The 63,183-nt window shown below is 45.8% G+C and overlaps 1 protein-coding gene across 1 annotated transcript; it reads right to left on the bottom strand.

Annotated features, from left to right (window-relative positions):
• Nucleotides 1-22,205: 22,205 nt before the first annotated feature.
• LOC116974537 lies at nucleotides 22,206-58,639 on the bottom strand. Its single transcript, XM_033023112.1, has 6 exons — nucleotides 58,436-58,639; nucleotides 36,081-36,392; nucleotides 32,016-32,051; nucleotides 27,451-27,594; nucleotides 27,305-27,357; nucleotides 22,206-22,502 (listed from the first exon to the last, which is right to left on the bottom strand). The coding sequence occupies exons 1-6, from the start codon at nucleotides 58,524-58,526 to the stop codon at nucleotides 22,224-22,226; spliced, it is 915 nt and encodes a 304-aa protein (XP_032879003.1). The 5' UTR covers nucleotides 58,527-58,639; the 3' UTR covers nucleotides 22,206-22,223.
• Between the last annotated feature and the right edge of the window lie 4,544 nt (nucleotides 58,640-63,183).

Below are 63,183 nucleotides of genomic sequence, written 5' to 3'. Positions count from 1 at the left end.
GATAACCTCACATTTATCCACATTATACTGCATCTGCCAAACATTTGCCCACTCACCCAGCCTATCCAAGTCACCTTGCAGTCTCCTAGCATCCTCCTCACAGCTAACACTGCCCCCCAGCTTAGTGTCATCCGCAAACTTGGAGATGTTGCCTTCAATTCCCTCATCCAGATCATTAATATAAATTGTAAATAGCTGGGGTCCCAGCACTGAGCCTTGCGGTACCCCACTAGTCACTGCCTGCCATTGTGAAAAGGACCCGTTTACTCCTACTCTTTGCTTCCTGTTTGCCAGCCAGTTCTCTATCCACATCAATACTGAACCCCCAATACCGTGTGCTTTAAGTTTGTATACTAATCTCTTATGTGGGACCTTGTCGAAAGCCTTCTGAAAGTCCAGATACAACACATCCACTGGTTCTCCCCTATCCACTCTACTAGTTACATCCTCGAAAATTTCTATAAGATTCGTCAGACATGATTTACCTTTCGTAAATCCATGCTGACTTTGTCCAATGATTTCACCACTTTCCAAATATGCTGATATCCCATCTTTAATAACTGACTCTAGCAGTTTCCCCACTACCGATGTTAGACTAACTGGTCTGTAATTCCCCATTTTCTCTCTCCCTCCCTTCTTAAAAAGTGGGGTTACGTTTGCTACCCTCCAATCCTCAGGAACTACTCCAGAATCTAAAGAGTTTTGAAAAATTATCACTAATGCATCCACTATTTCTGGAGCTACTTCCTTAAGTACTCTGGGATGCAGCCTATCTGGCCCTGGTGATTTATCGGCCTTTAATCCATTCAATTTACCCAACACCACTTCCCGACTAACCTGGATTTCACTCAGTTCCTCTATCTCCTTTGACCCGCGGTCCCCTGCTATTTCCGGCGGATTATTTATGTCTTCCTTAGTGAAGACGGAAGCAAAGTAGTTATTCAATTGGTCCGCCATATCCTTGTTCCCCATGATCAATTCACCTGTTTCTGACTGCAAGGGACCTACATTTGTTTTAACTAATTTCTTTCTCTTCACATATCTATAAAAACTTTTGCAGTCAGTTTTTATGTTCCCTGCCAGTTTTCTTTCATAATCTATTTTCCCTTTCCTAATTAGGCCCTTTGTCCTCCTCTGCTGGTCTCTGAATTTCTCCCAGTCCTCTGGTATGCTGCTTTTTCTGGCTAATTTGTACGCATCATCTTTTGCTTTGATACCATCCCTGATTTCCCTTGTTATCCACGGATGCACTACCTTCCCTGATTTATTATTTTGCCAAACTGGGATGAACAATTTTTGTAGTTCATCCATGCAGTCTTTAAATGCCTTCCATTGCATATCCACCGTCAACCCTTTTAGAACTAATTGCCAGTCAATCTTGGCCAATTCACGTCTCATACCCTCAAAGTTACCTTTCTTTAAGTTCAGAACTGTTGTTTCTGAATTAACAATGTCACTCTCCATCCTAATGAAGAACTCAACCATATTATGGTCACTCTTGCCCAAGGGGGCACGCACAACAAGACTGCTAACTAACCCTTCCTCATTACTCAATACCCAGTCTAGAATAGCCTGCTCTCTCGTTGGTTCCTCTACATGTTGGTTTAGATAACTATCCCGCATACATTCCAAGAAATCTTCTTCCTCAGCACCCCTGCCAATTTGATTCACCCAATCTATATGTAGATTGAAGTCACCTATTATAACTGTTTTGCCTTTGTTGCACGCATTTCTAATTTCCTGTTTGATGCCATCCCCAACTTCACTACAACTGCTAGGTGGCCTGTACACAACACCCACCAGCGTTTTCTGCCCCTTAGTGTTTCGCAGCTCTACCCATACCGATTCCACATCCTCCAAGCTAATGTGCTTCCTTTCCACTGCGTTAATCTCCTCTCTAACCAGCAACGCTACTCCACCACCTTTTCCTTTCTCTCTATCCCTCCTGAATATTGAATATCCCTGGATGTTCAGCTCCCAGCCTTGGTCACCCTGGAGCCATGTCTCCGTGATCCCGACTATATCATAGTCATTAATAGCTATCTGCACATTCAACTCATCCACCTTATTACGAATGCTCCTTGCATTGAGACACAAAGCCTTCAGGCTTGTTTTTACAACGCTCTTACCCCTTATACAATTATGTTGAAAAGTGGCCCTTTTTGATTTTTGCCCTGGATTTGTCTGCCTGCCACTTTTACTTTTCACCTTGCTACCTATTGCTTCCGCCCGCATTTTACACCCCTCTGTTTCTCTGCTCACCCATTTAAGAACCCCATCACCTCTTATTCTCTGTTTATTATTGTTTTCTTCTTTCCCCCCTACATGTTGGGTCTGAATGCTTTCCTTCTCTGCCTCCTGCCTCACACACCGTCTAATAGCTTTCTCTATTTGAGTCCGTCCCCCCAACCATTCTAGTTTAAAGTCTCCCCAGTAGCCTTTGCAGATCTCCCCGCCAGGATATCGGTCCCCCTCAGGTTCAAGTGCAACCCATCCTTTTTGTACAGGTCGCACCTTCCACAAACGAGGTCCCAATGATCCAGAAATTTGAATCCCTGCCCTCTGCACCAGTCCTTAAGCCACGCATTTATCCTCCACCTTGCTCCATTCCTACTCTCACTGTCGCGTGGCACAGGCAGTAATCCCGAGATTGTTACCTTTGCTGTCCTACTCTTTAACTCCCCTCCTAACTCCCTAAATTCTCCTTTCAGGACCTCTTCTCTTTTTTTACCTATGTCATTGGTACCTATATGTACCACGACCTCGGGCTCCTCTCCCTCCCCTTTCAGGATATCTTGGACACGTTGAGACACATCACAGACCCTGGCACCAGGGAGGCAAACTACCATCCGGGTCTCCTGACTGCGTCCACAGAATCGCCTGTCTGACCCCCCTAACTATAGAGTCCCCTATTAGTATTGCTCTCCTCTTCTTTTCCTTACCCTTCTGAGCAACAGGACCGGTCTCTGTACCGGAGGCCCGGCCGCTGTCGCTACCCCCAGGTAGTCTGTCCCCCCCAACAGTGCTCAAACAGGAGTACTTATTGTCAAGGTGTACAGCCACCGGGGTACTCTCTAGTCCCTGCCTGTGCCCCTTGCCTCTCCCAACCGTGATCCACTTGCCTGCCTCCTGTGGTCTTGGAGTGACCACCTCCCTGTAACTCCTATCAATTACTTCCTCGCTCTCCCTGACCAGAAGGAGGTCATCGAGCTGCTGCTCCAGGTTCCTAATACGGTCCCTTAGGAGCCCCATCTCGATACACCTGGCGCAGATGTGGACGTCTGGAGGGCTATCAGACTCCATGACTTCCCACATCTGACATCCAGAACAGTAAACTGCCCTGGCCCTCATACTCCCCTTACCTAGGATACAATACAAAACAAACAGCTACAATACAAAACAAACTGCTACAATACAGTACAATCAGCTACAATACAGTACAATCAGCAGGGATCTGACTCCCAATCAGCTGCTCCCTCTTGTCTGCTTCCACCAATCAGAAGGCTTCCTCAAACCCACTTGTTTTTGAAGTGGAACTTGGAACGTTGCAGATTTCAGCTCCTCCTCCCTCTGCGACCTCTCCAACGGCTCTCGGGCCTCTGTAGAAGCAAGCCCCGCGCTCCTCTTTAAATCCTACCGCTCGGGTGTAGCTCCTCCCTCTGCGACCTCTCCAACGGCTCTCGGGCCCTCCGGCACTCCGGCACTTTGTTTTTTTTGGTAAACCAGCATTTTACATACTTGTGAATCTTTTCTGCATTTGCTCTAGATAGATTAGAGGTAAATTTGTCATCTCTGCGGAGGTAAATTTGTCTACTTTCTTCAGCCACATTAGACCATAACGTATTAATATTAAATATATATATATTTAATATGTATATTTTTAAAGAATTTTCAGTCATAGGGGAAAAAGGTATTGCACTCTGACCATCTGAAGGAATCAGCCCATTAAGTTCCACTTGCAGGAATCCTTTCAGCAATTTCTACACCACATGCTAACAAACAGTTACACACACCACAAACAGTCATGTGACAAGGCACTGAGGGGAACTCTCCAACTCTTGTTCCAACTCGATTGTAATCATGTTTTGTCTTTCTGCTGACTGGATAGCACACAACAAAAGTTTCTCACTGTACCTCGGTACACGTGACAACAAACTAAACTGAACTGAACTCTTTGAATAGCGACTCCTGAGAAGGAGACAATTAACTTTGCAGAAGGAGGATGTGGATCTAGTGCAGGCTGGGGAGATGAGTTTAACTTGGCATTTTGACGGACCTTGTGAGCTGAAAGGACTGTTCCTGTGCTGTCCTATTCTATGTAGTAAACTTCCTTGCCTGAGGTCACCTGTTGCTGGCCCTGATTTGCCCTTTTTTCTCTCGCTTCCAGCTACACCCCCCCCCCCCCCCTCCACTACAATCAGTCTGAAAAAGGGTCCCAACCCGAAATGTTACCAATCCATTTTCTCCAGGGATGCTGCCTGACCCACTGAGTTACTCCAACATTTTGTGTCTATCTGTACTGTTCTATGTTCTGAAGCCGCAATTCAGGCTTCAGATGACCTCCGAGAATGCAGCCACTTCTCAGCCTCAAGGCTCCAGATGGTACTAAATGTACTGATGGTACTGAACTCAGATGATATGCTGAGCCTGTTCACTGACCAATGCATGTAACACAAAATAAATGGTCTTGTTACAAAAATAATTGAATATATTTTCAACTTATAAAAACAATTGTATTCAGTTTTTTTGCAGCCTAAAGGGCCTGTCCCACTTGGCAATTATTTTTTGGCGACTGCCGGTGTCATATCAGTGTCGCCAAAAGATTTTGAACATTTCAAAATCCAACGGCGACAAAACAAAAGTTGCGATACTTGAAAAAACACCGCGAGTCATACGTCATCGGGCCGAGTCACCGCCGCATCACGCTGCAACATTTCCGGTGAGCTGATACGTCAGTCAATGATGCCGGCAGTCGCCGAAAGAATCGCCAAGTGGGACAGGCCCTTAAAGCTCTGGCAGCTTCTGCAAAGTGAGGTAGATTTTACGTCGGAGTCACGTGTGTGACTACGTGAAGAAGGCCGTCCAGGCGCACGCGCGCCATCTCGTCAGACGCATTGCGCTGCGACCGCGGTAGGAGGACGGACCTCCAAGCGGTGAGTGAAAGAAAACCCGAATGTAAGTATTTTCTACTTTTACTTTCAGGCTGCTTTTCTTCGGAGACTGCGTGCAGAGACACAGGCAAGTCTTATGTATGGAGAAAGGTGGGAGGAAGAATAGTAAGCGCACCGCAGTAAGCACTCTATAAGACATAGTGTCTGAAAGTAGCGGGCGCCCGACTAATAAGTCGATTGTAAAGAAATAACTATTTTACACGTGGGGGGGGGGGTGGGGAAGTCCCGTTGAAACTCCCATAGGGAGCAAGGCCATAAAGAAATAACAGGCCTGGAAGACTCGGAGGAGTCTGAAATATAGGATTTACTAGACTAAGTGCAGACCCGTTGGGTCTGCTCCCCCAACGCACCGGTTCCCTACCCGTAGCCCCCATGGGAGGCGTGGTCCTCCAACTCAAGCCGTTCCCGAATGTAAGATTCCAGCACTCCCCTTGCCTCCCTCAGCAGTGCTCTTTAAAAAAAATTCCAATTGCACTTGCCCTGTGTGTTGCAATAGCAATTTGCCCTCCCCCTGCTAGTCTATCCATTGTGACGTCATCAGTTGAAGCTGCCATTGTGACGTCATCAGTTGAAGCTGGTCGGTTTGAAATTCAAGGTATTTTTTTTTTTTTTTTAAACTTTAGTCAGTAATAAGTCGAGAAATAAAGCATAAAATGTTCAGTGAATGTGATCTCTGCTTAGAGGGGAAAAATGTAAATCAGAGTATGTAAAGATCTCGTGAAAGTTGGCATTTTTAAAGCTTTAATCGTGAATAACGTGTCAAATATAGGATGAAATCTTCACTGAGGCTGTTCACTGCTAGCCTACCCATCGTGACGTCATCAATTGAAGCTGGTGACTTTTTAATTTTTTAGACTTTTAATCGTAATGTCGAGAATAAATCGAGAAATAAAGCATAAAATGTTCAGATAAGGTGATCCCGGCCTCGATGGGAAATATGTAAATCGGAATATTCGTAAAAATGTTATCGTTACCGTGTAGTGTTTTCGCAAAGATGTAAAGACAACCGCATATACACACACATATACACACGTACAAGATCAGACTTTTAATAAGTATATATGATATATATCTTATATACTAGACCAAGTGCAGACCCGTTGGGTCTGTTCCCCCAACGTGCGGTTGTGGGGGGGGGGGGGGGGGAGGCGGCATGCAGCATCACACACACTAACTATCTACCCCCCCCCGCAATCACGCTAATTACCCCCCTTGATATATTAATATAATTAATTTGCTCCTTTTACCCCATAACCACCCTATCTACTGACGCATAGCCCCCAACTTGCAGTCACATCTAGAGAGAGGGGGGGGGGGGGGAGGCGGGGTTAGAGAGTGAGGGCAGAGACAGAGAGAGAGAGACAGAGACACAGAGAGAGGGGCAAGAGAGATAGGGGGGGGGAGAGGAGGAGAAGAGGGAGGGTGGGTGAGGAGGGAAAGGTGGGGGAGGAGGGGAGGAGAGAGAGAGGGTGAGAGCGGGGGGAGGGGGGGGGGAAAAGAGGAGGGGGGGGGATAGAGGAGGGCGGGGGGAAGAGGAGGGGGGGGGGGAAGAGGGGAAGAGGAGGGGGGGGAAGAGGAGGGGGGGGAAGAGGGAGGGGGGGGTGGAAGAGTGAGGGGGGGGGGGCGAAGAGGAGGGGGGGGGAAGAGGAGGGCGGGGGGGAAAGAGGAGGGGGGGGGAAGAGGAGGGGGGGGGAAGAGGAAGCGGGGGGGGAAAGGGGGAAGAGGTGGGGGGGGAAGCGGGATTGGCGGGGGGGGAAGAGGACGGGGGGGAAAGAGGAGGGGGGAAGAGGAGGGGGGGGGGAGAGGAGGGGGGTGGCGAGAGGAGTGGGGGGGAGAGGAGGGGGGGAGAGGAGGAGGGGGGAGAGGAGGAGGAGGGGGGGGGGAGGAGAGGAGGAGGGGGGGGAGGAAGGAGATGAGAGGGGGGGGAGGAGAGGGGGGGGGAAAGGAGAGTGGGGGGAAAGGAGAGTGGGGGGGAAGGAGAGGGGGTGGGGGGGGGGGGAGAGGAGAGGGTGCCTTTTTACTTCAACCCAAACAACCATTTGCAGACAGTGCTTTTTCCCCCTCAAACTAACCATATTTTCATTTTCAAACCACATTATGGGTACTCACAGCTGTGGAGACATTTGTTCAGTGTTATTCAGAGCTCTGATTGAGGCACACCACTTGCAGAGACTGATTGAGGCACACCAATTCCTGGTTTTATAGTCCCTTCCCCTGCCTCCAGCGGGGGCAGCAGAGAGAATGAGGAATTAATGTTAAAAACATTAATATCTCTGTCATTTTTCATCAACGGGAAAAATCCTCAGCACACATACGGCGGAGGGGGCTCTGAGGGAGGTTGCCAAAAATGACGGCCGTAGGTGGCGGCGTTCTCTCGGAAATCGCAGCACAGATGGCCAAAACCGGTCAAGAACAGACTTTTAGTAATATATAGAAGATAGATAAACTGGAATTCCTCATGGGTAAAACAAACTCCAGATGGAGTATAAAAGACGCGGGCTTAAAGAGCAACCGCATGGAACACCCAGAAGAGGTTCTGGGAAAGTTGGCCCAGATTTGAGCCAGCGACCGAAATGCCTGATGATAAAGATGAATATATGGGCTGACCTGACAGGGAGGCAGCACCAGAAATGTCTGAAAGACAATACAGGCGTTGGTCTACAGGAGACCCAGAATATGGAGCAGCACCCAAAAGTGGGCTGCCAATATACAGCTCAATGCAAGAGCTTGATGTACCTCAAAGAGGAAAAAGGGCTGGCCTGACACAGAGGCAGCACCAGAAATGTCTGAAAGGTACTACAGACGTTGGTCTACAGGAGACCCAGAATATGGAGCAGCACCCAAAAGTGGGCTGCAAATATACAGCTCAATGGAAGAGCTTGATGTACCCCAAAGAGGGACAAAAAAGCGTAGGCCTATCATAGAGCCATCGCATGTAATACCTGATATGAAAATCCAGGTGAAACCCATTATGAGGAGGAATATCCAGAATACTCTGATAACGAATCAGTTGAGGACCAGAGCCAATGCAAAAAAGAAAAGTGCCAGGGCTGGCCCAAAAGTTCTCTAGTCCCAGAAACAAGGGACAACCTCTATCAGAGGAGATAGCAGAGAGTATAAATTACCTGCTTTCCCATCAGTTGGAAGACCAACGATGGATGAAATTGTGAACAAATATAAAATCCCGCAGAACTGTGCTCGGTTAGGAGTTCCAGCTGTTAACAAAGAAGTGTGGAATTATATGGGCACTGCAGTAAGAGCTCAAGAAATGAGATTACAGCGGGTATTAAAATGAATGGGGTCAAGCATTACGGCATTTGCCAGAGATCTGGAAGAAGGAAATGTGACAACGTCACAACAGGATGTGATGGGAATGATGTGTAATGCACATTTTTGGAGTAAGCCTGTGATAAGACCTAACATACATCCTAAGTTTGCAGGGCTTTGTAAACCATCTAATATATAATTGCCACAATTCAAAGCATTGCCTAATGTGTTAACTTCAGCTCCTAGATTGTTTACAGAACTGCTGAAACCAATCTTAGCATTGTTAAGAGCTCAAGGCCATTTGATAATGGCTTATTTGGATGACATGTTATTGTGGGAGACACTGAAGACATGGCAACAAGCCTCAGTTTTAAAAGTTAAACTTACATTTCAATAACTGGGCTTTGTGATTTACCGAGAAAAATCCAGACTGACACACAACAAAATAATTGATTACTTGGGGTTCACAATCAATTCAGAACACAAGACAGTGAGCTTACCCAAGGACAAAAAGTTGTAAGTGATTAAGGGTTGTAAGAGCTAATTGCAGGCAAACAACCATCAATCAGTCAAGTAGCAAATCTAATTCATTTCCAGCTGTTCAGTTTGGACCACTGCATTATCAGCAGCTGCAGTGAGCAAATATATCAGTATTGGGAAGACATGCTGGACATTTCGATAGGCCTATGCAACTAACTAACACAGCAATTGGGGATATAAAATGGTGGATTAAAAATGTAGATTACTCTTACAGGAAAATTCCGATTGAATCACCAGCTATCATTTTACAAACAGATGCAAGTGCACTGGGATGGGGAGCTGCGGATGCCATCTCAAGCTGTGGAGATAGATGGAATGCAGAGGAAGAACCTTTGCTCGAGACACATGGCATAAATTATCTTGAATTACTAAGTGTATTGCATGGGTTGAAAGCCCTTTGCCGAAAGGTACAAAATTTGCATGTACAGGTTCAGATTGACAACACTATGGCAGTGGCACATGTCAATCACATGGGTGGAATCAAGTCAGAAGCATGTGACAGATTGGCAAAAATGATTTGGCACTGCTTCATTGAGAAAGATATTTGGCTTTCTGCAATTTACCTACCAGGTAAATTCAACATAATTGCAGATACTAGGTCAAGAAATTTCAATGACAACACAGAACGGATGTTAAATCGTGACATTTTCCACAAAATTGTGAAATTAAAAAAAAAAAATTTGGATGAGTTTACGTTAAATTGTGGTGGAATGTTTTGTATGCATTTCCTCCCTTTTGTCTCATCAATAGGTGTATACAGAAGATCAAACAAGATTATGCTTCAGGATTGTTGGTGGTTCCAGATTGGCCCACACAAACATGGTATCCATTAGGGTTAAAAATGGTGACTGAACCCATTATGGATGTCTTTAGACAAGAAAACCTACTTGTGCACCCTGTAACTGGTGAATTTCATCCTTTACATGATTGTATTGATTTATTGATTTGCAGATTCTAAAAAGTACCTAGAAGCAGTACATTTCTTACATTAAGAAATGGGAACAGTTTCTTCAACACAAAATATTTCTTACCACACTGCAGACGCTTCAGATGTTGTAGAAATTTGTCAAAATTACATTTTGATGATAATTTAAGCTATAGTGTGATCAACACAGCAAGGGATGCTTTGTTGGCATACTTATCGAGACCATCGGAACATCAAGTTCTAGGATCACATCCTTTGACTTGTAGATACATGAAGGGCATCTTTAATGCTACTTAGGGATTGGGGTCCCATCTCAAATTTGTCGTTAGACAAAATTACGATAAAAGTAGTCATGTTAATGGCTTTAGTATCAGCTCAAAGAGTACAAACATTACACAAGTTAAGGATAGACAGAATGGGAATGAAAACAGAGGAAATTACATTCTATGTCTATGACCTGCTAAAACAGAGCAGACCAGGAGTCTCGGGGTGTAAATTGATTTTCAGCATATCCTGCAGATCAAAGACTTTGTGTAGTTACATATTTGAAATACTACATTGAGATTACCAAACATCTTAGAGGTGTAGAATCTGGATTATTCATCAGCCATAAAAGCCACACAAAAAAGTGACAACACAAACAATTTCAAGATGGCTGAAGAAGGTGCTATTGGATGCAGGAATTGATACTGACAAATTTAAACCTCATTCCACCAAGGCGGCAGCAACATTGGCGGCCATGGATTTGGACGTTCCAATAGACCATATCCTTGCGGCTGCAGGTTGGGAAAATGAAAGGATGTTGCACAAGTATTATCACAAAGAAATTGCAGACCCTGGTGTATTTGGTGGTACTATTTTGAATTCAGTATTAAATGTCTCTAGAGATTAAAATGGGACACATAATGTTTTATCATAAAATAAACCATTAATTAATTAAACAAGTATGATGGATTGCATGTTATTGACTGTTTTTCACTCATAGAGTCAAGCAAAATGCAGTGATACGCCGGAACCCAATCAACGGCCTGAAATCACAGAAGCTTTAAAATCTAAGATTAAACGAGAACTTACCAGTTTGAAGTTTGATCTTTATTTTATGAGGAGTTACGTCGAGGGACTACGTGCCCTCCGCTCCCACCCTAATAAGATCAAAGGTAAGTTAAGTTTGTATCACGTAGCTTACTATTATGCTTTGGAGTATATCATCTGTGATTTCACACCGCTGCTTTGAAGTTTGACGCGCGTGCGCCTGGACGGCCTTCTTCACGTAGTCCCTCGACGTAACTCCTCATAAAATAAAGATCAAACTTCAAACTGGTAAGTTCTCGTTTAATCTTACTATTAATCATGAGGAGGATCGGTGCTATGAAATCAAGTGAGCAAGCTCCCCTAAAATATAAGGTAACAGAATGACAAACTTGTAGGAAGGCACTGCAGATGCTGGTTCATACCGAATATAGACACAAAATGCTGGAATAACACAGCTGGTCAGGCAGCATCTCTGAAGAAAAGGAGGAGGAATTTCTTTAATCAGAGGCTGGTGAATCTGTGGAATTCATTGCCACAGATGGCTGTGGAGGCCAAGTCAATGGATATTTTTAAGGCGGAGATTGACAGATTCTTGATTAGCAAGGGAGTCGGAGGTTTAGGGGTGAAGGCAGGAGAATGGGGTTGAGACACGAAGATGGATCAGCGATGATTGAATGGCGGAGTAGACTTGATGGGCTGAATGGCCTAATTCTGCCCCTAGAACTCATGAATTGGCAACGTTTCGGGTCAGAATCCTTCTCAGACTGAAAAACAGAAAAGGCCAGAACAAAACGGCCGACCACAGATGACCTCATGAAGGGTGGTGTCCACAGTGGCCCTTGTTGGCTGGGGAAGATGTGCTAACGACAGCGATACAAGGATGCAAACAGTGGAATTAGTGGAATGACTGGGTGGGGGAGAGAGAGGGGGTTGAAAGAAATACAGGAGGTACTTGACAGACATACTTTGCACAATCAGATTGATACTGTACCCCAGGAAAGGGAGTTTGTGGAGTGCCTCCATGAGCAGCTTGTATTGGAGCTTACCAGGGAGAAGGCAATTCTGGATTTAGTGTTATGTAATGAATTGGATTTGATAAAGGAACTTGAGGTTAAGGAGCCATGAGGAGTTTGTGACCATAATATGGTCAAGTTTAATCTACAATTTGAGAGGGAGTAAGGTAAATCAGAGTTGTCAGTTTTACAGTTGAATAAAGGAGACTATGGGGTCATGAGGGAGGAGCTGGCCAAAGTTGACTGGAAAGATACCTTAGCAGGGATGACAGTGGAACACCAATGGCAGGTATTTCTGGGAATAATAAAGAAGGTGCAGGATTAGTTCATTCCAAAGAGGAAGAAAGATTCCAAGGGGCGACCGTGGCTGACAAGGGACGTCAGGGACAGTATAAACATAAAAGAGAAGAAGTACAACGTAGCAAAGATGAGCGGGAAGCAAGAGGATTGGGTAATGTTTAAAGAGCAACAGAAGATAGCTAAAAAAGCAATACGGGGAGAAAAGATGAGATACGAAGGTAAGCTAGCCAAGAATATAAAGGAGGATAGTAAACGCTTATTTAGATATGTGAAGAGGAAAAAAATAGTTAAGACCGAAGTTGGACCCTTGAAGACTGAAAAAGGTGAATTTATTATGGGGAACAAGGAAATGGCAGATGAGTTGAACAGGTACTTTGGGTTTGTCTTCACTAAGGAGGACACAAAAAATCTTCCTGATGTAGTTAGTAGTGGCCAGAGGATCTGGGGTGCCGGAGGAACTGAAGGAAATCCATATTAGGCAGGAATTGGTGCTGGGTAGACTGATGGGACTGAAGGCTGATAAATCCCCAGGGCCTGATGGTCTGCATCCCATGATACTTAAGGAAGTGGCTTTAGAAATCGTGGATGCATTGGTGATAATTTTCCAACGTTCTATAGATTCAGGACCAGTTCCTGTGGATTTGAGGGTAGCTAATGTTATCCCACTTTTTAAGAAAGATGGGAGAGAGAAAACAGGGAATTATAGACCAGTTAGCCTGACCTCGGTGGTGGGGAAGGTGCTGGAGTCAATCATAAAAGATGAAATAGCGGCACATTTGAATAGCAGTAACAGGATTGGTCCGAGTCAGCATGGATTTACGAAGAGGAAATCATGCTTGACTAATCTTCTGGTATTTTTTGAGGATGTAACTAGGAAAATGGACAAGGGAGAGCCAGTGGATGTAGTGTACCTGGACTTTCAGAAAGCATTTAATAAGGTCCCACATAGGAGATTAGTGGGCAAACTTAGGGCACATGGTATTTGGGGTAGAGTGCTGACATGGATAGAAAATTGGTTGGCAGACAGGAAATGTAAAGAAGTGTTATCGACACACTGTAACTTTACTTCATTTTATTCATACTGTATTTTTACAGAAAGCACTAGCTGTACGTGGTCTGTCACGGAAACTAGAGAGAGAGATATGTGGGTGGGGAGGTTGTAATTATACTTGTGATATGGGGAGTGGTTAGTAGTGATGAGGTAACTATATTAAAGGCACATGCATATCTCATCTACATCCATCCCCTTGGAAACGAAAGGCAAACAAAGTAGTGACAGGGCGACCACGTCTCATGCGCTAGAAACGGTTAAGCAAAGTCGCCATAGCGGACAGGCGGCTTGACAACACGTCCCGACCGGGTTCGCATCTCGCCATCTCCCCTCCCTGCAGGAAGAAGTGGAACAGGTGCAGACGGCCGAACTGGAATGGGGGAGCTGGGAGGGGACGGAGAAGACAAGGGCAGAAAGGCAGGAGGGGATGCGGGGTCAGCAGCGGGCAGCGCGCGGGCAGGCGAGGGATGGCGAGCCGGAGGAGGATTGGACTGATAGAGCTGAGAGAGTAAAGACCGTGGCATGCGAGGAGCGGCGGGCAGAGCATCGCCTGGAGGCCGAAATTGCAGTGGGGGAGCAAAAGGATCCGCGGGCGGCGGTCGTGGCTCGTTGACGAGCCGCAGGTGTTGGCGGGACCGGCGGTAGACGGTTCCTGCATGGTCGACGAGATAGGACCTAGGCGACCCAGCAGAGGCGACGACGGTAGCGAGCCTGGAGTGACCGGAGGGGGTCTGCATGCGGACGACCTGACCGGGGAAAAGGCGCGGCAGGGGGCGGCAGGACTTGTCATGGGAGCGCTTCTGAACATCGCGCTTAAGGGCAATGCGCTCCTGAACAGCAGCGGGCTTGAGGACAGAGGGGATGAGTGAGCGCTGGGCCACTGGGATCGGGGGTCTGGTAGTGCGAGACATGAGCCGCTGAGCAGGGGAGCCCATGGCAGGGTCACGGGATATGTTGCGAAGGTTAGGGAGGGCTAGGAAGAAGTCGGAGTTAGACAAACGACATTGTTCCAGCAAGTTCTTTGCACTGCGGACGGCGCGCTCGGCCAGACCGTTGCTTTGCGGGTACTCAGGGCTGCTGGTGAAGTGGCGGAAGTTCCAGCTGGTTGCGAAAGCCCTAAACTCGGAGCTCGTGAACTGGCTGCCGTTGTCCGACTGCAGGCTGGCCGGGGTGCCAAAGGTAGAGAAATGGCGGCGCAGCTTTTCGACAACGGCCGAAGAGGTGAGGGAATGCAGCTGGTCAACCTCGAACCAGTTGGAGTAGGAGTCGACGAGGACCAGGAAGTGTTTGCCTCGCCACTCGGAAATGTCAGTGGCAACCGCCATCCAGGGCAGTTCGGGTGTAGCCTGCTGCAGAAGCGGCTGTCGTTGCTGGTGGGGGGCGAGACTGTTGCAGGTGGAACACGAGGAGACCCTCTCCCGGATGTATTGAGCCATACCAGGCCAGTAGAACTGGCTCTGGGCGTGAGACAAGGTGGCTTCGGCCCCAGGATGACCGCGGTGAGCGGCCTGAAAATAGTGGTCGTGCAGCGCAGCAGGCACAACAACCTTGTGTCCTTTCACAACCACGCCGTCGTGGAGTACGAGCTCATCACGGACCAGGAAGTAGGGCACGGCGCCAGCCGGCAAAGCGGAACGATGGTCTGGCCAGCCCTGCTGGATGATGGCAGCAAGCTGTTGCAGGGCAGGATCATCGGCAGTGTGCTCGACCAGGGACTTCATCTGCTGTGAAGGGACAATATTCACATTGAACACCATCAGGTCAGACATTTCATAGGGGTGGCGATCGGTGGATGTTAGCGGGGCGCAGGACAGCGTGTCGGCCACGAACATGTCTTTACCCTTACGATAAACAACTTTGAAAGTGAAGCGCTGGAGCTGCAGCATCATGCGCTGCAGGCGGGATGAGGCAACATGGATCGACTTGTTGAGGATGGTGACAAATGGTTGGTGATCTGTTTCAATGGTGAAAGTGTTGCAGAGTATATAGTCCTTGAATTTGGAGCAGGCAAACACCACCGCCAGTAACTCCTTCTCGATCTGTGCATAGTGCTGTTCGGCAGGGGTCATGGTACGGGACGTGAAGGAGACAGGCAGCTGCAGGCCGTCATGGATCTGTAGGCAAGCGGCACCGAGCCCGAACTGAGAGGCGTCGCAGGTGATGATAATGGGACGCTGCAGGTCAAAGAATTTAAGTGTGGGGGTACTGATTAGCTTGGATTTAAGAATGTCGAAGGCTTTCTGGTGTTGAGGGAACCAAGCCCAGGCCGTGTCCTTCTTTATCAAATCCCTCAGGGGTGCACTGAGCTCGCTGAGGTCGGGGATGAACTTCCCCAGGTAGTTTACCATGCCCAGGAAACGTTGCAGGCTGGGCACATCAGTAGGTGATGACATCCCGGAGATGGCAGCCGTTTTCTGCGGGTCGGGTTTCAGCCCCGAGGCTGTGAATACATGTTCAATATATGTGACCTCCGGGACGCGGAACCGGCACTTCTTGGGGTTTAGTTTCAAGTTGATCTTCCGGGCCCGGTCTAGGACTTGGCGGAGGTTGAAGTCGTGCTCAGCGATATCCTTACCGTAGACCAGGATGTCGTCAACGATGATGGCACACGGTAGACCGGCAAACAGCTGCTCCATTGTCCGTTGGAACACCTCGCTGGCAGAGTTGATTCCGAATGGCATTCGGAGGAACTTAAATCTGCCGAAGGGGGTGCTGAAAGTTGTCAGGTCGGAGGACTGCTCGTCAAGCGGTATCTGCCAGAAGGAGCTCTTGGCATCGAGGACAGAAAAGATTGTGGCCGGACCAACCTGTGCAGCGACGTCCTCTACTGTTCTCATGGGGTAGTGCGGGCGTTTGATGGCAAGGTTTTGGTCTTTGGGGTTGATGCAAATGCGTATTTCGCTTTTGTCCTTTTTCGCGATTCTACTTTGTCCTTCATGGCGAAGGAGACACGGTGTGGCGCACGGACCACAGGCTCGACCTTGCGGTCGACTACAATCTTGTAGTTGCAGGGCAGCTTGCCCAGCTCTTCATCAAAGCGGTCAGGATATTCAGTCAACGGGTCCATTAGGGCCTGCACCTTGTGGATGTCACGGTGGAAGGAGACCAGGCCCAAGTCCTGGCATGCTTGGATGCCCAACAGGGTAATGCAGTTGGAATCGAGAAGATAGAAAGTGAGGGGCCGAGAGGTTTCCAGTATCTTGCAGCACAGAGTTGCCTTTCCCACAGGAACAAGCACCCCACCCCGGTAGGCATGTAAAGTGGAGCGATCAGAAGTAACTTGCTCATTAGTCCTTATCTTTCTGAAGAGGCTTGTTGACATAACATTTGCAACACCTCCGGTATCAATCTTAGTGGTGAAGGTCGCGTTGTTCACAGTTACACGAACTGAAGGGTCTGTTATCACAGCAGGTGCATCCAACAGAGAAAATATGCTGGTCTCCCCCTGAGAGGACCCAGATTCAGACACAGGGAGTTCGTTGAGATGGTACTGGGAACCGAGCTCGCTATCAGCTTGCTCCAAGTTGTTTAACATACGCCTTGGAGCAGCAACAGGCTTCCCACGGGAACGGCAGGCAGCAGTAAAATGGTTCCGTTTCTTGCAGTAATTGCACGTTTTGACCAAAGCAGGGCATACATTGTACTGATGAGTGACAAAGTTACAATTGGGCCACCTTTGCTGGGCGCGTCCCCCGGGAGCAGTGCCAGACCACGGGGGTCGTGGCGGGGTCGTGTTCCACCGATGGCTGGTAACGCTGGCAAAGTTAATGTCCTGATCAGCCGGTGACACCGCCGAGGTGACAGCTTCGGCTAAACGGCAGGCATGCATAGCTTCGAGAAAAGACAGGTCGGGCTTGCGCAAAAGTTCAGCCCTTAGCTTTTCATCGTGGAGACCGTAAACCAGAAGGTCCCTGGTCAGCTCCTCGGGGGTCAGCGTGTCAAGGCGGCACCGCCTGGCCAGGTGTCGCAGCGCAGCGACATAATTCTCGGCAGATTCACCAGGGTGCTGACGCCGCCCGAACAGTTTAAAACGTTCTAAAATGCAGTTAGAGGGAATGTCGCAAATCGCAGTAAACTTAGCCAATAAACATACCGGGTCCCGAGCAGATTCACCTGCAGCGTAGACGAAGAAGTCTGACCGAGCCAGGGCATCGGGACCAGCCAGGTTGAGAAGCAGAGAAGCTTTGACTTCAGGGGTGGCGGCAGGATGAGCGATTGTGACATAGTGGTTGAAGTCACGTCTAAAGACATCCCATCGATGGGCAATGTCTGAATCGAAAACGAGCACATCGGGTTTGCGGCAAGAAGTGGCCATAACGAGGAAATAAGAGGGGGGGGGGGGGACAGAAAACTGGGGCAAAATTAAATAAACAACTGATAAACAGGAAGTGCAAGGGTAAGAGGTATGACACCATGTAAAGAAGTGTTATCGACACACTGTAACTTTATTTCATTTTATTCATACTGTATTTTTACAGAGAGCACTAGCTGTACGTGGTCTGTCACGGAAACTAGACAGAGATATGTGGGTGGGGAGGTTGTAATTATACTTGTGATATGGGGAGTGGTTAGTAGTGATGAGGTAACTATATTAAAGGCACATGCATATCTCATCTACAGGAAACAAAGAGTAGGGATTAACGGGTCCCTATCAGAATGGCAGGCAGTAACTAGTGGGGTACTGCAAGGCTCGGTGCTGGGACCGCAGCTATTTGAAATATACATCAATGATTTAGATGAAGGGATTCAAAGTAACATTAGCAAATTTGCATTTGACACAAAGCTGGGTGGCAGTGTGAACTGTGAGGAGGATTCTATGAGAATGCAGGGTGATTTGGACAGGTTGGGTGAGTGGGCAGATGCATGGCAAATGCAGTTTAATGTGGATAAATGTGAGATTATCCACTTTGATGGCAAAAACAGGAAGGCCGATTACTTTCTAAATGGTGTCAAGTAGGGAAAAGGGGAAGTACAATGGGATCTGGGGGTCCTTGTTCATCAGTCAATGAAAGTAAGCATGCAGGTACAGCATGCAGTGAAGAAAGTGAATGGCATGTTGGCCTTTATAACAAGAGGAGTTGAGTATAGGAGCAAAGAGGTCCTTCTGCTGTTGTGTAGCTCCCTAGTGAGACCCCACCTGGAGTTATTATGTGCAGTTTTGGTCCCCTAATTTGAGGAAGGACATTCTTGCTATTGAGGGAGTGCAGCGTAGGTTTACAAGATTAATTCCCAGGATGGCGGGACTCTCATATGCTGAGAGAATGGAGCGACTGGGCTTGTACATTCCGGAGTTTAGAAGGTTGAGAGGGGTTCTCATTGAAACATATAAGATTGTTAAGGGGTTGGACACACTAGAGGCAGGAAACATGTTTCCGATGTTGGGAGAATCCAGAACCAGGGGCCACAGTTTAAGAATAAGGAGTAAGCCATTTAGAACGGAGACGAGGAAACACTTTTTCTCACTGTGTCGGTGGAATTCTCTGCCTCAGAGGGCGGTGGAGGCTGGTTCTCTGGATACTTTCAAGAGCGAGCTAGACAGGGAACTGTGGATGCTGGTGTAAGCTAAAGATAGACACAAAAAGCTGGAGTAACTCAGCGGGACAGACAGCATCTCTGGAGAGGAGGAATGGGAGACGTTTAGGGTTGAGACCCTTCTTCACATCAATTGTTGGAGCACCTGCATCTCAAGTAAGTGTAAGAAAGACAGAACCCCATAGCAAGCCTCCTTATTTCAACCTCGCTCCCTATGAAATACAACACCCCCAGCATCTGATTGTAGAATGTAATAATTTAATTTTTGCTGGCAGCATCACAACTGTTCACAATGTAGCCTAAAATCATGATTTAGTGTTTAATTAGGACTGCAGGACTGTCCAAATCCATACAGATTATCATGTGGCTGAAAGTAAAATCACGAGCATTTTATGCTGAACCTTCGTAGAAGGCTTCATAAATGGCGTAGCAGAGTGGCAGCTTGGATTTCTAAGCTCAGGTCCCTGGAAGGTTCTCAAAGTTCCTGACTCTGAGGCACTTCAACTCATCTGGCAAGTGAAAGATCTCATTGCCTCAGCTAAGCTCTGTTTATTTGGCTCGAAGCCAGGCAGTGTGGAACCACTGTGGAGTCAGAAATGGGATGTATCTAATCCAGAGTCCCAATGTCCGCTGATCCCTCGACCAGTACAGTATTATTTTTCTGAGATCAGTGTCTGTGTGAAGAAAGGTACACAAAAATGCTGGAGAAACACAGCGGGTGCAGCAACATCTATGGAGCGAAGGAGATAGGCAACGTTTCGGTTCAGTCTGAAGAAGGGTTTCGGCCCGAAACGTTGCCTACCTCCTTCGCTCCATAGATGCTGCTGCACCCGCTGAGTTTCTCCAGTATTTTTGTGTACCTTCGATTTTCCAGCATCTGCAGTTCCTTCTTAAACACTCTGTGTGAAGAAAGATAGTCTGATGACAGCCCTGCACACTTGATAACAGAGATGTGGGGTACCGTGTGAGCATGCCGCTCGGCAGAGGCTTGTGTTTTGTGACTGTTTTCTGCTGCAGTGTGAAATCTTTCCCCTGTGGAGTTTTATAACATGTTCCTTGGTCACAACACACATCGACAAAACAACATGGTTTTGGGAAGTACTTGCTGTGTCTTTCCCAGCTGTGGTAGTTCTTAGAGAAAGGGACAGGTAGATGGAGTGCTTACAGAACTAACTCCCCAATACGTTTCTCTCTCCCCACATCTCACAATCCCTGTCATGAAGTGGACAGAGCTGTCATTCCTGGACCAGCTTCATTCACACTGACAAACTCCAGAAGCATGAAGGGTAGACCTTTGCAGATCTGGGGAGCAAAAGGGAGATGTATTGCTACAGCATCTTTCCTGATCAAGGGTCGCACAGCTAAAACCTTGACTGGTTCGCTCTTCACAGATGCTGCATGATCGACTGAGTGTTCCCAGCATTTTCTGTTCAGTTTCCAGGATTTCTCAAAGAGCCGGGCAGGTGAAATTCATTTTGTGTTTTAAATCCTTTTACATTTAACAAAAATATGAATGCATGTTAAATCATCCTATGTAAATCCATTACCTGATTCAATACAAATAATATAAAGCACATTGGATTTCTCAGCCAAAGGGAAACATTATACTCTATGATTTACTCATCCCTGAAATTAGGGTCAATTGATGTAGCCAAATCAATACAAACCCCTTGAAAATGCTGGAAACACTTAGCAGGTTCAGACAGCATCTCTGCAAAGTGAAACTGAGTTAATATTTCAGGTTGTACAATCTTTGCTCATTCTGAGGATTTGAGGATTTGCTCATTCAAAAGGATTTGAGTATAGGAGCAGGGAGGTTCTACTGCAGTTGTACAGGGTCTTGGTGAGACCACACCTGGAGTATTGCGTACAGTTTTGGTCTCTTAATCTGAGGAAGGACATTCTTGCCATAGAGGGAGTACAGAGAAGGTTCACCAGACTGATTCCTGGGATGGCAGGACTTTCATATGAAGAAAGACTGGATTGACTCGGCTTGTACTCGCTAGAATTTAGAATATTGAGGGGGGATCTTATAGAAACTTACAAAATTCTTAAGGGGTTGGACAGGCTAGATGCAGGAAGATTGTTCCCGATGTTGGGGAAGTCCAGATCAAGGGGTCACAGTTTAAGGATAAAGGGGAAATCTTTTAGGACTGAGATGAGAAAAACATTTTTTACACAGAGAGTGGTGAATCTGTGGAATTCTCTGCCACAGAAGGTAGTTGAGGCCAGTTCATTGGCTATATTTAAGAGGGAGTTAGATGGGGCCCTTGTGGCTAAAGGGATCAGGGGGTATGGAGAGAAGGCAGGTACAGGATACTGAGTTGGATGATCAGCCATGATCATATTGAATGGCGGTGCAGGCTCGAAGGCTCCTGCACCTATTTTTCTATGTTTCTATGTTTCTCTGACGAGTGACTTCAGTCTGAAACATTAACTCTGTTGGAAAGTGCTGGAGTATCCCAGCAGGTTTGGCAGCATCTCTGGAGAGCATGAAAAGGTGACGTTTTTGACCTGACCCTTGTTCAGACCAGCACTTTGTGTCCTTGTGTGGATTCATCAGCATTCTGCAGTTCATTGTTTCTACATTAATTCTGTTTCTCCCTCCACAGATGTTGCCTGACCTCTGAGTATAGCCAGCGTTTAAATGGATGTGTTTTATGCACAGCAAGCTCCCTCGGCATGCAGTGCTAAAATGAATATCACTACAGCATACAGTGCTGTAAGTGATATTCTCAGGGGATCTGTCAGTGCTGGCACAGACATAGTGGACCAAGACCACCCGCCTCTGTACCCTCTCACTCCATTAAATTCTTCAAGAACACGCATCAAAAGTTTATTATTTAACACAGTAAGCTCCACCAATATGTATCCATTTAATATAATTCATTAAAAATATTTATTTTGAAATGTGTTATTTAAATAATCATTCTGTAGGAAATCCAATTTGAAAACCGGCAGCCAAAGGTCTTCCTTTTGTAGCCAGTTGTTCAGTTTACAAAACATCATAATCACATGTTAAGCAGTCTTAGTCAATCCAATGCTTGTTTTAATTAAAAAAATACATAGAACATATAAACAGCTTTTGCCAGGGTTGTTTCAGTGAGAGCAGTGTCCTGCACCCTGTGAGTAAGTCTCCGGCGTGTGAATGGATCTCAGCTACCGTCTTGAATCGTCTCTTGCTTTGCCCTGTGTTAGGATCAGCAGAAGCAACAGGCAACTAGTGCACGTTTTGGAACCAAATCTGCACTTTGAGAAGTGGACCCTTTTGCTGGAAGTTGCCCTTTGTCAGTCCTGCCCAGCGTAGCATTGGTTAAATTAGTTAACAGGGAGTATGTTGAAAGGTTCAAAGGCAAAGTCTAAAAACAGCCTCTCTCATTGTTAGGTAAAAATCATTCCACTTGATATTTAATATTTATGGCAGCATATTCTGTGTCTTCGTTGTCAACAAACTTCATTGATGGTTTTCTGCTTAACATGGATTCTTTCAGTGAGGCATAGATTATCGTATCTTGCTGAGGTGTGTCGGAGAACTTTGTTTTCTCCATCCGATTCTGAGGTGATTTACGTTCATTAACAGTCAAAGGATTGGGACTTGATGAGCTGACACCTTCAGAAAATTTATTCATATTTTCGTAGATTGTAGATTTTCCATTCATTTCAGTCATACCCTTAAAGTAAAAAAATAAAATATAGCTTTCAGCGCAGATAATACACAATGCAATGAAATTTAAACTGAGCACGGCTAATGTCTTAACTCCAAACAGTTAAATTGAAAAGGCATTATTGCATGTTAAAATCTAATTGCTGGATACAGGGGCACGCTAAACGTGTGAGCAAATGCATGCAATGGATCAGTTTGTTGCATTTCTTCCTTGCAGATGGAAGTGGCAAAGGCCATTCAGCCCTTTGAGGCTGTTTTTATACAAGAACATGCAGGAACCATTCAGCCCCTCTAGTCTGTGACATTGAATGAGAGGAAGCCATTTAGCCCTTTGAGCCTGTTGCCCAAGAGAAGGCGGAGACCACTCTAGTCTGTGAGGCCATTCAGTCCTTTGCTGCTGTTCCACTGATAGATGCCATTCATATCTGTGATGTTGAATGATGAGGAGACCCTCATGTCTCCTGAGCCAGCCATACTGGAATGGGAGAGGCTAATCAGCCCCTCAATTCTGCTGTGCCACAGTTGTTCTGTCTTTGAGCTCTATATGCCCACACTGACTTTCTTAGTCCACCACCCAACAGCCACCTCTAGGTAGACATCCAGTTTTAGTGACACTTGTGGCGCTTTTGCCAGATTACTAGCCATTTCTCTGTCCTGCTGCCGGCCTCATTGTTGGCTCTGATACAAACGCAAACCCATTTATTGGCCAAGACGCCGTGTTTGATGAAGGGCTTTGCCGAAGGTGAAGAGGGGTGAGGGTGGAAGCAAGTTAAGTCTCTGTGATAGGACCTGACCCAACAGCCTGGTTCCCACTGAGCCAAGGCAGTCATAAACCATCCAGACTATTACCGCTCTCCCCTTAATATCTACAGTCTAATGCCATTCTCCCCTCACTTCCCACACCCTTTAATACCCTGCCTGTTCTATTCCCATTTCCCCCTTAGTCCCTGCACCCTTTAACATCTCACAGTCTAATCTCCCTCTCCCCTCACTTCCCACACTATTTAATATCTTCCAGTCTAATCCCACTCTCCCTTATTCCCTACACCCTTTAATTTCCCCACAGTCTAATCCCATTCTCGCCTCACTCCCTTTAATCTTTAATATCCCCAGTCAATTCCCACTCACCCCTTCATCCCTGCACCCTCTAATATCCCGCCTGGCCTAACACCACATGTCCCTCATTCCCTACATCAAACATATTCCACTGTTGCTTCACTCTTCCCCCTCAATACCAGTATCCCTTTAACGACCTCTCTGTCCTGGGTGTCCTCCATTGCCAGAGTGAGCAACACCGGAAATTGGAGGAACAGCACCTCATATTCCGCCTGGGTAGTCTGCAGCCGGCGGGCATGAACATTGAATTCTCCCAATTTTGCTAGCCCTTGCTGTCTCCTCCCCTTCCTTAACCCTCGAGCTGTCTCCTCCCATTCCCCCGCCCTCGGGCTCCTCCTCCTCCCCTTTTTCATTCCTTCTCCCCCCCCCCCCCCCCATCAGTCTGAAGAAGGGTTTCGGCCCGAAACGTCACCTATTTCCTTCGCTCCATAGATGCTGCTGCACCCGCTGAGTTTCTCCAGCATTTTTGTGTACCTTCCCTTTAACATCCCATCTTTTCGACCAACCTTCCCTTTTATATCAGAATCCCAACACAGCCATTGTATGTGGCTGAGATATCCACATTCAAACCACATAAGGATAGTTTACCCATTTGTTGGTCTTTCGGTATCATTGTTTTATTGTTTTGATGAAACATAATCTGTAGCTTCATATCTATGGGGAAATCACCATGAAGGCTCCCATCAGCTCAGCGCTTAATATTAAACACCACTTCATCACAGCAGGATGAAAATTCTCAGCACTATCTCTACATAAAGTGTTTAAATTGGACATATTGTCTCGAGCTAATCTTATTCAAGATTTAGGAAAACAAATAACGCTAACATAAATATCTAAGGCTCTCTTCACTAGGATAAAACACCTGATAGTTGCACTTCCTCATTCTCTGAACTTCTCTCAGTTCTCTGCAGATTTACAGCGATGGAACTGGAAACAAATTTAAAAAAAACATTATTTAATAACGGCACCAATGATCTCCAAGTTTGTAGTGTCCCAAATAGACTCGGGGGGAGATGTAAACAGGTGAGGGAATGGGCTTAGTGCGGTGTATGGGACGAGGTGGTGTGGTATAGGTGGTCGGCAGGGCTGGTGTGATGTGTAGGGGGGATGCGGTGGGTGTGTGTGTGGGGGAGAGCCTGGTGTGGTGTCAATGGCGTGGGGAGTGGGCGGTGTGGTGTGTGTATGGGGGAGGTGGTGGGGATGGTGTGTAGGATTGGCAGTGGTGTGGTATGGGTGGTCGGCAGGGCTGGTGTGATGTTTAGGGGGCATGCGGTGGGGGTGGTGTGTGGGGGAGAGCCTGGTGTGGTGTCAATGGCGTGGGGAGTAGATGGTGTGATGTGAATGGGGGAGATGGTGGTTGTGGTGTGTGGGGGGGGGTACAGTATGTATGTGCTTTGGAGAGGGGTTCAGTGGTATGTTGGGGGACTGAGGGTAGTGGTGGGGATTGTTGATGGTGTGGGGAAGGGTTGGATGGTGTATGTGACAGGATGTGGGGTGGTGTGATGGTGTAGGGAGGGGTGGGGTGGAATGGTGGGTTTGTGTGGAGTGAAGCTGGATGGTGTGCGAGTGTGAGGACTGTGTGTGAGTGTGCAAGTGTGTGAGAGTGTACAAATATGCACGTGAGTGTGCAAGAGTGTGTGAATGTGTGTGGAAGTGTGCGTGTGTGTGAAAGTGTTTGAACATGTGTGTAAGAATGTGTGTGTGTGTGTGCGTGAGAGTGTGTGCGTTTATGCATGTATGTGGTTTGAGTGATGAGAGCAATGGGGACAGTGCTGGGTCATTGACCTGAAAACATGGTACCGAGAAGGGTATCAGCCTCAGATGAGTTGTGGTGTGGGTGGAGACTGTGATATTACTGAGGTGGAAATCATGGCTTTGTAGGGAAATTGCATCGAGTCATCTTGAGGAAAAACAGGGAGGATGTCGACATCAGGTCAAATAGTCATCAGTGGTGTCGAAAACAGGTGAGATGTTAACCGACGGTGGCCTGATATTGTATCTTCAATGCTATCATCTAAAGTCAATTTAAAACTACAACCCCCTGAGATTGATTTCTCCTCTTTTTAATATTTAACCTTTAAAAATCTTTGTCCGGCCTATTTGGTGCAGTAGATCCATCCTGAGCCCAGTACTATTGAGGGGGTGTCAAGACTTTGGGGAGGTGTGTGAATGAGATCTACTGGAGGGGCTTTATTGGTGGGGTTGCAGTCACTGAACCATCGGTCTAGTGACAGTCCAATGATTCTTGAACCTAGCCACGACTGAGACTACACTGTCGGCTGGTAACCAGTTTATCCAGTAACCAGTAAAAACAATGGAATGTTTTTCTCATCTCGGTCCTAAAAGAATTCCCCCTTATCCTTAAAGTCCAGAACAAGGGGTCACAGTTTAAGGATAAGGGGGAAATCTTTTAGGACCGAGATGAGAAAAACATTTTTCACACAGAGAGTGGTGAATCCGTGGAATTCTCTGCCACAGAATGTAGTTGAGGCCAGTTCATTGGCTATGTTTAAGAGGGTTAGATGTGGCCCTTGTGGCTAAAGGGATCAGGGGATATGGAGAGAAGGCAGGTACAGGATACTGAGTTGGATGATCAGCCATGATCATATTGAATGGCGGTGCAGGCTCGAAGGGCCGAATGGCCTACTCCTGCACCTATTTTCTATGTTTCTATGTTTCTATCCCCGCATCCTTTCTGAACAAGGATGTAACATTTGCAGTTTTAGTCACACACCACCCCTAACCTTTAAGAGTTTGAAGATTATAGAAACATAGAAGTTTGCAGCACAAAAATTGGTTCTTCCAGTCCACCTTGTCCATGTTGACCATGATGCCTATCGACACTGATGCTATTTGCCTACATTAAACCCATATCTCTCAATGCCTTTCCAATCCATGTCCAAACAGCTTTTAAACATGGTAATTGTATCTGTTTTCACCACTTCCTCTGGTAGCTCATTCCAGATTTTTACCAACCTCTGACTGATAAACGCACCCTTCAGTTCTCCTTTAAATTTATCTCCTTTCACCTTGAGTTGCTTCCCTCTAATTCCAGACTCCCCTGTCCTGTGAAAAAAAATCTATCTATTTTCCTAATAAATTTAGAAACATTTGTAAGCTCATCTCTCAGCCTCCAATATTGCAATGAGAACAAACCTAGTCTATATAATGTCTCCATATAACTCCAATCCTCCATTCCAAGCAACATGCCGGTGAATCTCTTCTAAAGTTCAGGGGAGGTGGAACAGAGACGTACAAAATCGTGATGTTTATTACTGGAGTAAGTGAGAAGAAACAAATCCAGGTGTGAGGGAGTGCCCGGGGCAATTGGAGTGAAAGGAACTGACAGAAAAACTGGAGGGAAGAGGAGGGGAATGGTTTACACGTTAAATTGTGGTGATCTGGGATGTGGGCCCTGGAAGGGCAATGGAAATGGATTCTGTGCAAAGTTTCCAAAGGGATTTGGAGAAAGCTTCACATAAGGAAATTCAAAGCCTGCGGGCAGCGGGTTGGGTCTGACTGCAGACTCCTTCACAGGGCTAGCACAGGCCAGATGGGCCAAACGGCCTCCCGCTGTGCCTGGAGGCGGTGTGACTTTTGAATTCAGTGGGAGAAGCCTTGCAGAAGAGGAAGGAATCCCCAGACCTAATTTCAAATCTACACCCTAGTTAAGTCAGTGGAATACAGACTCACATGACATTGGCTTCCTTGACAGCTATTCCCGGGCTCGACTGTCTCCAGGGGTTCTGGAAAAAATGTGGAAAAGTCTGGTTACACATTAAGTTTGAAAGGAAACGCGCGGGGAAAAGAAAGGCAACGTTGCCGAGCCGTGCACTCACCGTGATAGTTTCTGATACAGAAGTACGTCATCATTACAAGGAAGACGACCGCACCCACGATCCCCACGAGAATAACACCGTAAAAAATCCAGAGAGGGGTACTGTCAGAATTTTGAATTGTCATTGTGGCATTTGTTGGAGTCACTGCAAAATACACATGTACAGGGTCAAGAGCAGGCATCACGTGCAGAGCTGGGCAGATGGGAATCCCACCTTTGCCATGGTAACATTAAAATAAAAGTTATGCCCCTGTCCCACTTAGGAAACCTCTGGAGACTTTGCGCCCCACCCAAGGTTTCCGTGCGGTTCCCGGAGGTTCCCTGAGGTTTTTGTCAGTCTCCCTACCTGCTTCCACTACCTGCAACCTCCGGCAACCACCTGCAACCTCCAAGAACCGCACGGAAACCTTGGGTGGGACGCAAAGGCTCCAGAGGTTTCCGTTCAGGTTTCCTAAGTGGGACAGGGGCATTACACGTTCTTGCAACAGCCTCAGAACTTAAGGAATTGGACAGGCTAGATGCAGGAAAAATGTTCTCCATGTAGGGGGAGTCCAGAATCAGGGGTCACAGAATAAGGGGTAGGCCATTAAGGTCTGAGATGAGGAAAAACATTTTCAGCCAGAGTTGTGAATCTGTGAAATTCTCTGCCACAGAAGGCAGTGGAGGCCAATTCACTGGATGTATTCAAGGGAGAGTTAGATATAGCTCTTAGGGGTAATGGAATCAAGGGATATGGGGAGAAAGCAGGAACAGGGCCCTGATTTTGGATGATCAGACATGATCATATTGAATGGTGGTGCTGGCTTGTGTTCAAACTGAGCAAGTGCAAGTCACTGCTGTTATACATGAAGCCCAGCAGTTAATATGTGCACAGCAAGCTTTCACAATCATAAGACATTGATGAGATGATGAGCAAATCATTTGCTTTGGGCACTAATTATGGAATGAATATTGGCTCGGTCCTCTCCTAGCGCAAGGCTGCCTCGGTACTGCCCCTCCCATAGTGCGGCGCTCGGAGGTGCGGGTACCGGAGCTCTTGCGAAAACACTCAATTTCATTGTTTGAAACATCTTTGGGACTTCAGAGGAGATACAGCGGAATTTATAAACATGGACTGTACATCTGTGTCTGGAACAACCCCCCCCCTTACTGCCTCGTCGTTACTGACCAGGCGGGAAAGGAAGTGGGACATATTCGGAGGAATTGCCCCAAATCCCGGGCGGGGGCCTCTGCCTCTGGTGTCATTAACCCCCCCCATTTCCACTTCCCCTGTAATTGAGTCAGGGAACCCTGAGGTTGCGCAGAGGGTGGGGCTGGGGAGGGTCAAAAGAAGGGGGGGGGGGGCAATGTGGTCAAGAAGGTTAAGCACCGGGAGAACCAGCCTCCTGAGGTCCGCAAGGTTCCACCTGTCCCTTCACCTCCCAATAGGGAGTCCGCAAGCCCCATTATCTAGCCAGGGGTTGACTCGGTCGTGAGAGGGTCCTCCAATGGGGGTCTCTCTAGGCAGGGATTCTCCCCCTCTACATCGGGGACCTGGGGTGGGGGGGTACTGCACCGAGGAGTCCTTTGCAACCTGTTTCTCTCGCGGTTCACAGACTCGCCATGCGCCTGCCACTGTTGCGGGCTGGAAGAATCTGTGTTCCACGTGTACATGGAGTGTATGAGGTTGCAGCCCCTGTTCCAATATCTAAAGGGGCTGCTCCTTGCCTTCTGGCTGCATTTCTCACCCACCATCCTCATCTTTGGACACCCTGTGCGTAGGGATGACGGTAGGGCTGAAGATGTCCTGGTTGGGTTGCTCCTAGGTCTGGCCAAGCTGGCCATCCGTGAGTTACGGCAACAGGCGGAAGAGGGCTCTGCCCGAGCGAGCTGCCTGCCCCTTTTCCGGGGTTACGTCTGCACCCGGGTGGTTTTGGAAAGGGACTACACGCTGTCCATGGGGGATTTCCGGGACCGTTGGCCACCACGTGGGGTGGAGGGCATCCTCGATAAGGATGGGGAAATAGTAATATAATATTTTAGAATATATGTTTATTTTGTATTATGGTGGTGGGTTTGTTTGTATTTTTGTGTGTATTTTTCGTAAATAATAAATTTAAATTATTTTTAGGAAAAAATATTTAAACAGTGTGGTGCTCCCTCAGTGCTGCCCCTTCCTCAGTGCTCCTCTCCTCATTGACATTGAACGTGAGGGGAGATTACAGAAAGCCAATTGGTGCCTGTGGTTGGAGCGGAAGGGTGAATGGTGCGGTGTAAGTTGCACGGTGTAAATTGTCCAATTTGTCAACATGAATACAAGGCTTCGTTGGTAATGATTCTGATGGGCTGAAAGGTCAGCAGATTTTCAGGGTAAACTCTGCACTGGATGCTCCTGGTGTCCGCGTCCCCAGACTGGGAGCACCATCAATAGTTCCAGGACTACATCATGGATCAGAGCAGAGGAAGAGACCAGGGGTGCTCCTGTCCAGTTTTATAGACTACAATACAATACAACAACAACAATTCAATTTATTGTCATTTGGACCCCTTGAGGACTAGTGTACCTCTTCCTGAGGAATCTGGACTTAGGGCTCAGAGAGACCAGGAAATGCAGCACTACCTCCACCATGGGGCAATGTTTCCTTCAGGGCCCTTCTAACACCTTGATCTCGTGTGAAGCTTGTGTTTTGCTGCACTTCCCTTTGTTCTGTGCTAAGGTCCCACAGCAACACTGGAGTGCAGTCTTAAACCCCTCAGGTCTTATTTCTTTATCTCTTTATCAGTGCTCTTTATCTCAGCACTGGTCTCCACTTTGGTATCACAGCACAAACTCAATAGAAATCTCGGTTGTTCCACTCTCCATAGGCCCCGAGTGACTTTGAGGACAGGGATTCAGGTCCCCATCTCTGTGTGCAGGGAAGAGCTTCCCAGCATCACTCTGAATGAGCTTCATGGATATTAAACATACACCAATAGAAGGGTCTGAAGAAGGGTTTTGGCCCGAAAAGTAGCCTATTTCCTTCGCTCCATAGATGCTGCTGCACCCGCTGAGTTTCTCCAGCATTTTTGTGTACATACAACAAGCACAGGAATAGGCCCTCCTGCCCACATGTCTGTGTCGAATATGATGCCAAGTTAAACTAATCTCACTGTCGCTCACATCTTCATAAATTCATATGTTAGGGGAGCAGAATTAGGCCTTTTGGCCCATCAAGTCTACTCATCTGATAGATCATGTCTGATCTATCTTTCCCTCACAACCTCATTCTCCTGCCTTCTCCCCATAACCCTTGACACCCATACTAATCAAGAATATGTTAATCTCAATGTCAATGTCAATCTTAAAAATGTCCATTGACTTGGTCTCCACAGCCATCTGTGGTAATGAATTCCACAGATAAGCCACCCTCTGACTAAAAAAATTCCTCCTCATCTCCATCCTCTTTAAACTATGCCTTCTAGTCATTGACATTTCCACCCGAGGAAAAGTTTCTATCTGTCTATGTGTGGCTCATAATTATATAAACTTCTTTCAGGTCTCCCTCGGCCTTGCACGCTTCACAGAAAACAATCTAAGTTTGTCCAAACCCTCCTCTCCAATCCAGGCAGCGTCCTGCTGAACTTCTTCTGCACTCCCTCCAAAACGACCATGTTCCGTTTTATTCGAGACAACCCCTTCCTTTGATCAATCCAATCATTTAATTATCTAAAATCTTGACACGACACCAACTCATCTTTAATACTCGAGGATCGTGCAGCTTTTGAGATCCCCTATCTTTCTGCTGGCTCCTCTCTAACTCTGGGACCCGGCTCACCACTCTGACTCCTACAAACCTGAAGGAAGCCAGGTTTCCGGATGGAGCTTTGAATCATTGTGATTTAACTTCAACCCTTACGATCCCATCCCTTTGAAATGGAGGCCAATAATCCCAGGAATTCTGCAGTTTCTGCATATATCAAATTATTATTCTCACATCGCTAGCTCCAGGACACACAGCCAGTGACAATGGTGGCAGGTACACAAAAATGCTGGAGAAACTCAACGGGTGCAGCAGCATCTATGGAGCGAAGGAAATAGGCAACGTTTCGGGCCGAAACCCTTCTTCAGACTTACAGAGTTTCTCCAGCATTTTTGTGTACCTTCGATTTTCTAGCATCTGCAGTTCCTTCTTAAACACAATGGTGGCAGGACCTGATGTAGATCAGAATGGACTGAGATAATTGATGGTCTCATTTCAGAAGAATCTTGGTCGTTTATGTGAGGAGGGGTGAACTGGGATGAGAAACAGGGTGGTGGTGGTGAGAACTGAGAACTGCCTGAGGAGATAGTTGAGGCAGAAACTATAGTAACATTAGAAGAGATTTGAACAGGTATATGCATAGAAAAGGGTTTGAGGGATATGGGTCAATTGCGGGCAGGTGGGACTAGCATAGATGGGGCACCTTGGTCAGCATGGGTAAACTGGGCCGAAGGGCCTGTTTCCGTGCTGTATGACTCTAACAGTTTACCAACATCATCCAGGAAATGTGAGAACAGGAAAGCAAAGTCACGCATGAATTTGCCAAAGATTGTAGATTCAGACTCACCAGTCGTAGAGGTCTCATAAGAATCTGGCTTCACACCTTGGAAATGAGATAAATGTAATTTAAAAAAAATACTTTGACTTTTAAATTATGATAATCTTGCATTTTATATCCACAGGTCTGGATTCTGGTCCTGAACTCAAATCTTGGTCAAAGCAACGCAGATACAGAGCCACGACCATTGGGAGTCACCCGAATTGAGGGTACCTGCCTGTGATAATAACCAGATGATACTAGTTGTGAAGTCTTTGTACAATCGCAGTTCAACCACTTCCTCTGTCAGCCGTACCACCAACAACACACAATGGGTTGCAGTGTGCACCATCTACAAAATACACTGCAGTTACTCTCCTGGGCAACTCGAACATCGCTTCCTAATCAACAACAAGAGCAGGAGATGTAACTGGAACACCATCTTTCAGGTCTACAATCAACTCCCACACCACCCTAACTTGGCAATATACCACCATTGTTTCCTCTTTATTGGGTTTAATTCCTGGAACTCCCTCTCCATCAGCACAGTGGGATTACTTGCACCAGAAGAACGGCAGTGGTTGGAGGGGGTGGTTCATCCCCCACCTTCTCTGGGGCAGTTAGGGATGGGCAATAAATGCTGGTCTTGCCAATGTGGCACATGGATCCCATACACTGATCAAAGAGAAACAATCTCACCTGCATACCAGAATACCTGGCCACAATAGAATGTGGATGTGGCTGTTGAATTAAAACATTGACTCTAGCATTTAAGGATCCAAATTTGAGATCCTTTGCTGACAGGCCTGAACCTTTCACAATGTGAATGAATCTGAACCCTTCTCCATCTCACTTTCATATTGTGTGCATGGGGCTGGTTATCATGAAGGGCGGCCCTGATTGTGATATCACCTGGATTAGCATCATCAAGAGAATCCATTCTGATGTAACAATAAAGGAATTTATGGGTAGAGGGAGGGAAGAGAAGTGAGGAAAGGTTAATTTAACAACGGCGCCCATTGAAATGGAACTGTAACCAAGTGCTGGATGAAATCATTTTAGATCTTTGGGCCCGGATGGAATTGGAGACTTTTCTGTTTTTATTTAGCAGGCACCTGGAGGCTTTCCAAACTCTAGCTACAGTTCCATAGTGAATTTCTTTATTTAGTCAGGAGATCTTTTTACACAAAGGGTGGTGGGTGTATGGAACGAGCTGTCGGAGGAGGTAGTTGAGGCAGGTACTGTCGCAATGTTTAATAAATATTTGAACAGGTACATGGAAAGGACAGGTTTAGATGGATATGGGCCAAATGCAGGCAGCTGGGACGAGTGTAGATGGGGCATGTTGGTCGATGTGGGCAAGTTGGGTCAAAGGGCCTGTTTCCATGCTGTATCACTCTATGACTCTATCTGGGCATTGCGGGCAAGGCCAGCATTTATTACCTATCCGAGTGCTGAGGTCGGAGGCCCAAGTCCTCAGGCCGCCGAAGACAAAGGGGGATCCATGCAGGTGGGCCGCCGAGAATTAAGGGGGGGGACCATTGGGGCAAGAAAGGGTACTTGATGCCCTGTACGTGCCGACTCTTTGTATGCCTAAGTATGCAAAACAAGTTATCTCAGTATGACTTGCGGCAATAAAAGTATCTCATCTCATCTCATCTCACCTTAATTGTCATTTGAAGGCTGGTGGAACTGCCACAAGTCTGTTGGAAGGGAGTCCCAGGATTTAGACTCAATGAAGAAGTGGCGATATATTTCCAAGGTGGGATTGCAGGGGAGCTGCAGTGGGTGGTGTAACTTGTATTGGCTGCCTTGGCCTTTGTGGTAGAGATTGTTGATTTACGAGGTGCCGTAGGAGTAGCCCAGTGAGTAACTGCAATGCCATTCAGGTGGAATTTATTGTCATACTAGACCAAGTGCAGACCCGTTGGGTCTGTTCCCGCAACGCGCGATTGCGAGGGGAGGGGGCGGCCTGAGGCGTCACACACACACTAACTAACCTCTCACACACACACTAACCACCCCTCACACACACACACACACACTAACCAGCCCCATTGATATTATATTAAGAAGGGAGGGAGGAGAGGGGTAGGGCCGCCCAGCAGCCGTCGGCCTCAGAGTGAGCCTCAGCTCCATGGCCTCACATCCTCGGCGCTTCAGACAGGAGCAGAACAAAGCCATTCGGCCCATCTAATCTACTCCGCCATTCAATCGTGGCTAATCTATCATTCCCTCCTAACCCCTTTTTCCTGCCTTCTCCCCATAACCCCTGACACCCATACTAATCACAAATCTATCTATCTCTGCGTAAAAAATATCCATGCCTCCACAGCCTTCCGTGACAATGAATTCCACAGATTTGATACCCTCTGACTGCAGATGATAAGGGAACATTAGCAGCAACACAGGCACATACACTCAGACAGCGCATAAAAACATCTTATACTTAAATTATACATAATTTATGCATCAATTGTAGGACAGTGAAATTAACGTCCTTGTGCTAAAAACAATAAATTAGTGCAAAATGACACAATTAGAGAACAAATGCATGGTAGTGTAATGATTGTCTGTAGCGTTCCATTGTTGAGGTCAGGTTAACGTTGTGCAGATTGGTTCAAGAATCTGATAGCTGTAAGAAAGTAACTGTTCCTGAACCCAGCGAAGTGGGACTTCACCCCCTGTCCTATGGTGAAAAGAGGGAACGGCTCTGATGACAGGGATTCTTGAATTTAGCTGCGCCTGCTCGAGGCAGTGCTTCATTAGATGCTTGTGATGGACTGGACTGAGTGGATTTTAGATGGTACATACTGTGGTGCACTGGTGGTGGCGGGAGTACCTGTTGAAAGTGGTGCATGGGGTATCAATCAAATGGGCTGATTTGAACAGGATAGTCTAGAACTTCTTGAGAGTTGTTGGAGTTTCACTCCCCTAGGCAGCTGGAGAGTGTTCCATCACTCTCCTGACATGCCTTCTGTGGGCGAGGGGGCGTCAGGAGGCGAGTCACTCATCACAGGATACTTGCTTCTCACAGGATACTTGAGCATGTGAGCATGATCTTTTTTGGTTTGGTTTAGTTTAGAGCTACATCGCGGAAACCTTCAGCCCACCTAGTCCGTGTCGACCAGCGATCTCCGTACATTAACACTATCTTACACGCCCGAGGGACAATTTACAATTATACCGAGCCAATTAACCTACAAAACTGTACATCTTTGGAAAGTGGGAGATCCCGGAGAAAACCCTCGCAGGTCACATGGAGAACGTACAAACTCTATACAGACAGCACCCGTTGGCAGGATCGAACCCGGGTCTCTGGTGCTGTACGGCAGAAACTGTGTCACTGTTTCGCCCCATATTAACGGGACACATGCAGTTAAAATCTGGTCAATGGCTCTGCCGTGGTAAAGTCATTAAATAACCACTGTTGGTGGGAAGACTCCCCTGAGATGGTCACAGCTTGACCTGATCATGTATTTATTTATTTATTTATTTATTTATGAAGGTGCAGTTTCTTTATTGTATATTTATCTGTCCTGTTGTTGTGCTAATCGGCAGCAAGTAAGAATTTAATTGTTCCATTCTCAGTGCATATCGCAATGCCTTGACTCTCATGACTCTTGGTACTCTTGACCTCCAACGACCACAACCATCTTCTGTTGTGTGAATTTTGACTCCACCCACCTGAGTGCTTCCCTTTGATGCCCATTGATTACAGTTTTAACAAGGCTCCTTGATACCAAACATGGGCACATGCGGTCTTGATGTCAATGGCGGCCACCCTGCCCTCCCCTCTGCAATTCAGTTCTTTCCTCCACCTTTGACCAAGGCTGCGATGAGGCCCGGAGCCGAGGGGTCCTGGTGAAACCCAAACTGGGCAGCGGTGAGCAGATTATTGGTGAGTGAGTGCCGCCTGATAGCAGTGTCAACCACACTCCCCCCTCCCCCCCAGTCAGTTCGGATGGTGAGACTGGGCAAGGTGTGGTTCAGCACCATCATCACACCCAGATCATACCTGGTCAGTTTAAATTTTCTTCAATACAAAGATGTTTCAGTCAATAAATTTCCACAGTTAAGAATCACGGTACTCACCATGTACGTTCACAGTGATAATGTGCCCCTGTGTGGTTCGACCACCTTGAGTAGCGATACATTGATACTTGCCACTGTCAGCCAGGTTAACAGAAGAGACTGTGTAAGCCACAAATATCACCGAGCTAGAATTTATCACGTTTTTCACATCTATTTTTTCAGAATTGTTTGCACTCGTCTTATACCAAATTATGGAATTTGGTATTAATTTACAAAGCTGTACTGTACAATTTAAAACCAGAGTGTCTCCAATGGAATAGTTGTGTGTAGCTTTAGGATACATCACAGAGGGACAAGTATCCGTTTTGTTTCCTGCAAATGAAAAAAATGAGATAATTAGAAAGGCAGTTGCAAATAGTGGCCTAGACATCTAATCAGTTTTGTTTCCTTCAAGTTCAATAACTGCTATTTGTATTTATTATACTACATCATGTGCTACTGGAGGGTCTTTTGTGTCCAAATCGCTCATTACATCTGGGCAGAGCTCAGCTGCAGTTTGGAAATATGAGCCACAGGTAAGTCATAGATCTAAGCTAGGAAACACAGTTCTATGACAATAATGTGCAAGATCCTCTAATACTGAATTACATTTACTGTGTGTCACAATTATACCAATACCTGTATGCTTGATGTAAGCTGCAGTGTTTACAAGTCGACTATTAAGTTCACCTGCATTTCCCCCAACCTCATCTATTGCATCCGCTGCTCTAGATGTCAGCTGATCTATATCGGTGAGACCAAACGGAGGCTTGGCGATCGTTTCGCCGAACATCTCCGCTCGGTCCACACTAACCAACCTGACCTCCCGGTGGCTCAGCACTTCAACTCCCCCTCCCATTCCATATCCGACCTCTCTGTCCTGGGTCTCCTCCATGGCCAGAGTGAGCAACACCGGAAATTGGAGGAACAGCACCTCATATTCCGCTTGGGGAGTCTGCATCCTGGGGGCATGAACATTGAATTCTCCCAATTTTGTTAGCCCTTGCTGTCTCCTCCCCTTCCTCAGCCCTCAGGCTATCTCCTCCCATCCCTCAGCCCTTGGGCTCCTCCTCCTCCTTTTTCCTTTCTTCCCCCTGCCACCACCCCCCCCCCCCCCCCCATCAGTCTGAAGAAGGGTTTTGGGTCGAAACGTTGCCTATTTCCTTCACTCCATAGATGCTGCTGCACCCGCTGAGTTTCTCCAGCATTTTTGTGTACCATCGATTTTCCAGCATCTGCAGTTCCTTCTTAAAGACTATTAAGTTCATGTTGTCAATGCAACATTGGCATAAATAAATGTAGAAACATGTAAAGGGCAGAGATATCCACAGAGCTGTAGAGGGGGAATGAGTGGATGGTTGGAGAGTATTTTCAAGAGCTAGCATAGACTCGATGGGCTGAACAATCGTGTTCCGTGTTAATTTAATCTATGATTTTGTACCTGTTATCCAAAGAACACAGTGGATTTTATTTGCACAAGTTCCTCTGAGAGAAAAACAATTAAATGAATGGTTTCCACATTTGACAATGGAACGCCGCAGCATGTCATATCTTCAATGCAATTGTTTTTTGTCACATCAATGCACGAATCGACCAACATTTTACTTTCAGTATTAATCTTTATGTGTTAAATCCTATGTCTAATCTCCTGTCTGGGGCTTGACCTGTGAAGTGTATTTTCCAGAGGTTTGCATTGTGCTCTTTACCCCAACTTTACAGAACAGGATGTGAGTCAGTGAAGCTCATGAGTCCCTCCAAAACAACCACCTACCAACCCTGGTTTCACCAAACCTTTCTCTTCTCTCTCTCCTCCAAAGTTTCCACTCTGGTTCTTACAAGCTACATCTATGCTGGTCTCACGTCATTGCAACCCTGCAAATGGTTTGCAAAAGGTTATACCCACTAAACCTCGCTGGATTTTAATTTTTGGATATATTTGTACAAAAACAATTGTTTCCTGCATAAAACTTCATAAATTCTGGTGCGATATTTTTGATATATTTACAAAATTATTCAAGATAAAAATGGAGCCTAACACTGAAATGATTATACTTGGAGTAACGGGAGACGGGAATAAATTAAACACATTTCAAATTTCATTTTTTAATTATGGGTTAATAATAGCAAAAAAACTTATACTCAAATTTTGGAAAAATACACCCATACCAACGCTTAAAATGTGGATTATAAATATGTTGGACACAGCACATCTTGAAGAAATGCAATTCCTCCTAATAGATAAACCAGACCAATTCTTAACGAGTTGGTCTCCATTTATTTACTTCTTGGATACATTTGGTGCAACAGAATCGTAAAAACTGACTGTTTCAGGTCTCGGTGAAAGATGGTGAAGAATACAAATACTCATCTCCTATCTCCTATTTTCTACTCTTTCTCTGTCTCTTTTTTCTTTTCTACTTTTCTCCCTCACTCTCTCTCTCTTTGCGGTTTTTTTTTCTTTTCACACACTACACGTTTTTCTACTATTATCTATTTTCTTTTTCTCTCTCCCATTTCTAAAAATTTTTTTTTTAAATGAGGCTGTACATAGAATGTAACATGCCAACATATATTTGGCACCTGAAAAAAGGTACCACTGTATTGTATTTACTTCTAATAAATTAAAAAAACAAAAAAAACAAAAACACTTAAAAAAACCATCAAAATCATAATGCAAATACATACAGACTCCCGTAGATGTACAGGGTGTAAGCGAGAACCTCAGGCTTAGGACAGAAGGAGAATGGACGATAGTCTTGTTTCATGGACAGGCACTTGTGTGTGAGGAGCAGGAGAGAAAGGAAGAGAGAAGAAAAAAAGGAAGTGTGTGAGAGAGCGTGCGGGAGTGTAAGAGTGAGAGAAAGAGAGAGAGGGATAGAGAGAGGGATACAGAGAGGGAGAGAGAGAAAGGTGGGTAGAAAAAGGAAAAAATAAAAAGAAGGAAAGTAAATTGATTTGGAAGAAAGAAAATGTGAAGAGAGAGTTAGAGTTAAATAAGGAGAAGGAAAAATAAATCTGAAAGTGAACGGATGAGTCAGTGGCAGACGTTAGGCATAAAAGGAGTAAGAAGTTAGAGAGTGAGTGAAGTGTGTGTAGGAAGGAACTGCAGATGCTGGTTTAAACTGAAGATAGTCACAAAAAACTGGAGTAACTTAGTTGGTCAAACAGCAACTCAGGAGATAAGGAATAGGTGATGTTTTGGGTCATAGAAACAGAAATATAGAATATAGGTGTAGGAGGAGGCTGTTTGGCCCTTCGAGCCAGCACCACCATTCATTGTGATCATGGCTGATAATCCACAATCAGTAACCCGTGCCTACCTTCTCCCCGTACCCCATGATTCCACTAGACCCAAGAACTCTATCTAACTCTCTTTCAAATTCACCCAGTGAATTGGCCTCTACTGCTTTCTGTGGCAGAGAATTCCACAAATTCACATGAAAAAGTTTATTCTCATCTCAGTTTTAAATGTCCTCCCCTTTATTCTTAGACGGTGGCCCCTGGTTCTGGACTCCCCCAACATTGGGAACATTTTTCCTGCATCGATCTTGTTCAGCCCTCTTATAATTTTATCTGTTTCTATAAGATATCCTCTCATCCTTCTAAGTGAATACAAGCCCAGGGGAAAGAGAAATTAGAGATGTAAACGGTGATATAGAGATATATAAAATAAATGAATGAAAGATATGTGAAGAGGCATCTCTCACACTGTTGTGAGCATCCTGACAGGGATTTAGTGCATAATGTGATCATGGCTGATCATCCCCAATCAGTACCCTGTTCCTGCCTTTTCCCCATATCCCCTGACTCCACTATCTTTAAGAGCTCTATCGAGATGATCATCTAGCTTCAGTCTCCTGTTCCTGCTTTCTCCCCACATGCAGTCATCTTTGTGGCAAGAAGATTAACACTCACTGAGTCTTGAACCTAATTAATGATTTGGACTCCACCGCTCCCTGTCGTGGGGAATTCTACCGGCTCGCCACTCATTGTAAGTAGGTTTTCCTCAGCCTTGTCCTAAACCTCTTGGATAACACACAGGTCACTGACTCCGTGCTGGCAGAGATGGTCCTTAGACTGTGATCCCTGGTCCCAGACTCCTGGTCATCTGAAATATCTTCCTGCATCCAGTCTGTCAGTAATATTTAGATTTTGTAGCCTTATGAGATCCCCCCCTCATTCATCTAAACTCTGGTGGGTCGAGTCGACCCATCAAACCTGCCATCCCTGGAATCAGCTGACTGTACTCCTACCACAGGAGGACTGTCCTTCCTCAAGGAAGGAGAGACCAAAACTACACACGGTACCCCCAGGTGGAACATCACTGTTACACCTTTCTGAATGCCGAGGTCTTGAAAAGAACTGGTTTAAGTGCTGAAATCTGTATGAACGGGGTGGTGTGTGAAATAGACACAAAAAGCTGAAGTAACAGCAAATCAGGCAGAATCTCATGAAGAAAATAACTAGTCGACGTTTTGGGTAACGAGACCCTTCTTCACACTGAGAGTCGGGAGAGGGGGAAACTGGGAGATATGAAAAGGACATAGAACAAAAGAATGAAAGATATGCAAAAAAACAATTGCAAAACCAGCAACGATGATCAAGTAAAGGTGGAGCCCACAATGGTCCGTTGTTGGGTGCTAATGCTAATAATACATGTTTCAGTTTTGAGCTGAACGCCTTATTTCTGGGCAAGTTCCAACGGAATGTATAAGATATCCCTGCATATCCATGTTCCACTCTAAAAGCCTCTTAAACCCCTCTATCACATCTAGTGATAGGACAGCCGTAGATTGCAGCAGAGTGGTAGAGAGGGGCTTGAGGATGTTGTTGCTGCAGCTGGTCGAGGTGTATTTTCCAGTCTGCGACACATTCCATGTCACTCTGAGTCAGTGGGCCTGTGGTTAAACCACCTCCGTCAGCCTGAGTCTATCACCCGTGCCCTACCCTCTCCCTCAGCTGGTGAAACTCAGGTGACTCAGTGGATTAATCCAAAATTAGATGTGAACAAACAGAGGTTGGCTTCCTCCTATTCACCCGTCATTCACTTTCAGGCTCATCACATCAACTGCGACTTGACTCATTTAAAAACTCTGAGATAAGTTCATACGTTTGTTCATAAGTCCATAGGAGCAGAATTAAGCCACTCGGCCCACTGAGTCAACTCCGCCATTCAACTCTGGATGATCTACCTTTCCCTCTCAACCCCATTCTCCTGCCTTCACCCCATAACCCCTGACACCCGCACTAATCAAGAAACAAGATCAGACCTTCTTTTGTCTCCAGCTGTGGCTGTTGCCCTGGGGAGTTCGGCACTGTGAGAGGGTCAATACCGAGGGAGTGCTGCACTGCAGGAGGGCAGTTCAGAGGGAGAGCTGCACTTAGGAGGGGCAGTACTGGTGGAGTGCTGCACAATGGGAGGTTCAAAACCTAGGGGAAGCTGCACAGTTTTTTTTGTTTTTTTAATCAAAACATTTATTCAATTATTAAAAAATAATATTTACACTACATTGAAACAAGCCAGAACCCACCACCATACTACAATACAAACATATATCCATATTAAACTACTATACAACTATGTTACAATTCTTGGTACACAAAAATGCTGGAGAAACTCAGCGGGTGCAGCAGCATCTATGGAGCGAAGGAAATAGGCAACGTTTCGGGCCGAAACCCTTCTTCAGACTCACAATCGTATGTTACAATCCTTATTGAGGATACATTCAACACCCTGCGGTCCCGGAACTCCCTCAGGGTGCCCGTGGACTGGGCGTATTCCCTTTCTCAACTCACCCGGGCACGGACGTAACCCCGGAAAAGGGGCAGGCAGCCGGCTCGGGTAGAGCCCTCCACCGCCTGGCGACTTGACTCTCGGATGGCCAGCTTGGCCAGGCCCAGGAGCAACCCAACCAGGACATTGAGAATTGCACTGTTGGAGGGTCAGCACTAAGGAAGCACCGCACTGTAGGGGAGTCAATACCGAGCGAGCACCACATTACTGAGTGGGAGATCTGAGGGAAAGCCACACTAGGATTTTCAGTACTGGGGGCCCACCGAGCCACCAAGGGTCAGTCCTCAGACCCCCTTTAGTCTATGGGTGGTGAACCAATGGAATTCATAGTTGGCATGGACTATGGCTAAATCTTTTAGGGCTGAGATGTGAAAAACATTTTTTACACAGAGAGTGGTGAATCTGTGGAATTCTCTGCCACAGAATGTAGTTGAGGCCAGTTCATTGGCTATATTTAAGAGGGAGTTAGACGTGGCTCTTGTGGCTAAAGGGATCAGGGGGTATGGAGAGAAGGCAGGTACAGGATACTGAATTGGATGATCAGCCATGATCATATTGAATGGCGGTGCAGGCTCGAAGGGCCGAATGGCCTACTCCTGCACCTATTTTCTATGTAGTTTATGTAGTCTTCCTGGCGAAGGTCTCCCAGCACCCAGTCCTGGGTTAGCTCGAAACAGTCTGCTGCCTGACTTCTTGTTGATGACATGGAACCAAGGGATCTGACTCGAACCTTTCTCATTGTGGGGCACCCAGCAGTGCTGGAGCTGGGACTTGGCTTGTCAATAATCTAACCTACCCTGCAGGAATCCTTCATATCCTGTCCCACCTCACCAGACATTGGCTGCTGAGTTTGGTTTAGTTTAGTTTAGTTTAGTTTAGTTTAGTATAGATTAGTTTAGTTTAGTTTAGTTTAGATATGCAGTGTGGAAACAGTCCCTTCACCCCACTGAGTCCATGCCAACCAGCCAGCAATCAGCCATACTCTAGTTCCGTCCTGCACTAGGGACAATTTACAGAAGCCAATTAACCCACAAACCCGTGTGTCTTTGGAATGTGAGAAGAAACCAGAGATGGTCATAGGGAGAAGGTACAAACTCCATACAGATAGCACCCGAGGTAAATATTGAACCCAGGTCTCTGGCTTGGCAAGGCAGCAACGCCACCACTGTGCCACTGAGCCACCCCAAACACACTAGTGTGACTTTTCAACAAATTAAAGTTGGTACAATAGTTCTTGACAATCTCAAAGAAAAAAATCCAAAGCAAACATGTATTTGTATTTTCCCCAAATACTAAACTTTTATAAGCAATACATGAAAAGAAAAAGTATAATGCATAGTGAATACACATGGCCTTTTAATAACCCTGAAGTGTTACCTCCCAAAGTCAGGGACAGAGATACAGCAGGGAATATGTAATTCAGCCCACTGAGTCCACACCATCAAACATCCATTTTTACATGAATCTGACTCTAACCCATTTTATTCTCCCCATTAATCCCAAAGATGTGCAAGTGTGCAGGTTAATTAGCTTCGGTAAGAATTGTAAATTGTCCCTCATGTGTAGGGTAGCGTTAGTGTTAGTGTAAGGGTTGGCATGGTCTCGGTGGGCCGAAGGGCCTTTTATCTCTAGACTGAACTAAACTCAGTTGGGTATAAATGATCCTGCAGTATTATTTATCGGCAGTGGACAACTTCTGCCTGGCACTCTGGATGATATCTGGTATTGGTATTAGTTTATTACTATCACGTGTACCAAGATATAGTGGAAAACTGCTCCCCATGCAGATCATTTCATTCATAAGTACATCAGATAGTGCAAAGGAGAAAATAAACAGAGTGCTGAATATAATGTTATACTCAAAGCGTAGATTTAAAAAATCACAATGGGTGCAATAGATTGGGATATCAATAATCTATATCTATCTATCTATATTTAAAACTGTGTGTGTGTGTGTGTGTGTTTCTGCCTGTCTTGTGGCTGCCAGCCTTTGATTCGTTGCTACGCCAACACCACACGCAGAAACGCTGAGATTTTTTCCATTTCGGTAGAGATTCCACTTTTCATTCCAAGTATCCACTCCTGATTAAATGTCGTCGTGTTTATGTACACATTTTTAATAAAATCCTTCTCCCCCCCCCTCCCCCACTCATTCATTTTGTTGCCTCCTGCTGGCCAGCGACCATAACGGCTGCTATGCCAACACCAGAAGCAGAAAAGCCGAGATTTTTTCCATTTCGGTAGAGATTTCACTTTTCATTCCAAGTAACCACTCCTGATTAAATTTCGTCGTGTTTATGTACACTTTTTTAATAAAATCCTTCTCCCCCCACCCCCACTCACTCATTTTGTCGCCTCCTGCTGGCCAGCGACCATAACGGCTGCTGGCGCCCGCCTCTCGCCTCAAAGACGCCATTTAAAAACAGCCGCACTGCTGAGTGCTGCAATCTTACGTTCGGGAACGGCTTGAGTTGGAGGACCACGTCTCCCGTGGGGGATACGGGTAGGGAACGGCTGCGTTGGGGGAGCAGACCCAACGGGTCTGCATTTAGTTTAGTTAACATATAAAAGAGGTCCGATAACGAGTCAGATGACAGCAGGGGAGAAGCTGTTTATGAATCTAGTGGCACATGCTATCAAGCTTTTGTATTTTCCATCTGATGGGAGAGGAGAAAAGAGAGAATGACTGGGGTGTGAGTGATCCTTGATTATGTTGGCTGCTTACACAAGGCAATGTGAAGTGTTGATGCAGGAGTCTGGTTTGGATGATGAACTGGGCTGCGTCCACAACTCTGCAAATTCTTGCGATCTTGGGCAATCTACGGCAGATTTTCCAACTGTGTGTTTGAGGGATCTTGATGTGAAAATCTGTAACCGTGTTTTCTACATAAGGCCATGGGAACCACAGTAGGCCCTTTTGTCCCATCACACCTGCCATTGTTCATTGAGATCATGCGGGAACCACAGTAGGCCCTTTTGTCCCATCACACCTGCCATTGTTCATTGCGATCATGCTGATGTCCTACCTCAACACCATGCTCTAACCTAATCCCATAACCCTTGCTTTACCAGGAATTTCTCCTTATCCTCTGCCCCAGAAGTTACAACTCTCACTGGCAAAGAAGCACTCTGCAATGTTTGGAGGTCATGAAGGATGCAAGTGTTTTTTTCCCGATACGGGGAGGTTGAATTTTTTTTCCTCACTTCTCTATAAATGCCATCAGGTAATTTAAGGGAGGAATTGAAATCACATTTCAACAAAATTGTGTCAAAAAGTGAAGTATGACAGGAAATCATGTTACACGATACTTCCTCAATATCCACCCCGACCACAGATGCATGGAGTGATAACAGAATAGAATGTCATTTATTGTCATTCAAATATACAAGGTTCAAACGAAATTTCGTTCCTGCAGTCACAAAGGCAACAAAAAAACAAAACACACAATTAACACAATTCCACACAAACATCCATCACAATGAATCTCCAAACACCTCCTTGGAAGGCAAAAGTCTTATCTCTTCCCTGTTCTCTGTTCTTTATTCTTCTTCCGCAGTCAGGCATTCAAACTGCTGCATCGATCTAATCAAGACTCTTGATGTTAGAGCCCCCGGCGGGCGATGGTAAGTCGTGACGGGCGATGTAAGGCCCTGCTCCGGGTCGATTTAAACCCCTTGATTCAGGCAGGCGAAGTTGCCGTTGCGGGAGCTCCGAAAAGCGGTCTCCCACCAGGGACCCGCGAGCTCCCGATGTTACCGTCCACAGGCCTGCAGCCGAAGCCTCCGAGCTCCGAAGTCGGGTCGCAGCCGCCCGCCACCACAGCGCTCCGCGCCCCGCGCTCCGAAATCAGCCAGCTCCGCCATGGTGAGTCTGCAGGCTCTGCGACTGGAGCCCCCGGGTCGATTCCAGTTGGAGGCCGCCGGCTCCACGATGTTAGGTCTAACGACAACGGAGACTTGACAGGGAAAAGGTCGAGTCCCCGTACGAGGAAGAGATTTAAAAGTTCCCCCCGCCCCCCACATATACACAGCTGAAAATAAAATAAAACTAAAACCAAAAACATACACCTAACAGGACCAAAAGAAAGAAAAGACAGACGGACTGCAGTCGAGCCGTTGCCACAAGGTGCCGCCACACCGAACCAATTAGAATGGCTACGCTTGGATCAATTCTCTCTCAACTGTTACTGGGAGTTATTTTAAGACAGATCATTTGTGTGATCAAACTGTCTTTCATTCATTGTATTTGACTGGAAAAGTAGAAGACTAATCAGGTATAGAAGTAAACTCGACCAGAATACAGACTGAACACAACTAATACGAACCCAAATGACGTTATTGCTGCGTCCATATCCAACTTATATAGAGAAGTGAGAAATAAAACTTGCAATGTTGCCAATGCAATGTTCAAACACGGAGGACATGGATAGGACAGTCTGAAGAAGGGTTTCGACCCGAAACGTTGCCTATTTCCTTCGCTCCATAGATGCTGCCTCACCCACTGAGTTTCTCCAGCATTTTTGTCTACCTTGGATAGGACAGGTTTGGAGGGATATGGACCAAACGCGGGCAGGTGGGACTAGTGTAGCTGGGGCATGTGGGAGAAGGGCCTGTTTCCACACTGTATCACTCTATGACTATATGACACACGTAGAGTTCCAAGCAAATGCTTTAGCCAAATATTTATCTGACCAAGACAGGATTCTGAGAGCATTATCTTCTTTTTGTGAGGTTTTGGTCTTTTCTGTTTGATGCAGTTATGGAGTCATACAGTCATAACATCATAGAGCACAGAAAAAAAAACCTTTGTCTCAACTCTTCCGGGCCGACTAATGTGCCCCATCAAAGTCAGTCCCATTTGTCCGCATTTGATCCATATCCTTCCAAACGTTTCCTATTCATACACATGTCCACATCATTTTAAATACTGTTAATGTTCTCTATCCTCTGGCAATTAGTTCCATATACCCACCAGCCTCTGCGTGAAAGAAAATGCCCCTTAGGTGTCTATTAAATCTATACCCTCTAGTTCTTGATTTTCCAAAAGACTGTGTGCATTCAACTTAGTTATGCCCCTCATGATTGTATACATGTCTATAATATTAACCCTCAGTGTCCTGTGCTCCAGGAACAAAATCCAAACCCGTTCAAAATCTTTTTATAATTCAGGCCCTTGAGTCCTGGCAACACCTTTGTAAATCTTCTCTGCACGCTTTCCAACTTATAGGCATCTTTCTTATAACAGGGCAATAAACCTGCACACAGTACTTCAAGTGTGGCCTGACCAACTTCTTCACTCAAATCCCCGATTAATGAATGTCAGCATGCCAAAAGCCTTCGTTATCACCCTGTCTACCTGTAACATCACTATCAGGAATCTATGTACTTGTACTCCTTGAAGTGGAAACAAGGAACCAGGGATTCCTTGGGATGTCAGGACTTTCATATGAAGAAGGACTGGATAGACTCGGCTTGTACTCGCTAGAATTTAGAAGATTGAGGGGGGATCTTATAGAAACTTACAAAATTCTTAAGGGGTTGGACAGGCTAGATGCAGGAAGATTGTTCCCGATGTTGGGGAAGTCCAGAACAAGGGGTCACAGTTTAAGGATAAGGGGGAAGCCTTTTAGGACCGAGATGAGAAAAACATTTTTCACACAGAGAGTGGTGAATCTCTGGAATTCTCTGCCACAGACGGTAGTTGAGGCCAGTTCATTGGCTATATTTAAGAGGGAGTTAGATGTGGCCCTTGTGGCTAAAGGGATCAGGGGGTATGGAGAGAAGGCAGGTATGGGATACTGAGTTGGATGATCAGCCATGATCATATTGTATGGCGGTGCAGGCTCGAAGGGCCAAATGGCCTACTCCTGCACCTATTTTCTATGTTTCTGTTTCCAAGGAATTGTAGATTCTGGTATACCAAAGAAAGACTCGAAATGCTGGAATAACTCGGGCAGGTTAGGCTGCATCCCTGGAGAACGTGGATAGTTGACGTTTTGGGGCTGTCTGAGGCAGAGTCCCAAACCAAAATGTCACCTATCAATGTTCGCCAGGGATGTTGCCTGATCCACTGAGTTACTCCAGCATTTTGTGCATTTCTTTTGTACTCCTGGTTCTCTCTGCTGGACAACATACCGCAGGGCCTCGCCATTCACTGTGAAGGTCTTTCCTTGAATGTCTTCCCAAAATACAGCTGCACACAGTTAGTGGGCACATTTTGAGATAGACTCTGCAAACTGAGTTACAGGCTGGAAAGGTTATTGTAATACACATGTCCAGAGCACTGCATAAGGTTTTTGATACCGACTGGCAGTTCTTACATAAAAAAATCCCTAAAGTCTAAAATGACTATCAAATATTAATCTGTTGTAAAAGTAGAACAGCCTGGGATCCCGTTGAGTGACCATATTTGTCCATGAGCCACATGGTTTGCAGTATGATGCTCAGGTTTGTGGTCAGATACCTTCAGTGGTGTCTGTGTGGAGACCACTCACGCACACAGAGGCCTTCCTCTGCTATACCTTGGTCATAAAGTGAACGGCATTTACTGTTTGATTATAGTTACCAGTACATGCGACCCAGAACCCGACTAATTATGACTTTCAAAAGACATTTGAATAGATATATGTATAGGAAGGGTTGAGTCTAGGTCAAATGCAGGCAAATGGTACTAGCTCAGAAGGCCAACTTGGTCAGCATGGACCAGTTGGGCCAAAGGGCCTGCTTCTGCCCTACAGCTTTATGACTCTACAACCCCTCCCCAGCTGGACAATGGAAGTGGCTTCAACAAGAAATTTCAAGAGATGAATACCTGAAAAGAAGAAATAAATTGCCATTTGGTCCTTTGAGCCAGCACCGCAATTCAATGTGATCATGGCTGATCATCCACAATCAGTACCCCGTTCCTGCCTTCTTCCCATACCCCTTGATTCCGCTGGCCCTAAGAGCTCTATCTAACTCTCTTTTGAATGCATCCAGTGAATCGGTCCCCACTGCCTTCTGAGGCAGAGAATTCCACAAATTCGCAACTCTCTGGGTGAAAAGGTTTTCCTCATCTCAGTTCTAAATGGACTACCCCTTATTCTTAAACTGTGGCCCCTGGTTCTGGACTCCCCCAACATCGGGAACATGTTTCCTGCATCTAGCATGTCAAATCCCTTAATAATTTTATATGTTTCTATAAGATCCCCTCTCATTCTTCTAAACTCCAGTGAATACAAGCCCAGTCGATCCATTCTTTCCTCATATGACAGTCCCACCATCCCGGGAATTAACCTTGTGAACCTACGCTGAACTCCCTCAATAGCAAGAATGTCCGTCCTCAAATTAGGAGACCAAAACTGCACACAATACTCCAGGTGTGGTCTTACCAGGGCCCTGTACAACTGCAGAAGGACATCTTTGCTCCTATACTCAGCTCCTCTAGTTATGAAGGCCAACATGCCCATTAGCTTTCTTCACTGCCTGTTGCACCTGTCAGCTTATTTCAGGCACATGCCGCACTGGCACGTAGGCACTGAGCACTAGGCAGTCAGTCGACTTTTAAAAATTGTACAAATGCACAGAAAATCGTGAAAACCGTGCATGCGCAGATCGATCCTGTAAACAGGCAGACGACTTTTAAAAAATCTTTTCAAACCACGCATGCACAGTTTGGTTTCCACTCCTGTAGGCATGCACAGCACCCTGCGCGCAGTCCACGGTGCAAAGGCAGAATTTCAGCTGCCTTTATTGCCCATTGTAAGTGAAGGCTTGAAGCAGTGTCTACGGCACGCGAGTTGAACATAGTTACGTGTATTACGCGTACTGCGGATGAAAGGCATGGGAGAATTATGTCTACTTAAGATCGATTATTGAAATAATAACCATTTAATAATAAATACAGAATTTAGTAAATGAATTGGAAATTTTTACTATTTATATTTAATAATTACTTTTTTTATAATTTTAGTCAGGATAGGCACTGCCTACCTTGCCTACCTTGAAGGCACGTGCCTGGCATACTCTCCGTGACTGATGTACTAGGACACCCAGGTCTCATTGTACTTCCCCTTTTCCTAACCAGACACCATGCAGATAATAATCTGCCTTCCCGTTCTTGCCTCCAAAGTGGTTAACCTCACATTTATCCACATTATACTGCATCTGCCATCCATCTGCCTACTCACCCAACCTGTCCAAGTCTCTGCATCCTCATAGCATCCTCTTCACAGTTCACACTGTCACTCAGCTTTGTGTCGTCTGCAAATTTGCTAATGTTACTTTTAATTCCTTCATCTAAATCATTAATGTATATTGTAAATAGCTGCGTTCCCAGCACCGAGCCTTGCGGTACCCCACTAGTCACTGCCTGCCATTCTGAAAGGGACCCGTTAATCCCTACTCTTTGTTTGTTGTCTGCCAACCAATTTTCTATCCATGTCAATACCATACCTCCAATACCATGTGCACTAATTTTGCCCACTAATCTCCTGTGTGGGACCTTATCAAAGGATTTCTGAAAGTCCAGTTACACTATATCCACTGGCTCTCCCTTGTCCATTTTACTTGTTACATCCTCAAAAAATTCCAGAAGATTAGTCAAGCATGATTTCCCCTTCATACTATAAATCCATGTTGACTTGGACCGATCCTGTTACTGCTGTTCAAATGTGATGCTATTACATCCTTGATAATCGACACCAGCATCTTCCCCCCCCACCGATGTCAGGCTAACTGGTCTATAATTCCCTGCTTTCTCTCTCACTCCTTTCTTGAAAAGTGGGATAACATTAGCTACCCTCCAATCCGCAGGAACTGATCCTGAATCTATAGAACATTGGAAAATGATCACCAATACGTCCACAATTTCTGGAGCCATCTCCTTGAGTACCCTGGGATGCAGACCATCAGGCCCTGGGGATTTATCAGCCTTCAGTCCCATCAGTCTACCCAACATCATTTCCTGACTAATGTGAATTTCCTTCAGTTCCTCCGTCACCCTAGGTCCTCTGTCCCCCAGTACATTTGGGAGATTATTTGTGTCTTCCTTAGTGAAGACAGAACCAAAGTGCCTGTTCAACTCATCTTCATCTGATCTGATTGACTGCAATGTCGCTCCAGAATGAGGAACGGTCACAGGCGGAGAGACTGGGAAATGATTTTGCACACTTTATGCATTTTAACCACCACTTTACCCACACATTTAAATATTGCGTGATGAACAAGGGGAAGGAGACAAATGGAAAAATAATTTGCTTCTGCATTTCACACAAGATCATTATGTTCACTCTCAGCAAACCCTCATGGCTGGACACTGGTCAGAAATCACTTCGCATCTGGCCCCATCCCCTCGTGCCCTCAGTGTTCCACCCTCTGCATGGCGGAAGGAATGGCATGGCCTTGATTTACCACTCCTGCATGTTGTTCAGCTGCAGCACAGGCCCCCAGTCACTGGGAAAATTCAAGTGGGGCACTAACCTGAGGATTCACCTATTATAGACACAAAATGCTGGAGTAACTCAGCAGGTCAAGCAACATCTCTGGGGGAAAGGAATTTTGGGTTGAGACCTTTCTTCAGACTGAGAGTCGGGGGTGTTTCGAGATACAGTGTGTAAACAGGCCCCTTGGCCCACTGAGTCCGCGCCGACCAGCGATCCCCGTACACCAGCACTATCCTACACACACAAGGGATAATTTACAATCTTTACGGAAGCCAATTCGCCTACAAACTTGTACGTCTTTGGAGTGTGGAAGTCACTACCTGCCATTCTGAAAGGGACACGTTAATCCCTACTCTTTGTTTCCTGTCTGCCAACCAATTTTCTATCCATGTTAATACCCTATCCCCAATACCATGTGCTCTAATTTTGCCCACTAATCTCCTGTGTGGGACCTTATTATAGGCTCTCTGAAAGTCCAGCTACACTACATCCACTGGCCCTCCCTTGACCATTTTACTTGTTACATCCTCAAAAAAATCCTGAAGATTTGACAAGATGATTTTCCTTCGTAAATCCATGCTGACTCGGACCGATCCTGTTACTGCTATCCAAATGTGCCGCTATTACATCTTTGATAATCAACTCCAGCATCTTCCCCACCACCGATGTCAGGTTAACTGGTCTATAATTCCCTGCTTTATCTCTCCCTCCTTTCTTGAATAGTGGGATAACATTAGCTACCCTCCAATCCACAGGAACTGATCCAGAATCTATAGAACATTGAAAAATGATCACCAATGCATCCACAATTTCTGGAGCCACCTCCTTGAGTTCCCTGGGATGCAGACCATCAGGCCCTTGGGATTTATCAGCCTTCAGTCCCATCAGTCTATCCAACACCCTTTACTGACTAATGTGAATTTCCTTCAGTTCCTCTGTCACCCTAGGTCCTCTGTCCCCAGTACATCTGGGGGATTATTTGTGACTTCCTTAATGAAGACAGAACCAAAGTACCTGTTCAACTCATCTGCATGTGATCTGAAGGACTGCAATGTGGCTCCAGAATGAGGAACGGTCACAGGCAGAGAGACTGGGAAATGATTTTGCACACTTTATGCATTTTAACCACCACTTTAACCACACATTTAAATGTTGCGTGATGAACAAGGGGGAGGAGACAAATGGAAAAATAATTCGCTTCTGCATTTCACACGAGATCATTATGTTCACTCTCAGCAAACCCTCAAGGCTGGACACTGGTCAGAAATCACTTCGCATCTGGCCCCATCCCCTCGTGCCCTCAGTGTTCCACCCTCTGCATGACGGAAGGAATGGCATGGCCTTGATTTACCACTCCTGCATGTTGTTCAGCTGCAGCACAGGCCCCCAGTCACTGGGAAAATTCAGGTGGGGCACTAACCTGAGGATTCACCTATTATAGACACAAAATGGTGGAGTAACTCAGCAGGTCAAGCAACATCTCTGGGGAAAAGGAATTTTGGGTTGAGACCTTTCTTCAGACTGAGACCGGATTCGGAATCGGAGGGGGAGTTGAAGTGCTGAGCCACCGGGAGATCAGGTTGGTTAATGCGGACCGAGTGGAGGTCCGCATTCCTTTCTCCTTTCTTCTCCCACTCTTCCTTTCTCCTTTCTTCCCCCATTCCGAATCCAACCTTTCTGTCCTGGGCCTCCTCCATGGCCAGAGTGAGCACCACCGGAATTTGAAGCAACACCACCTCATATTCCGCTTGGGCAGTCTGCACCCTAGCGGCATAAACATTGACCTCCAAAATTCAGTAGTCCTTGCTGTCTCCTCCCCTTCTCAGCTCTCCCTCAGCCCTCGGGCTCCTCCTCTTCCTTTCTCCTTTCTTCTCCCCGCCCACACCCCCACTCTACATCCACCTCCTCAGCACTCAAACCGTTGTGTTGAAAACTGCCCAAGCGAAATATGAGGTGCTGTTCCTCCAACTTGTATGTGGCCTCACTTTGCTCAAGCTTCACCTATTTCTGACACCTGAGCCCAGCTTCCGCTGAATGAGTTACCCTAGTGATCTGGACTGGTACGTATTGCCCAACATCAGTAAAAATAGCTAATCAATGCAGGCAGTGAAGAAAGCTAATGGCATGTTGGCCTTCATTGCGAGAGGATTTGACTTTAGGAGCAAGGAGGTCCTAACTGAGGGATGAGGAGGGGAGTATCTTTATGCAGCGAGTTAATGTGATCTTGGATGGACGGTGGAAGTGAATTCAATGGGAACTTTCAGGAGGGAACTGGGGAGATGCTAAAAAGGGGAGGAACGGCAGCAATACTGGGGAAAGAGCAGATACAAGGAACTGCAAATGCTGGATTACAAAATAAGACACAAAGTGCTGGAGTAACTCAGTGGGTCGGACTGCATCTCTGGAGAACATGGATAGATGACATTTCAGGTCGGGACCCTTTGTCACTTATCCACGTTCTCCAGAGATGCTGCTTTAACCACTGCATTACTCCAGCACCTTGTGTCATTTTGGGGGGGGGGGGAAAGAGCAGGTATGAGACACTTTCTGTGAAGGTGTCAGGACAGGTTCTGTTAGACCAGAGCTTATTATTCTGCAAGGGTGTGAAGAGTCCATATGCCTCTGCAAATGGAACAAACAGCTTTTTAACAAAAAAACAAAGGTCCCACACACAGAGAGCTTCATAGGTTCCATCACACCCGGCCCAATCCCTTTGTGTTCTCATAGTCTTCACACTCACCCACGGCACCCACTGAACCAAGCACTACAAACTGTCCTGGTTTCACCATGGACTTTGGGATTTTGCTTTGTTTCGCACTAATATTGGGGTATTTAATTAGTCCTCTTTTTTTTTGTCTGTTTATTAAGTTATCTATTAAGTACTGTTCTTACAGACCTGTTGTGCTGATGCAAGGAAGCATTTTATTGTTCAGTTCGGTACATATGACACTTGACCCCACTACATCTGACTGCTCACTGCCCCCATCTGCACCAAAGCCCAGGTAGCTCTATCAACTCAGGCAATTGACGAACTTGTCAGAGCAAGCAGCCACCACATCATATTTTCTCAGAACCTTCGTAAGACTGAACCCCTCAATTAAATCTCCCTGAAATTTGCTGCTCTAATGAGAACAGGAATCCTCTCCGCAAAGCTGAAGACTCTAATCCTTGATCCCATTCTGGAAAACCTATGGCTTTATATTTTGGAAAGTGTGCAGCCTAGAATTGGACACGCTGCTCCTGATGGGGTCAAATTCTGATTTTTTTTAATAATAGTAGTGCAGTTATTAATTTATTGATTATTTTTATTCAAAACATATCTGTTTGTATTGAGTTTACAGGCCCTTTATGCTGCTGCAAGTAGGAATTTTATTGTTCCGTTGTTGCTACACACATCAATTAAACAATCTTGATTCTCATTTTCAGTTTAGTTTCGTTTAGCGTGGAAACAGGCCCTTCGGCCCAACGAGTCTGCTCTAACCAGCAATCCCCGTACACATGCACTATCCTACACAATATGGACAATTTACAATTTACTGAAGCCAATTAACCTACAAACCTGTGCGTCTTTGGAATGTGGGAGAAAACTGGAGAACCCGGAGAAAACCCACGCGGTTACGGGAAAAACGTACAATCGCTGTACAAGAGAGCACCTGCAGTCAGGATCGAATCCGGGTCTCTGGCGCTGTAAGGTAGCAACTCTACTGTCCTGCCACTGTGCCTCCCATAACCATGCGTTTACACTTTAACAGAACTTCCTTGCTTCGGTGAAGAATGCTTCTGTTTCCAGTAACACAGATTCTGCGTACTCTCTTAACCACTTCATCACGTCTTATCTACCTCCAAAACCAGTCGAATAATAAAAGGCCCAGATAGAGTGGAGAGGATGTTTCCCAGTCTAGAACCAGAGGACACAGCTTCAGGATAAAAGGTCACACCTTTAGAATGGAGATTAGGAGGGATTTTGTTAGCCAGAAGGTGGTGAATCTGTGGAATTAATTGCCAGAGATGGCTGTGGAGGCCGTCATTGGGTATTTTAAAAGCCGAGATATATAGGTTCTTGATTGGTCGGGGTGTCAAAGGTTACGGCGTCAAGGCAGAATAACGGGGTTGAGGGAGAAAAAATAGATCAGCTATGGTTGAATGTTGGAGTAGACTCGATGGGTCGAATGGCTTAATTCTGGTCCAACGTCTTATGAACTTACAAACCTCAAGAATTTGATCAGTCTCGTTTTAAACTGTTCCTCTGTGATAAGTAAACAATGGGAATGGCAATCTTTGCTGAAAGACTTCCCATTGATGTAGTTAGAAACATAGAAACATAGAAAATAGGTGCAGGAGTAGGCCATTCGGCCCTTTGAGCCTGCACCGCCATTCAATATGATCATGGCTGATCATCCGACTCAGTATCCTGTACCTGCCTTCTCTCCATACTCCCTGACCCCTTTAGCCACAAGGGCCACATCTAACTCCCTCTTAAATATAGCCAATAAACTGGCCTCAACTACCTTCTGTGGCAGAGAATTCCAGAGATTCACCACTCTCTGTGTGAAAAATGTTTTTCTCATCTCGGTCCTAAAAGATTTCCCCCTTATCCTTAAACTGTGACCCCTTGTTCTGGACTTCCCCAACATCGGGAACAATCTTTTTATTTAAGAAGGAACTGCAGATGTTAGAAAATCGAAGGTACACAAAAAAGCTGGAGAAACTCAGCGGGTGCAGCAGCATCTATGGAGCGAAGGAAATAGGCAACGTTTTGGGCCGAATCCCTTCTTCACAGAAGCCCGAAACGTTGCCTATTTCCTTCGCTCCATAGATGCTGCTGCACCCGCTGAGTTTCTCCAGCTTTATTGTGTACCATCGGGAACAATCTTCCTGCATCTAGCCTGTCCAACCCCTTAAGAATTTTGTAAGTTTCTACAAGATCCCCTCAATCTTCTAAATTCTATAGAGTACAAGCCAAGTCTATCCAGTCTTTCTTCATATGAAAGTCCTGACATCCCAGGAATCAGTCTGGCGAACCTTCTCTGTACTCCCTCTATGGCAAGAATGTCTTTCCTCAGATTAGGAGACCAAAACTGTACGCAATACTCCAGGTGTGGCCTCACCAAGACCCTGTACAACTGCAGTAGAACCTCCCTGCTCCTGTTGGTGCTGACTACATATTTGTCGTAGTTGCACTAACTGTGTCGAGTCACGACACATATTGTTTGTGTAACATCAGCTAAAACATTTACTGCAAGTCACCTGGACTAAGACTAAATCTAAACTAGTTTTCAGAATTGAAAGGGACAAGACTCCTCCTGCAGGATTGCAAAGTCTGCAACATGTCCTTGCTCTCAATGTAGAAATCAACGTTAAAGTTGAACTGCAGAAATTCCCAGACAACCAAATTGGGTCTGACTAGATTTTGAAATCTGAAGATCCTTTGGTGGTGGAAGTCAAGATGTTTTCAGCAGATAGATTCACTGTGTCATGGGGTCGTACAGCACAAAAACAGGCCCTATGGCCAAACGTGCCCTGCGGACCAAGATACCTCATCTACGCTAGTCCCACCTCCCCGCATTTGGGCCATTAAAGGACTATGAGCCAAATGCCAGCGGGTGGTACTGGTATTTTCTATACATGTACCCGTCCAAATGTCTATTAAATGTTATAGTAACTTAAATGTTGCTATAGTATTTACCTCAGAGATGCTTTGAAAGGAGATTGTGCCTCACTAGATGAAACCTCACTATTTCTACGTTCAGTATCAGTGGGCGATATTCAGCATCTGACGGAATTGACCATGGCGTTTAAAAGGAGATTCTAAATGCTCAGCGAATCAAATAAATTACAGCAAGTCCGAAGGTTGTTCAGTCCCATTTGTATGTTGTTTAAATGAATCTGGGAACTTGAATCCCTTTCATAATCACACTACAGGTGTCAGAGGTTATGGGGAGAAGGCAGGAGAATGGGGTTAGGAGGGAGAGATAGATCAGCCATGATTGAAATGCGGTGTAGACTTGATGGGCCGAATGGCCTAATTCTACTCATATCACTTGACCTTATGACATTCCGCCTCAAATATTGATCAAACATATATTTGATTTAAGCCACAGTTTCTTGGCCCAGTGTTATGAGCCCTCTTTCTGAAACTAGTCCCTCCTTTCCTCTGCTGCTGGTAACTCAGACTGATTTAAGAAGATTGCATTTTCTTCTCTTGTTACCAGCAATCGCTAAGTGTTTAGAACTTTTGTTTGAGGGTGTTCGCGACTTTTATCAGGGTGGTTCTGGAGGTGGGTTTCTTCGGTTCAGGGAAGGTTAAGGGGAGATTTATTGGAGGTGTTCAAAACCAGGAAGGGTTTTGATCGTAAATAAGAAGAAACCGTCTTCAGGGGCAGGAGGGTGGGTGACTGGAGGACACAGAGTGAAAGTGATTCGCAGAAGAACCAGAGGGAAGAGGAGGGGAAAGATGAGTTGCTGTTATACCAGGTATTGGCATGTATTGCCAGGAAGGGAGTTTAATGTGGCTTCAAAGGGAACTTTCACAAAGAGTACTGATGATTACAAAAAAGGAGAAATTCATATCCCCATGGAGAGTCAATCGGAGAGCGAACTGACGAGGAGATTCTTTCATCAAAGAGCCGTCCCTGGGTTGATGGGCCGAGTGGCCTTGCAACGATTCCAAAAGCAGTGAACAATTTTATGAACCATCAGCTCTCTGCCAGATCCACGGTGGCAAAAAGCTCGTTTGTGCCGACTTTTTAAACATAATTCAGCCTGACTATAAATACACAACTGCATCCATTCCCCTCTCTCAATAACTCAGTTCTGTAGATAATGAGTTAATATTGATAGGTACTGAACTGTAACTTGTCAAAGTGAGGACACAGCACGGGATGTTGGAAATTAGAATGGGCTCTGGGGAAGCTCAATGTGCTGAAAACCTTTGTAAAACCAGCCCCTCAGAGGGTTAAAGTCATCTGCAACATTAAATTTATCAACCTGAACAGACAAATCTTTCTCTGATATCGTACCTGCATGTTAAGGCTTTTGTTATCTAGGATTACTGAATGAGTTGCGCCTGATGGTCTCGATTTATCCGTAACATTTCTGAAACATTCCTTGTTAATCAGGCTGGCAATATATATATTGGCCACCACAAAAACATTTCTTACCTTGTAAATGCACAGTGAAGGGGAGCAAAGAAACGAGGAGGAAATGTTTCAAAGTCTTCGCAAACCACATTGTTCTTCGATAAACCATCATTCACCCATTAGACAGGTGTCCCGGGACCCAGATGCGAATGAAACTCTCTCCACACCGATTATCGCAGGCTGCTCGAGAGATCCAGTAGTACCTCTGTGTCCTAACATTGTACAACACCCTACTGCCAGTAACATGTGAGCATGTTGCTCATCCCCACACCAGAAGTGACGTAACTCTGTGGTTACTTATGTAAATTGATATGCCTTGGGTGCCTGCGATTAAAATGATATTTGCAATCAGATTGTTTATTGTGATTAAAAATGCATTTATTAATGAGTTGGGAAACTCTCTTCATTGCCAAAACTAATTCTGTCTGTCAGTGAGATTGTGTAGCAACAAGCAAGGAACTGAAAATGCTAGTTATATCACAGAAGGACATGAAGTGCTGGAGTAACTCAGCGGGTCAGGCAGCAAGTCTGGAGAACATGGATGGGCGGTGTTTTGGGTTGAGACCGCTCTTCAGACTGAGATTGTGAAAGTTCTGACTGCCCTCTCCCTTTTAGCTCCATGTTCTCATCTCAGTATCTAAAGCCATTGGTCCACCTCATAATCACTGCCTCTTGTCAGAGGTCCACTACTCTTCTGATTTACTTGGCGTTAAAAAGGGGGCAAACCCTGACACGAATGTTCCTTCATGTTCAAGTAAGGATAGTATTAGGCGTGATGGTTCACATAGACACGATGGGCTGAAAGCCTGTTTCTATGCTGCATAGCTCTGGGAAAGAGCTCATGTTCTACTGGGAAAGAGCTTTCATTCATCCAATCAGTTCTTTTCAGAATTCTATTCCTGAAAGAACTTGTGTTAGTAAAGGGGGAATGACCAATGTAACAGAGCAGATGACAATGCGAGACTGGTATCCTTTTGCAAACACACAGTTAAACACAGTTTATATGTGTGTGTGTGTGTGTGTGTGTGTGTGTGTGTGTGTGTGTGTGTGTGTGTGTGTGTGTGTGTGTGTGTGTGTGTGTGTGTGTGTGTGTGCGTGTGCGTGTGTGTGCGTTTGAATGTGTCGGAAGGAACTGCGGATGCTGGTTTACACCGAAGATAAGTCTGAAGTCAGACTTACCAGTCTGAAGAAGGGTCTTGACCCGAACAGTCACCCATTTCTTCTCTCTAGAGATGCTGCCTGTCCCGCTGAGTTACTCCAGCATTTTGTGTCCATTTGTTTTGTGTGTTAAAACTTGTGCACTGGTGTCTATGTGCGTGCAGGGATTGAGTACATTTGTTTGAGTGTGGGTATATATCAACAATTTGGATGAGAATGTACAAGGCATGATTAATACATTTGCAGGTGACACTAAAGAGAGTGGTATCGTAGATAACAAAGATGGTTATCAAAAATTACAGCAGCATCTTGATCAGTTGTACAAGTGGACTGTGGAACGGTTAATGGAGTTGAGGCAGATAAATGTGAAGTGTTCCATTTTGGGAAGTGAAAACAGGCAGGATCTTCACTGTAAAGGGCAAGGCACTGGGGTGTGTTGTGGAGCAAAGGGATTTAGGAGTCCTTGAAAGTGGTATCACAGATAGATAGAATGGTTTAGAAGCCATTCAGGACATTGGCCTACATGTCAGGCGTTTGAGTATAGAAGTTGGCATATCACAGTTATACAACACAATGGTGAGGCCTCACTTGGTGCATTGTGTTCAGCTGTGGTCACCCTGCTATAGAATGAATGTTGTCAGAAGAAAAGGATATTGCCAGAGAAGATTTACAAGGATATTGCCAGGACTATTGCTATTGAGGGAGTGCAGCGTAGGTTAATTCCTGGGATGGCGGGTCTGTCATATGTTGACAGAATGGAGCGGCTAGGCTAGTATACTCTGGAATTTAGAAGGATGAGAGGGCATCTTATTGAAACATATAAGATTATTAAGGGATTGGACATGCTAGAGGCAAGAAACATGTTACCGATGTTGGGGGAGTCCAGAACCAGGGCCACAGTTTAAGAATAAGGGGTAAGCCATTTAGAACGGAGATGAGGAAAAACTTTTTTACCCAGAGAGTTGTGAATCTGTGGAATTCTCTGCCTCAGTGGAGGCCAATTCTCTGGATGCTTTCAAGAGAGAGTTAGATAGAGTTCTTAAAGATAGCGGAGTCATGGGATATGGTGAGAAGGCAGGAACGGGGTACTGAATGTGGATGATCAGCCATGATCACAGTGAATAGTGGTGCTGACTCGTAGAGTCGGGTGGCCTACTCCTGCACCTTTTGTCTATTGTCTATTGAGGGCCTGAACTATAGGGAGATGTTGGGCAGACTAGGGCTTTATTCCTTGGAGGGCAGGAGGCTTAGGGATGATCTTGTAGAGATGTATAAGATCATGACGGGAATAGGTAGTGCAAAAGCAGAGTCTTATAATCAGAGTAGGGAATCAATAGCCAGAGGATATAGGTTTAAGGTGAGATAGAAAATAACTAATAGGAAACTGAGTGAAAACTTCTTCACAGAGAATATGTTTGGTATACGGAACAAATGGCCAGAGGAGGTAGTATAACAACATTTAAAAGACATTTGGACAGGTACATGGATATGAAAGGTTTAGAGGGATATGGGCCAAACACGGGCAGGTGAGACTAGATGGAGCATTATGGCTGGAATGGACGAGTTGGGCCGAAGGGCCTGTTTCCATGCTGCATTACTTTATGACTCTGTTTCCCAATAATGTTAGATTGATGAGTTCAAATCAGGCTCAATAAAAATCCTTATCATTATTTGATTACGGGTTCAAAATGTTTGTAAATACAATTTGACAGGGAGAGCAGATTGTGTTGCAGGCTATACTAAGTTTGAGAAGTGGTAATGTTTCAAACGCACCTCTGTGCTGAATTGCCTCTGCCCAGGTACTTGAGTAACACCAAGAGCTGGCTGTTCACACATTGATACTAACCATCCTGGGTTTAGAACCTCCCACACATTTTCCACCTCAGCTCACAGCAGGGAAAGTTGCACTAACACAATGCACAGTATAACCACAAACGGTGGCATCCAACACACACGCTGAAAGCTGTTGCACTCAACAATGGCCTTTCCCTCAAAAACAGATGCACAGAGGTACACACAGATACACACGGACCACTCACATGAACAGACATTTAGTGCATCATACAAACACACATGAACAGATAAACGCATGTTCAGATATGCACAAATCTATGCAGGTATACAGATATTTTATAACATAACACACATTCAGGAATGTACGCACACAGGCACAGATATAATATTGATGCACAGATATGTACACTTGCAGACATAACACGTGCATGGATATACAGATCTGAATGTCAGTCTGAAGAAGGGTCTCGACCCGAAACATCACCTATTCCATTTCTCCAGAGATGCTGTCTGTCCCGCTGAGTTACTCCGGCTTTTTGTGTTTATCTATACATACATGGATTCAGATATACACATGTGCATGTAGTTATGCTCCTTTGTATACAGGCATACAGTAGGATTCAGTTAATCCGGCACGCTCGGTATATTGGTGGTGCCAGATGAACACGTTTTAATCAGGTACTCCTGCTTCAACACACGTTCAATTCATTTAAAAAAGAGATTTTAATCAATAGAATAATAAATAGGCATGATCCAGAGGCTGAAACTGTGCCGAGATCTCATGGGATTGCTGTGGCTGGCAGTGGTGACAGGGACCTGGGATAACAGGTGGATTTTAAATCAAGGATGCCAGCTTTAAGGTAGGGTTACTGATTGAGGGCAGGGGCATAGGTGAACCTCGGTCTAGGTCAGGGTAGGGCAGCAGGTGATTAAAACAAGGGTGAATGAGGCACTTTAAAGCCATGAAGGTTTGAGAAGACAGCAATAAAACACTTGAGCTTTGATCATGGAGATTACATGTGGTCAGAAGTCCCTGATAAGGTCTTTCTGCTGGTGATAGACACAAAAAGCTGGAGTAACTCAGCGGGGCAGGCAGCATCTCTGGAGAGAAGGAATGGGTGACGTTTTGGGTCGAGACGCTTCTTCAGATGCTGCCAGAGTTACTCCAGCTTTTTGTGTCTATCGTTGGTTTAAACTAGCATCTACAGTTTCTTCCCACATCATTCTGCTGGCATTAACAATGGAGTGAAGATTGTACTGAGACTGTTGATCATCAATCAATCTAACTATTTAACCCAATTCTGGTGAATGGAATGTGATATAGTACAATTTACCAAACTGAAACTTCCTAGAATACTAACTGAGTAAAATGTTAAAATATCGCAGTAAACAAACATGTCTAGTCGGGAATCAGGGGAAAATCCTCTGACCTACTGCTTCCCCCCCTCTTTCCAATATGGGAGATAAATGTAAATTGTGCCCCTTAATGAGATAGGGAGTGCAGAGTTGACTGAGGAAGCTACACAGTGGGAGAGGCAGTACTGAGGGAGCTCTAAGTGGGAGAGGCAGTACTAAGGATGTGCTGCAAGGTGTGAGAATCAGTAGTGAGCAGTTGGCGCACTGTTGGAGGGGCTTAACTGAGTGAGTGATTCACTCTGGGAGGGGCAGTACTGAGAGCGCGCTATGTGGTGGCAGGGGCAGTACTGTTGGCAGACCTCCTCTCATCAACATCTTAATGCCAGTTCCTAAAGGAGTTCCCATCCACCCAAGCTTTCAATCACTGCCATCAATGAAGGCTGTCACACCCTCCCAATGCC

This window comes from Amblyraja radiata, chromosome 6, assembly GCF_010909765.2.
Source record: "Amblyraja radiata isolate CabotCenter1 chromosome 6, sAmbRad1.1.pri, whole genome shotgun sequence".
Lineage (NCBI taxonomy): Eukaryota > Metazoa > Chordata > Chondrichthyes > Rajiformes > Rajidae > Amblyraja > Amblyraja radiata.
The sequence above is the reverse complement of the archived record's forward strand: the minus strand, read 5'-3'. Positions and strand labels throughout refer to the sequence as shown.

Bases quoted from the DNA above. Each gene is read 5' to 3' on its own strand.
- LOC116974537 (XM_033023112.1), bottom strand. From the start codon at position 58,526: ATGATGGTTTATCGAAGAACAATGTGGTTTGCGAAGACTTTGAAACAT. The intron at 32,052-36,080 runs GTGAGTACCGTG...CTCATTTCCAAG, and splicing joins TATCACTGTGAACGTACATG to GTGTGAAGCCAGATTCTTAT. The intron at 27,358-27,450 runs GTGAGTGCACGG...CATTTTTTCCAG, and splicing joins CTGTATCAGAAACTATCACG to AACCCCTGGAGACAGTCGAG.